Source organism: Oncorhynchus gorbuscha, linkage group LG05, assembly GCF_021184085.1.
Source record: "Oncorhynchus gorbuscha isolate QuinsamMale2020 ecotype Even-year linkage group LG05, OgorEven_v1.0, whole genome shotgun sequence".
NCBI lineage: Eukaryota > Metazoa > Chordata > Actinopteri > Salmoniformes > Salmonidae > Oncorhynchus > Oncorhynchus gorbuscha.
In genome coordinates this window covers 9510177-9582265 of record NC_060177.1, presented here as the reverse complement: position 1 = coordinate 9582265, position 72089 = coordinate 9510177, and the positions used below count along the sequence as shown (strand labels likewise).

Below are 72089 nucleotides of genomic sequence, written 5' to 3'. Positions count from 1 at the left end.
GTTGTATCATATCTGCTGTTGTATCATATCTACTGTTGTATCATATCTGTTGTATCATATCTACTGTTGTATCATATCTGTTGTATCATATCTACTGTTGTATCATATATACTGTTGTATCATATCTACTGTTGTATCATATCTGTTGTATCATATCTAATGTTGTATCATATCTGCTGTTGTATCATATCTACTGTTGTATCATATCTACTGTTGTATCATATCTGTTGTATCATATCTGCTGTTGTATCATATCTACTGTTGGAATTTGGACACAATCCCCATGAATTAAAGTTAGAATCCTTAATTGAAACAATAAAAAAGTGGCCTCCCCGTTTGGCTAGGGGATGGGGCTGGAGAAATCCATAGACAGAGCTATGGATGCAAGGACTGACAATCCATTATAACTAATGTATAATATTAACGTATTCATGTTTTGAGGCTATACAGTATTTGTTTACATTTATGTTGCTTACCAACATTGGAATAAAAAAGCATATATTTTAGGTTCAGATCATGAGGCATTTATCAGTTATATTTTTGAAGAGTTAATGGGTAAATATAATTTATTTATGTCCAAAAATGAATGTAGTGTAGCAATTTAGGTCTCTATCTTTAAGGTTATATATATATATAAGGTTTATCTTTAAGGTTATATATACCTTAAAGGTTTATATAAGATATGATACCTTAAAGGTTTATATATCTTTAAGGTTATATATACTCAGTAATTCCTGATCAAGTGCATGAACTACAGTCTTTGGGCTAATCCCAAATTGAGCCATATACCCTGTGCCCAATGCACTTGATCTGAGGGGATTGGACAGGTGTAAGCAATATGGTAATAGCACCATTTGCATTTGGGGAAGCACATCTTCAGAATTACAGATGATCAGAATTACAGATAACAGTATATTACTTCACGCAGTAAAATGTACCCCGTAAAGTTTAATATGAGTGGTTTGTATTTCTAATTCCATGGAATTAGAATGACTTAGTAAATCATACTTTTTAGTCATTTAGCAGACACTCTTATGCAGAGCAATTTACGGTAGCAATTAGTGTTCAGTACATTGCAGATTGGCTGATTTTTTTTTTCACCTAGTTGGCTCCGGGGATTCAAACCAGCAACTTTTCGATTACTGGCCCGACACTCTTAACAGCTCGGTTACTTGCAGTGTACCCAGTTTGACACTTGATCTTGCCTTCTGTATTAAATAGGATGCCATGTTCATGGTGGATTCTACACTTGTGCGTCTGTTCCGGCCCAGAGATGTCAGTCAGGTACATTGTTAACGGAGTATCATAGAAGTTATACAACGTCCTTTAGAAATCACATCATCACATAATAACTTCACACACTATGGCAGTTCATCGTCAAACAATAGGAGAAGCTGATAGTGGGATAGCAGCTCATCATGTATGGGACTTAATATGCCTCTAAAATGGCACCCTATTCCCTTTATAGTGCACTATTTTTTACCAGGGGCACATTGTCCTCTGGATAAAACTAGTACACTATAAATCGAATGGGGTGCTTTTTGGGACGCAGTTTCATCTATGACCTGAACTATGGGCTCCATTAATAAAAGGGCTTGTTATTGCCAACGAGAGCTCACTTGATTGCCTAGACTTTCCTCTCACACATATTTTGCTACTGTAGTATAACCATCTGCCTGAGTTTGTTCTCTCCTTCCCCTCCTGTATATTTTGCAACAAGCGGAGGGAGGGTTCTTTCTCATCGGAGTGCTGAAAAGAGCCATTGTCTGGGCCCCTGAGCACCTGGACAGAGTTATCTCACTGTGGCACTGGCCCTCTCTCTACCTCTCTCTCTTTCTCTCTACCTCTCTTTCTCTCTACCACTCTTTCTCTCTACCTCTCTTTCTCTCTACCTCTATTTCTCTCTACCTCTACCTCTCTTTCTCTCTTTCTCTCTACCTCTCTACCTCTTTCGATCTACCTCTCTCTCTTTTCCTCTCTTTCTCTCTATCTCTCTCTCTACCCCTCTTTCTCTCTACCTCTCTTTCTCTCTACCTCTCTCTCTACCTCTCTTTCTCTCTACCTCTCTCTACCTCTCTTTCTCTCTACCTCTCTCTACCTCTTTCTCTCTACCTCTCTTTCTCTCTACCTCTCTCTCTACCCCTCTTTCTCTCTACCTCTCTTTCTCTCTACCTCTCTCTCTACCTCTCTTTCTCTCTACCTCTCTCTACCTCTCTACCTCTCTTTCTCTCTACCTCTCTCTACCTCTCTCTACCTCTCTCTATCTCTCTTTCTCTCTACCTCTCTTTCTCTCTACCCCTCTTTCTCTCTACCTCTCTCTCTACCTCTCTTTCTCTCTACCTCTCTCTACCTCTCTTTCTCTCTACCTCTCTCTACCTCTCTCTACCTCTCTCTACCTCTCTTTCTCTCTACCTCTCTTTCTCTCTACCCCTCTTTCTCTCTACCTCTCTCTACCTCTCTTTCTCTCTACCTCTCTTTCTCTCTACCTCTCTCTCTACCTCTCTTTCTCTCTACCTCTCTCTACCTCTCTCTACCTCTCTTTCTCTCTACCTCTCTTTCTCTCTACCTCTCTCTACCTCTCTCTACCTCTCTTTCTCTCTACCCCTCTTTCTCTCTACCTCTCTTTCTCTCTACCTCTCTTTCTCTCTACCTCTCTCTACCTCTCTTTCTCTCTACCTCTCTCTACCTCTCTTTCTCTCTACCTCTTTCTCTCTACCTCTCTTTCTCTCTACCCCTCTTTCTCTCTACCTCTCTTTCTCTCTACCTCTCTCTCTACCTCTCTTTCTCTCTACCTCTCTCTACCTCTCTTTCTCTCTACCTCTCTCTACCTCTCTCTACCTCTCTTTCTCTCTACCTCTCTCTACCTCTCTCTAACTCTCTACCTCTCTCCCTCTCTCCACCCCACGTGTTCTCCCTCTCTATCTCTCTCCTCTCTCCACCCCACGTGTTCTCCCTCTCTATCTTTCTCCCTCTCTATCTTTCTCCCTCTCTATCTTTCTCCCTCTCTATCTCTCCCTCTCTATCTTTCTCCCTCTCTCTCTCTCCCTCTCTATCTCTCTCCCTCTCTATCTTTCTCCCTCTCTATCTCTCTCCCTCTCCACCCCACGTGTTCTCCCTCTCTATCTTTCTCCCTCTCTATCTCTCTCCCTCTCTCCACCCCACGTGTTCTCCCTCTCTATCTTTCTCCCTCTCTATCTCTCTCCCTCTCTCCACCCCACGTGTTCTCCCTCTCTATCTTTCTCCTCTCTATCTCTCTCCTCTCTATCTCTCTCCTCTCTCCACCCCACGTGTTCTCCCTCTCTATCTTTCTCCCTCTCTATCTCTCTCCCTCTCTCCACCCCACGTGTTCTCCCTCTCTATCTCTCTCCCTCTCTCCACCCCACGTGCTCTCCCTCTCTATCTCTCTTCCTCTCTATATCTCTCTCTCTCCCCCCCTCCCTCCCTCCCTCCACGCTCTAAAGATCTAGCACCATCTTTTCTTTCTCATTCTCATGGTGTTTCTTCCAGACAGGCCATGAACTGGTGGGTGGCATTAGCGCTCACTCCCTGTCCATTCCATCACTGATCAGATGGTTCTTAAAGGGCCTGCCACTCACCAGTGATCTGATCAGCCACAGAAGGGCAAAGCCACGCTCAGTTAGGCTACTAGCTACCTGGGTCGTGTTCATTAGGGCAAAATATAGCAAAAATATAGTGCAAGTTCAGATAACAGCTCCCTGTTTCATTCCATTTTGCACACTGTTTTATACCGTTCCCTGTCTTCTGAACATGACCCTGTATATGTGCTGGGTAGTCGAGATTGGTCAGTTTGCAGGGGTGGTGGATTATGATACTCCAGGCTAGCTGTTCATATATTTTCAATTCCAATTGATATATTTCAGTCACTGGTACAATGATATTGAAATCCGAGACATCACATAGTATAGACAGGTGTACCTCCGCTCCCCCTCTCCGGAACCCGACGTCACTGGTCTACTAACCACCGTCCCTGGCAACCCTCATTAAACAAAGCTGGCAACCCATCATTACGAACACCTCGCAACCCTCATTACGCACACCTGACAACCCTCATTGCACACACCTGGCAACCCTCATTACGCACACCTGGCAACCCTCATTACACACACCTGACAACCCTCATTGCGCACACCTGGCAACCCTCATTACACACACCTGGCAACCCTCATTATGCACACCTCGCAACCCTCATTACACACACCTGTCAACCCTCATTATGCACACCTGCACCCCATCATGAGGCACACCTGGACTCCATCACTACCCTGATTACTTCCCCTTTATCTAGCACTCCTTTGTTTTCACCCACCAGGCAATATTGTTTATGTTTCCATTTTAGACACTTTTCTGTTTTGTACTGTTCCATGTCATCATTAAACTCACTAATTGCACTTGCTTCCTGACTCTCTGAGTCCAAGTTACAGTCAGGGTGTCCAAATTCGTTGTGATTATATAATAATATTGCTTAATTTATTTGTAGTCCATTCATATACATTCCATAGGTCCGGTTTCCCGTACACAGTTAGTCCTGGATTAAAAAGCACTTTCAATGTAGATTCTCCATTGAGTTCACTCGTTATTGCTGGACTAGGTCTAATCTGTGTACGGGAAACTCCCTCACTACGTAATGGCAAAAAATTGCCAAAGTGTTTAAATCATATTCATCATAATTAAATTGTTTCATAATTCCTGAATTCATACCTACATTATCTTGTCAATAGTCTCCTATTAACACATGCTGTTACCACAATTAGCTGTCTGGGTGTGTGTTGAGTCTAAGTGGTGTTGAGCTGTGGTGGGGTAAGACTTGACCTCCATGAGAAGGTGTGGAACCCCAATTAACCATCCAACCCTGGAGGAGCACAGCACCTGGCCACAGCTTCTCACGACACATCTGGAGGATTTCTGCATGTTTTTCACATCACCTAGAGCCATCTACCACCATAGCCATCTACCACCATAGCCATCTACCACCATAGCCATCTACCACCATAGCCATCTACCACCATAGCCATCTACCACCATAGCCATACAACTGTAGTTATTGTGTCAAGTTGTGAAGGAAAATTCTAGACATTTTTTATTTAACATTTATTTCACCAGCTAAGATCCATTAAGGTTAAAAACCTATTTTTCGAGCACAACCTGGCAAGAAGGTAAAACAGGGACATAGCAGTGTGTACATCAAATATTACAGAAAGGTACAGAATACACACAAAACACAAAGTGTCACAATTTCCAGATACATTTGAAGATTAGAAACAACTGCAGCTATCACAAATGGTGTCGTCGATCAGAGTCTTAAAAACAGGCAAGGACACTAACTCCCCTAACTTTAATATCTTCTGAAGCATGTTTCAGGATCACAGGGCATTATGGGAAAACGATTGTTTCCCCATCTCAGTTCTAGCCTTAGGAACAGACAAGGACACTAACTCCCCTAACTTTAATATCTTCTGAAGCATGTTTCAGGATGACGGGGCATTATGGGAAAACGATTGTTTCCCCATCTCAGTTCTAGCCTTAGGAACAGACAAGGACACTAACTCCCCTAACTTTAATATCTTCTGAAGCATGTTTCAGGATGACGGGGCATTATGGGAAAACGATTGTTTCCCGATCTCAGTTCTAGCCTTAGGAACAGACAAGGACAGCAGCGACTGTGAACGAAGATCTACATTTACATTACATTTAAGTCATTTAGCAGACGCTCTTATCCAGAGCGACTTACAAATTGGTGCATTCACCTTATGACATCCAGTGGGACAGTCACTTAACAATAGTGCATCTAAAACTTAGGGGGGGTGGGGTGAGAGGGATTACTTAACCTAGCGATGATAATAACAACAATCAACTACACTACAGTTCAACTAAACTATCTTGAGAATTATTTAATGTTATTATAATATGCCATTGCTAAAAGATGCATTGTTGCCTTGCTTTTGCCACTGTCAGGCTGACCTATGACATATGGTTCCATTGCAACCCATATGGAGTAATCTGTAGGCCTACATTAGTTCCTTCTTTGCATGGAATTCCTGATTATCATCAGTCTCCAATCCTGATGCATATCATATCTACATTTCCAGAGCATTTGAAGACTATTTGCATAAACAATTTAAATAGGATGAGCCCATGACTGCAAAGTACCGCAAGCAAAGCAATGTGTCTCGCAATAACTCATTTTGTCTATAATCTTAACTGATCTGTTTGCTTTCCCTTCTTTGTTTTTCATCTCAGTCTCTCTACAGTATCTCTCTCTCTCTCCATTCCTGCCCTGGCTTTCCTCTTGCTCAGTCTCTCTACAGTATCTCTCTCTCTCCATTCCTGCCCTGGCTTTCCTCTTGCTCAGTCTCTCTACAGTATCTCTCTCTCTCTCTCCATTCCTGCCCTGGCTTTCCTCTTGCTCAGTCTCTCTACAGTATCTCTCTCTCTCTCTCCATTCCTGCCCTGGCTTTCCTCTTGCTCAGTCTCTCTACAGTATCTCTCTCTCTTCCTCCCTGGCTTCCTAGTCCCTGGCTTTCCTCTTGCTCAGTCTCTCTTGCAGTATCTCTCTCTCTCTCCATTCCTGCCCTGGCTTTCCTCTTGCTCAGTCTCTCTACAGTATCTCTCTCTCTCTCTCAGTCTCCATTCCTGCCCTGGCTTTCCTCTTGCTCAGTCTCTCTACAGTATCTCTCTCTCTCTCCATTCCTGCCCTGGCTTTCCTCTTGCTCAGTCTCTCTACAGTATCTCTCTCTCTCTCTCTCCATTCCTGCCCTGGCTTTCCTCTTGCTCAGTCTCTCTACAGTATCTCTCTCTCCATTCTTGCCCTGGCTTTCCTCTTGCTCAGTCTCTCTACAGTATCTCTCTCTCCATTCCTGCCCTGGCTTTCCTCTTGCTTCAGTCTCTCTACTCCATTCCTGTATCTCTCTCTCCATTCCTGCCCTGGCTTTCCTCTTGCTCATTCCTGTCTCTCTGGGTCTCTCTCTCTCCATTCCTGCCCTGGCTTTCCTCTTGCTCAGTCTCTCTGGGTCTCTCTCTCTCTCCATTCCTGCCCTGGCTTTCCTCTTGCTCAGTCTCTCTGGGTCTCTCTCTCTCTCCATTCCTGCCCTGGCTTTCCTCTTGCTCAGTCTCTCTACAGTATCTCTCTCTCTCCATTCCTGCCCTGGCTTTCCTCTTGCTCAGTCTCTCTACAGTATCTCTCTCTCTCTCCATTCCTGCCCTGGCTTTCCTCTTGCTCAGTCTCTCTACAGTATCTCTCTCTCTCTCCATTCCTGCCCTGGCTTTCCTCTTGCTCAGTCTCTCTGGGTCTCTCTCTCTCATTAGGAAGTGTTAGAAACCTGCTGAAGTGAGAAATGCTCTCTCCTCTCAAGAAGACATTCCTGCCCTGGCTTTCCTCTTTGCTCAGTCTCTCTGGGTCTCTCTCTCTCTCCATTCCTGCCCTGGCTTTCCTCTTGCTCAGTCTCTCTGGGTCTTCTCACTCTCTCTCCATTCCTGCCCTGGCTTTCCTCTTGCTCAGTCTCTCTATTTTACAGTATCTCTGTTAAACAAATCTCTCTCCATTCCTGCCCTGGCTTTCCTCTTGCTCAGTCTCTCTACAGCATCTCTCTCTCTCTCCATTCCTGCCCTGGCTTTGCTCTTGCTCAGTCTCTCTATTTTATATGCTTGTTACTGTACTCTCTCTCTCCTCAACATTCCTGCCCTGGCTTTTCTTTCTAATGAATTTTATACAAGGCTTGCTGTCTTGGCATAATATGTCTCCCAAATGGGTCTCCTTCTCACAACACAACGGATTGTCTCTCCATTCCTGCCCTGGCTTTCCTCTTGCTCAGTCTCTCTATTGGTATCTCCCTCTCTCTCTCTCCCCCTCTCTCTCTCTCTCGTCTCCTGCTCCCATTCCTGCCCTGGATCTTTCCCTGATTAGAGTCCCTTTTATTCCTTTGCTCAGTCTCTTCCTTGTTTAGTATTCAGCTATCTCTCCTGTCTCTCTCCATTCCTGCCCTGGCTTTCCTCTTCTGCTCAGTCTCTCTACAGACTAGAGGATTTCTGTTATTCCCTCTTAATAAACTCTCTCCATTCCTGCCCTGGCTTTCACTCTTGGAGCCATGCAGTCTCTCTGGGTCTCTCAGGTCCGACCTCTCATTAGGAAGTGTTAGAAACCTGCTGAAGTGAGAGTGTGAGATGTGTTCTCTCTCCAACCCAACACATACTCTAGAGCGAGAGCTCGTTGTCCTCATTAGAACAAGAAGACAAGAGAACTTTAAAGAGGAGATGATTCGACCGTTCAGTTTTTGGTAGGGAGGCTTCTAGATGCCAAGGGAACGAAACATTATTCTATTGAGTTTCGACAGTGTTTGATTGGAACGAGCCCTCGAGGGACTCGGTGGAAGGATGAGATTCTTTGGGAGGTCCCTCAGGAGAACAAAAGCATTTGTTTGCATGTGTTCAACTCCATTCAACTTCACCACACCAACCGCCTCCAGGTGCAAAAACCAACCCATCAGTGGCGAAGAACATCACAACTCATCACACCTTTGCACGGCTGATGACCGGCCAGCAGTCTCCTCCAATCCTCCGGCTTAGATGGCATGATCAAAGCTCTTGTGTTACAATGTAAATAATGTGCGGACAAATGTCAAATTCTCTACTCCTATCCTGGAACGTTTCTTGTCAGTGGCTTTGACTGGAGGAACCTATTTGACAGACACAGACAATAATTTGGTGGTAGGCCTACAGTAATCTCTCTCTCCCGAACGTTTCAGGATTATTTGTCTGTGTCTCTTGCTGGGTACCATAGTGCCTTCTTCTTCTCCGGCCGGGGCGGGGTGAAGAAGAAGGACACTCTGCGCCCCTGCGCAGGGGTACACAAGAATCACTCCCCTTACATCAGCCTTCTAGATTTTACACACACACAACGCATATGGATTCATGTTAGTTTTGAACCAAAAAGTTAATGTTAAACAAATCAAAATATATTTTTTCTCCGTCAGATTTTAGATTCTTTCAAAGAGAATACACCCGTCCAACTTTACCCAGAAGCCAGCCGCACCAATATGTCGGAGGAAACACCATTCAACTGACAACCGGGGTCAGCCTGCAGGCACCCGGCCTGCCACAAGAAGTCGCTAGAGTGAGATGAGCCAAGTAAAGCCCCCACAGCGAAACCCTCCCGTAACCCAGACAACGCTGCCCGGCCAATTGTGCTCCATCCTATGGGACTCCCCTTATGGCCTCAGCCTGGTTGAAAGACAGGTGGCACAGCCCTGGAATATCCCCTGGGTCTGTAGTAATGCATCTAGCACTGCTATGCAGTGCCTTAGACCACTACGCCACTCGGGACGCCAGCCAAAACTATTTTATATGCTTGTTACTGGATACTGGTGCACTCGTCGTCAGAAAGATCCTTTTTTGGTTTAGGCAACAATAGGTCTACACAATTTTCTTCATAATGCATTTAATACCAACCTCAACTTTTTAGTGTATACTACACCATTTCTTTCATAATGAATTTTCATATTTAGTCAAGGCTATCCCCTGTGGAACTGTCTTGGCATAATATGGACTTGGTCTTTTTTGCAAATAAGGCAATCTTCTGTATACCACCCCTACCTTCTCACAACACAACGGATTGTCTCAAACGCATTAAGAAGGAAATCAACTCCACAAATTAACTTTTAACAAGGCACATCTGTTTTTTAAAATGCATTCCAGGTGACTACCTCATGAAGCTGGTTGAGAGAATGCCAAGAGGGTGCAAAGCCGTCATCAAGACAAAGGGTGGCAACTTTGAAGAATCTCAAATATAAAATATATTTTGATTTGTTTAACACTTTTGTGGTTACTACATGATTCCATATGTGTTATTTCATAGTTTTGATGTCTTCACTATTATTCTACAATGTAGAAAACAGTAAAAATAAAGAAAAACTCTTGAATGAGTAGGTGTGTCCAAACTTTTGACTGGGTTCAGTCTTTTCCAATGAGAAACAAGAGGGCCCTGGCTTCGTCCTTCATGGCTGTAGAAAATCCTACATCCATCTCATTAGATCAGAACAGGATGGATCAACACTGATTCATATTACTGAATTGCATCCTAAAAAATGATAGTTGTGTTTTGCTGCACTTACATTATTTGTTGACCCATATTTTTTATTTTATTATATTAGGGATCCCCATTAGCTGCTGCCAAGGCAACAGCTACTCTTCCTGGGGTCCAAACATATTAAGACACTTATATTATACATAAAACAAAATATAAAACAGTACATCATATAAAACTGTCACACCACCACATATACACAACACAAAATATATGATACCACCATACAACAATGTTACAATGTATGTGTGTAGAGTGTGCGTGCTAGCGCCTGTGTGTTTATGTCTGTCTGTAGCTGTGTGTGTATCTCTTCACAGTCCCCGCTGTTCCATAAGCTGTGTGTGTGTCTCTTCACAGTCCCCGCTGTTCCATAAGCTGTGTGTGTATCTCTTCACAGTCCCCGCTGTTCCATAAGCTGTGTGTGTATCTCTTCACAGTCCCCGCTGTTCCATAAGCTGTGTGTGTATCTCTTCACAGTCCCCGCTGTTCCATAAGCTGTGTGTGTATCTCTTCACAGTCCCCGCTGTTCCATAAGCTGTGTGTGTATCTCTTCACAGTCCCCGCTGTTCCATAAGCTGTGTGTGTATCTCTTCACAGTCCCCGCTGTTCCATAAGCTGTGTGTGTGTCTCTTCACAGTCCCCGCTGTTCCATAAGCTGTGTGTGTATCTCTTCACAGTCCCCGCTGTTCCATAAGCTGTGTGTGTGTCTCTTCACAGTCCCCGCTGTTCCATAAGCTGTGTGTGTATCTCTTCACAGTCCCCGCTGTTCCATAAGCTGTGTGTGTATCTCTTCACAGTCCCCGCTGTTCCATAAGCTGTGTGTGTCTCTTCACAGTCCCCGCTGTTCCATAAGCTGTGTGTATCTCTTCACAGTCCCCGCTGTTCCATAAGCTGTGTGTGTATCTCTTCACAGTCCCCGCTGTTCCATAAGCTGTGTGTGTATCTCTTCACAGTCCCCGCTGTTCCATAAGCTGTGTGTGTATCTCTTCACAGTCCCCGCTGTTCCATAAGCTGTGTGTGTATCTCTTCACAGTCCCCGCTGTTCCATAAGCTGTGTGTGTATCTCTTCACAGTCCCCGCTGTTCCATAAGCTGTGTGTGTATCTCTTCACAGTCCCCGCTGTTCCATAAGCTGTGTGTGTATCTCTTCACAGTCCCCGCTGTTCCATAAGCTGTGTGTGTATCTCTTCACAGTCCCCGCTGTTCCATAAGCTGTGTGTGTATCTGTTTTTTAAATCTGATTCTACTGTTTACATCAGTTACCTGATGGGGAATAGAGTTCCATGGAGCCATGGCTCTATGAAGTACTGTGCACCTCCCATAGTCTGTTCTGGATTTGGGGATTGTAAAGAGACCACTGGTGGCATGACTTGTTGTCACGCCCTGACCATAGAGATCCTTTTATTCTCTATGTTTGTTTGGTCAGGGTGTGACTCGGGTGGGAAACTCTATGTTCTTTGTTTCTATGTTTTGGCCGGGTATGGTGCTCAATCTCCCCAATTTTGTGGTATCCAATTAGTAGTAGTTATTGTCTTGTTTCATCGCTGCAACTACTGTACGGACACCGGGAGAGGCAAAGGTCGAGAGCCATGTGTCCTCAGAAACACAACCCAACCAAGGCGCACTGCTTCTTGACACAACACACATCCAACCCGGAAGCCAGCCGCACCAATGTGTCAGAGGAAACAACGTACACCTAGCGACCTGGTCAGCGTGCACTGCACCTGGACCGCCACAGGAGTCGCTAGTGTGCGATGAGACAAGGATATTCCTGCCGGCCAAACCCTCCCTGAACCCGGACGGCACTGGGACAATTGTGCGTCGCCCCATGAGCCCCCAGTCACGGCCGGCCTGGGCTCGAACCCAGAATCTCTGGGGGCACAGATGTAGTGCCTTAGACCACTGCGCCACACGGGAGGCCTATCCTCAATTTTTTTACTTCCAATTTTCAATTTCAGGTTATTAGATGTATAAGTTTCGGTAACAAAAGAACACACCATGGTTGTAATAACACTTTAAACAGGTAATTTAACACTGATAATTTAACGTATGTAAATTGGACAGCCACGGAGGATTTTCGCTGAATAAATGGTCAGGGCGTACTGTAGCACTTTCTATTCAGCTTCAGGCTACTTTGTTGTAAGGCTTGACAACACCTGTAGTAACTACTTCTATCCGTCACACCCATTGTTGCTTATCCATTGATCACAAGATATACAGTTGAAGTCGGACGTTTACATACACTTAGGTTGGAGTCCTTAAAACTCATTTTTCAACCACTCCACAAATTTCTTGTTAACAAACTAAAGTTTTGGCAAGTCAGTTAGGACATCTACTTTGTGCATGACAAGAGTCATTTTTACAGACAGATTATTTCACTTATAATTCACTGTACCACAATTCCAGTGGGTCAGAAGTTAACATAAACTAAGTTGACTGACTTTAAAAGCTTCTGATAGGCGAATTGATATCATTTGAGTCCATTGGAGGTGTACCTGTGGATGTATTTCAAGGCCAACCTTCAAACTCAGTACATCTTTGTTTGACATCATGGGAAAATCAAAAGAAATCAGCCAATACCTCATAAAAAATAATTGTAGACCTCCACAAGTCTGTTTCATCCTTGGGAGCAATTTCCAAATGCCTGAAGGTACCACGTTCATCTGTACAAACAATAGTAAGCAAGTATAAACACCACGGGACCACGCAGCCGTCATACCGCTCAGGAAGGAGATGCATTCTGTCTCCTAGAGATGAATGTACTTTGGTGCGAAAAGTGCAAATCAATCCCAGAACAACAGCAAAGGACCTTGTGAAGATACTGGAGGAAAGAGGTAGAAAAGTATCTATATCCACAGTAAAAACGAGTCCTATATCGACATAACCTGAAAGGCCGCTCAGCAAGGAAGAAGCCACTGTTTCAAAACCACCATAAAAAAGCCAGACTTCGGTTTTCAAAGCACATGGGGACAAAGATCGTACTTTTTGGAGAAATATCCTCTGGTCTGATGAAACAAAAATAGAACTGTTTGGCCATAATGACCATCATTATGTTTTGAGGGAAAAGGGGGAGGCTTGCAAGCCGAAGAACACTATCCCAACTGTGAACCACGGGGGTGGCAGCATCATGTTGTGGGGTTGCTTTGCTGCAGGAGGGACTGGTGCACTTCACAAAATAGATGGCATCATGAGGGAGGGAAATTATTAAGATATATTGAAGCAACATCTCATCAGTCAGGAAGTGAAAGCTTGGTCGCAAATAGCTCTTTCAAATGGACAATGACCCCAAGCATACTTACAAAGTTGTGGCAAAATGGCTTAAGGACAACAAAGTCAAGGTATTGGAGTGGCCATCACAAAGCCCTGACCTCAATCCTATAGAAAATGTGTGAGTAGAACTGATAAAGCATGTGTGAGGAAGGAGGCCTACAAACCTCAGTTACACCAGCTCTGTCAGGAGGAATGGGCCAAAATTCACCCAACTTAATGTGGGAAGCTTGTGGAAAGCTACCAGAAGCGATTGGCACAAGTTAAACAATTTAAAGGCAATGCTACCAAATACTAATTGTGTGTATGTAAACTTCTGACGCACTGGGAATGTGATGAAAAAAATAAAAGCTGAAATAAATCATTATCTCTACTATTATTCTGACATTTCACATTGTTAAAATAAAGTGGCGATCCTAACTGACCTAAGACAGGGAATCTTTCAGGAATTGTGAAGAACTGAGTTTAAATGTATTTGGCTAAGGTGTATGTAAACTGCCAACTTCAACTGTATCAATGTAATTACACCCAACACAATGTTGAAAACCAGAATGCTTCCTAACACTAGATCACATAACTAGACGTGAGCTGGATGTGATCCCAACGCTGCCACCAATATAGCAGAAGAAAGTGAAAGCTGCAACAGGGACTCTAACCGGGGCTCATACGTGGCAAAGTCAACTCTAAGGGCTGCTACCATGAAAGCCTAGTAGGTCTCGGGCAGAGGCAGTAGGCCTACAATGCTGGCATATGCCTTGTTACAATAGCCTGAGTGTATAACATGATTGACACGACCGTAATAATAATAATTAAACGGCCTTGGACGTGTCATAAGTGTAAGCCAACATAATTCATTATTTTACATTAACCTGTTTAACTGCAGTGATATGGCTTGGACGTGTCATAAGTGTAAGTCAACATAATTCATTATTTTACATTAACCTGTTTAACTGCAGTGATATGGCTTGGACGTGTCATAAGTGTAAGCCAACTTAATTCATTATTTTACATTAACCTGTTTAACTGCAGTGATATGGCTTAAGCGCAAATACCATGCAGTTGATTCAGGGGAATTTAAACCCAATTTATTTTTAGATCTTCTGTTTCCCCACCTTTGTTGATGAATTAATTTCCCATTATGAAATGTATCCCCATTCCCCAATCAAATGACTTCATCGATATCACCCTTTTTGTTGTTGTTGACAAATACAGCTTTTAACTCCAATTTGGCAACACTTATAAAATCCGACATAGCACCAATATCCCAAAGTATTAAGCAAAAACAACCATAGAAAAAACGTAAGGCTACTATTATATTATAAGTATTTCGGGTGACAATCTGGTTGATTAACAATATTGGGTTGTTAACATGTTTTTTTTTATATGTATATAAATAAATGTGGGACACAAAAAAGGAGCACCATTTGCCCAAAATGCATTGCTCCAATAACTTTTAAAAGATTGTTCTGAAGTTTTAAATCTGCGAATGAAGTCACACAAAAATGTGTGTATATTCCTACGAATTAAGTCTCACAAAAATGTATGTATTTTCACACGAATTAAGCCACACAAAAACGCACAAAATCTGCTGAAATACTTTTTGTACATATTTGCACGAATTGAGTGTTGGAAATGTATACACTTGAACGCACTGCTGTCCGTGTTCTACAATTTTGCCATCTGTAGTCTAAAAGCATCCACAGTAATTCGCATTCATTTGAATGGCTTAAGTTCCATACTTTGACACCTTGCACTTTCCCCAATAAATAAGTTGACACGCTAAAAGTGTACCTGCCACACCTGTCCTTGAGTAGCCGACCGTAAATATAAACGCGTATGTCATTATATCTTTATCCTGTTACGTTAAGCATTCCTATTAACAACGATATTCCAGGAGGCTTTTGGTTTATGATTCCATGCTGCAGATACTGGGGCCTGATATTTTGATAAGGGCAGAGTTGGGTTACCCTCAGCTGCTCTGGGGAGAGGGCGAGAGAGAGAGAGGGGAGGATTTTCGCATTCTTATAAAGACCGCTGGATGCGCTTGTAGTGCTCAGTAGACAGTAGACAGACACACAGAGAGAATACAGTTGTGGCAGGACTGGACCGGTAACGCAGAATGGCTCAGAACGGAACAACAGAGAACGGGGTGACCGGGGCGAATGGCGATGGGAGCCCTCCCATGCCTTTTCCCCAGCCCGTCAAAGTACAAGAGATACGCTACACCAAGGTGAGACGCACGTCTTATTAAGTAACATAGCAGCAATCACTGAATAGTGAAAATGTCATGTGAAAAAAAAATTATTAAGCCGAAACATCTGAAACACCAGTATGCACAAACAACTTTTTAACTGTTTTCAACTATATATATAGTACTACTGCATTGTTGGGAAAGAGCATTCAAGAAAGTAATTTCACTGTGCTAGTTAGTGCACGTACTGTACTAGTTAGTGCACGTGACCATAAAAACGTGAAACTTGAGTGTAAGGTATAAGGTATAATATAATGTCACAGTACATGTTTAAGACATCATAAACCAGGTGAGGTGAATTTCGTCATGTTATTGTAATGCATGTTAGTCTGTAGCCTGTGCACAGGCTACAGGTGGTGGTGTGCCTGTTGGTGTGCTATCCATGTCTTCATGTTGGAGTTGGATCCAAAAGACTGCATTCAAAATATATTTGAAAAACAAAAAACACACTTGAGTTATGCTCCTGTGTTATATTGCTTACTGATCATAGCCTAATGAACAGGTGCGTTGTAAAACAGTCTTTTTTAAAGACAGCTCTTTCTTTGTTTCCAACAGATTTTTATCAACAATGAGTGGCACACCTCTCTCAAAGGAAAGACGTTTCAGACCTTCAATCCAGCAACAGGTGTCAAAATCTGTGAAGTGGAAGAAGCAGACAAAGTATGTACCTAAAACATACATTCATGTTTGATTAGGCCAATGTCTTAATTACTAAGTTGACTTGAGGAAATAAGGAATGTTTGCTAAATCAAATGAACAGAATTGTATTACTACTACTGATCCTGTCTTCTCTCTTCATCTGGTTCTGATTGGGTTCCAGGGACTGCAGGGGGTCTGCCAAAATATATATACAGTGGGGCAAAAAAGTATTTCGTCAGCCACCGATTGTGCAAGTTCTCCCACTTAAAAAGATGAGAGAGGCCTGTAATTTTCATCATAGGTACACTTCAACTATGACAGACAAAATGAGAAAAAAAATCCAGAAAATCACATTGTAGGATTTTTAATGAATTTATTGCAAATTATGGTGGAAAATAGTATTTGGTCACCTACAAACAAGCAAGATTTCTGTCTCTCACAGACCTCTAACTTCTTCTTTAAGAGGCTCCTCTGTCCTCCACTCGTTACCTGTATTAATGGCACCTGTTTGAACTTGTTATCAGTATAAAAGACACCTGTCCACAACCTCAAACAGTCACACTCCAAACTCCACTATGGCCAAGACCAAAGAGCTGTCAAAGGACACCAGAAACAAAATTGTAGACCTGCACCAGGCTGGAAAGACTGAATCTGCAATAGGTCAGCAAATTGGTTTGAAGAAATCAACTGTGGGAGCAATTATTAGGAAATGGAAGACATACAAGACCACTGATAATCTCCCTCGATCTGGGGCTCCACGCAAGATCTCACCCCGTGGGGTCAAAATGATCACAAGAATGGTGATCAAAAATCCCAGAACCACACGGGGGGACCTAGTGAATGACCTGCAGAGAGCTGGGACCAAAGTAACAAAGCCTACCATCAGTAACACACTACGCCGCCAGGGACTCAAATCCTTCAGTGCCAGACGTGTCCCCCTGCTTAAGCCAGTACATGTCCAGGCCTTTCTTAAGTTTGCTGCAAAGCATTTGGATGATCCAGAAGAAGATCGGGAGAATGTCATATGGTCAGATGAAACCAAAATATAACTTTTTGGTAAAAAATCAACTCGTCGTGTTTGGAGGACAAAGAATGCTGAGTTGCATCCAAAGAACACCATACCTACTGTGAAGCATGGGGGTAGAAACATCATGCTTTGGGGCTGTTTTTCTGCAAAGGGACCAGGACGACTGGTCCGTGTAAAGGAAAGAATGAATGGGGCCATGTATCGTGAGATTTTGAGTGAAAACCTCCTTCCATCAGCAAGGGCATTGAAGATGAAACGTGGCTGGGTCTTTCAGCATGACAATGATCCCAAACACCCCGACCGGGCAACGAAGGAGTGGCTTCGTAAGAAGCATTTCAAGGTCCTGGTGTGGCCTAGCCAGTCTCCAGATCTCAACCCCATAGAACATCTTTGGAGAGAGTTGAAAGTCCGTGTTGCCCAGCAGCAGCCCCAAAACATCACTGCTCTATAGGAGATCTGCATGGAGGAATGGGCCAAAATACCAGCAAAAGTGTGTGAAAACCTTGTGAAGACTTACAGAAAACGTTTGACCTCTGTCATTGCCAACAAAGGGTATATAACAAAGTATTGAGATTAACTTTTGTTATTGACCAAATACTTATTTTCCACCATAATTTGCAAATAAATTAATTATAAATCCTACAATGTGATTTTCTGGATTTTTCCCCCTCATTTAGTCTATGATGAAAATTGCAGGCCTCTCTCATCTTTTTAAGTGGGAGAACTTGCACAATTGGTGAATGACTAAATACTTTTTTGCCCCACTGTATATATATTAAAACGTTTTTTTCTCCATTGTTTTTATGGATATCGCTAGCAACAACAGAATAAACACATTTTTAATTACATACCTACAGTAGGAAAGAGGATCATATTTTAATTTTACTTGCCAACTCCTAATATTGAGCAAATTACACTCATTGGAGCTGATACACTGACTGGAGTGTCTGACAATAGGCTACCAATCAATAGGCTACCTGTCAATAGGCTACCAGTCAATAGGCTATCTGTCAATAGGCTAAAAGTGTGGCAAATACCGTTCACTGCTGGTTAGCTTTCTTGACTTGGACATGTCTGCTAAGACATGGCTAACCTTAGTTTAAACAGCTAAAACTCTTAGCGGAAATCTGTTTGGAGTTACTTCCTTTCTAGCTAATAGTCTGTTAGAGACTACACTTCCTCTTCCAATTATAATGTGGGGAGGTCAAAATAATGAAAAGTATTTACCAAATCTATTCATTTTAAAATGTTGATTACTTCTCATTATGATTCTTTTTATTTAACTAGGCAAGTCAGTCAAGAACAAATTCTTATTTTCAATGACGGCTTTGGAACGGTGGGTTAACTGCCTTGTTCAGGGGCAGAACAGCAGATATTTACCTTGTCAGCTCGGGGATTTGATCTTTCAACCTTCCGGTTACTAGTCCAACGCTCTACCTGCCGCCCAAGACATGAAATACTTCCTTTTCTGGCTAATGTTGCTTCTCATTATGATTCTTTTTATTTAACTAGGCAATGTTTTTGCTAACGTATGATGGGGGTCCCTGGGTCGCCAGTTTACCTGGGAGGGGGTCCCTGGGTCGCCAGTTTACCTGGGAGGGGGTCCCTGGGTCGCCAGTTTACCTGGGAGGGGGTCCCTGGGTCGCCAGTTTACCTGGGAGGGGGTCCCTGGGTCGCCAGTTTACCTGGGAGGGGGTCCCTGGGTCGCCAGTTTACCTGGGAGGGGGTCCCTGGGTCGCCAGTTTACCTGGGAGGGGGTCCCTGGGTCGCCAGTTTACCTGGGAGGGGGTCCCTGGGTCGCCAGTTTACCTGGGAGGGGGTCCCTGGGTCACCAGTTTACCTGGGAGGGGGTCCCTGGTCAATTAAAGGTTGAAGACCTTTGGTCTCGGCCTACATGTTTAATTTTCTTTTCCATAGCCTTTAAAACCAAGAGAGTAACTGTCTATCAACTTAATGTCAAGGTCTTTTATTAGGCTACAGACAAAAATACATTTTTGCAAATTAATTAGGCCTATCAATTATCATTAGCCTGCTCATAATTGTAACTTATGCAAAACAATATTACCCATAGAAATGTTTTAGGTCGGTTATCAGTTGTCTGTCTGAAAGCTGTTGATGTGCACCTGCAGGCAGATGTGGACAAGGCTGTAAAGGCTGCCAGAGCGGCCAGCCAGAGGGGCTCGCCGTGGCGAAGGATGGACGTGTCAAGCCGGGGGCGACTCCTGCACAAGCTCGCTGACCTGATGGAGAGGGACCGGGCACTGCTAGCGGTAAGTTGTGGATGGAACGGCCTATTAACCTTATTTGTCTTTAGACTGTAGAAGGCTACAACTAGCAGCCTATTGGTAAACTTGACATCTGTCACCTGCGTTGTGAAGGTAGCCTATCATCTAGTTTGGCTGTCCAGAGAGACTTGACAGCAGCAGTGCAGTGCGTACTGCACCAGACGCTGAAGGTGCATGATCTGTGATTGAAAATCTTTTCCATGCTGGTATGTCGCGACTCGAGTAATATATATTTTTCAGTTCTACACTTGTTGCTATATAATCCTCACACAACCTTGACATTCATTCTAATATTGTTTGTGAGAGTCTGTGTGCTTGTGTGTGTCACAAGAGAAGACCGTAATTGGGAAAAAGTTGAACTGATATGGAATTGTATTGACAGTGGACTAATGGACAAAATACCAAAATATAGTTTTATTGTAGTATTACTTTAACCTAAAATAATATAACAGCCTTTTGTCAATAATCAAATCATTTCCATACAAAACATCTATCAAAAACACATTTTTAAGTTGATGACATAGACTGACCAGGTGAATCCAGGTGAAAGCTACTGTATGATCTCTTATTGATGTTGCTTGTTAAATCCACTTCAATCAGTGTAGATGAAGGGGAGAAGACCAGTTAAATGAGTTTTAAGCCTCGAGAAAATGGAGATATGGGTTCTGATTGTGTGCCATTCAGAGGGTGAATGGGCAAGACACAAGATTTAAGTGCCTTTGTACGGGACATGGTAGTAGGTGACCGGTGGGTGCAACTGAATATTAGGAAGGTGTTCGTAACGTTTGGTATATTCATTGTATAGATGAGTTAGAACAATGTTTTGGCCAACTTAAAATGTGAGGCTTATGCAACACTTATCATTTGGTGGGTGTTTATATTTCTCCTATTTCACATATGTGCACGTGTGTATTAATACGCATGAATTGGAAATGTGTTTTCTGTTTTCTGCATAACGATATCCCAACTCTCCCTGAGAGAGGGTCTGCCATAATTAACAGCAACCCCTGGAGCTATTAGGGTTAAGTGTCTTGCTCCAGGCCACATCAACAGATTCTTCACCTTTGCGGCTCAAGGATTTGAACTAGCAACTTTTTAGTTATTGGCCCAACGTTGAAAAACACGAGGCTACCTGCTGCCACTTCTCCAAAAAGTTGAGTCAACTCAAAAAGGCTGTGGAACAAATGTAGTTACTAAAAGATCTTGAGTTGGGCCACCTTGGATTATTTTAGACAGTGTAAATCAGATATTACAGTGGTGGGTGATCCAAGCCCGGTTCCAATGCCTTCTCACGTGTTCCAATGCCTTCTCACGTGTTCCAATGCCTTCTCACGTGTTCCAATGCCTTCTCACGTGTTCCAATGCCTTCTCACGTGTTCCAATGCCTTCTCACGTGTTCCAATGCCTCCTCACGTGTTCCAATGCCTTCTCACGTGTACCAATGCCTTCTCACGTGTTCCAATGCCTTCTCACGTGTTCCAATGCCTTCTCACGTGTTCCAATGCCTTCTCACGTGTTCCAATGCCTTTTCAATTGAGTTTCCAGATTGCATTAGGAGTCAGATTTGTAAATGAAACATTACAGATGAAGAGTGAAGTCATATTACGGGACTGCATGTGGCTGCTAATTGAAAACATGTTTTGGGAGGGCTGCTTGTGCTGGGGTATCGCTAATTACGCTAACCCCTGTTCTGTTTGTGGGGGAAATAAAGACCAGATTTAGCGTTTAGCTCAATGAAAAGATATAGGATAAATCTAATGGTGTTCTAGCTCTGTGGCTTCGTCTCTCATTATCTGTCCATTTGCAGTGGGTTGAATGAGATCTTATTGGTCAGATAGCCTACATATGTCATTGTGGGTCTGCACTTGATCTGGTTCTCCCATAGAGATAGATAGAGGACTCTAGTGCCCAAAAGTCTGATTTAGCATTGGCAGTGTCATTGAGGCCTTTCACCATTTTGAAGTAGCCAAATCGGTGGGAATTCCAATGGATTAAAGAAGGAACACAAAATGATGTAGCTGATCCGCACTCAAAAATGAGATTCAAGGTTTCTTTATAGTATTTTGTTAATTCGGGGGTAGGTAGATAGACAAACATTTCGGCCTTCCTAAGCCTTCGTCAGTGTAATTCACAAGGATCACATAATTCCATCGGGGTCATCAGGAGGGATCAGCTCATGGACTATAGTTGTAAGCAAACATTCCATAACTGCAGGTGACAGTAAATCGGCAGCTTTGACTTGATACCTGTTCAGACAACACACTCCAGGTGGCACTATGCACCCTTTCAGTTTGTTTAACAACTCATAGAAGTAGTACTAGAAGAAAATGGACTACTTCAAAATGGAGATGCCAGTGCGCTCACAGATGCCATAATAGGACTGATACAAAGTCCTCTATCATTCTCTATTGGTTCTCCCAAACCCCAAGGTAAATCAAGCGCACCTCAAATACTTTCAAGTAGGGTGATTTTACAGTATTTGAGGTATGTATTGGACCCAGGTTTTTAGTAAACACTTGACTTGTGTCTCCCTTGAGACAGTCAATCAAAGAACTTGAGTATCATAGCACCATATAAGTGTACAAATCATGTTTGACACAGTGGGTCTCACCATACAATATTTTTCTCTTCCCCAACACATTCGGCTTAGTGGTTTCAAGCAGCTTGTGTCTGTCAAAGAGTTTAGTAACTTACGTACAGTCACTTTTTGAAATATTGTCAAATGCACAACGTCATGGATTGCTTTTGTCGAGGTTTTTGTCCACCCCTCTGCTCTATAGAAATGATTGTTCATCTAGATTTGAAAAACATTTGATATGACATTCAGATTCAGATGGATGTGTTGTATTTTCTGGTCATCTAATGTTCCAGCTCACTGCAGCCTTGGCTACACAGAGAGACAACTGTGCTTGGCGATGTGAGCGGTGCCGAACCCTGGCCTCTCCTCAGCCTCCTATTAGCATTATTATTATTATTATTATTACTTTTCTTTCTGAACCCATGAACTACCACAGCATGTTCACTTCTTGGCGCAAGCACGTCGAGGGCATAAAACCTTGTTTTGTAGCAACCAAGGGGTTGATGGTGCTGCGCTTGCAGCCGACTGAGTAAACGATGACAGAAACTCTCAAAATAGATTTTTGAGAACATATATTATTAGTTATTTTTTGTTCCACAACAGCTATTTTTTTTCTCCTATTGAGATGATTCTGCCTCAGGTTCCCCAGAAGTTAGGATAGCCTGCATTAACGTGGCCTTAATGCACTATGTTCAATGTTTCTTCTTTTTTTACAGACTATGGAGACTATAGACACTGGGAAGCCATTCCTTCATTCTTTCTTCATTGATCTGGACGGCAGCATCAAAACCCTTAGATACTATGCCGGTTGGGCCGACAAGATACATGGCAAAACCATGCCTGTAGGTAAGTGTCTCTGTGCTGCTTTAAACCCTTTTAGATTGCCAGGCTACTACTTTCACCTACACGCCTAGTGCATTATGATTTGTTAAATGCACGTAGGCTTACGACCCCTTATAACGTCACCTCGTAATGATCCAGTTATTACCATTTCATACATTTATAATACAACAACATTTCCAAACAGTGTTATTATATGCTTATCACAGGTAATAATGCATTATAACAGCCAGCTTTTATTAAAGTATTTCCCAAAAAGGTCCATGACCTGTCAATCTGATCAAGCTGTTTCTCAACAATCACTTGTCTCTCTCCTTTGTGGCTTAATGGCTCACATAGACTTTCTGTCCACTATATGATTAGCCCACTGGTTCCGCCCAGTCGTCAAGAAACAAGTTCATTAGCGGTCGAGTCACTCAGCCGATCCATCAATTGTCCGCAGCCCAGGGTGGCATCTCGTCCGTCCTCTTAATAGTTCCCCCTATCGCAGTGTCAAAAACCATCCTCGGCCGCCACGGCAGGACGTCAGATAGACAAAACTATTTCCTCCTGATTAGATTCCAATGGGGCAGTTGAGAGACGAAAGGCTGGCGAGGACAAAGGAAGAGGAAGAGGGGGCTGATGGTAATCAGCGAGGTGCAACAGTCTGTGTCGGGATTAGCTGAGAATCAGACACTCCAGATCAGTGCCTGATCAACGCCTCTGAGTTTGCCCCCCTCTCCTCTCCTCTCTCCTCTCTCCTCTCTCCTCTCCCCTCTCTTCTCTCTCCTCTCTTCTCCCCTCCTCTCCTCTCCTCTCTCCCCTCTCCTCTTCTCTCTCCTCACTTCTCCCCTCCTCTCCTCTCCTCTCCTCCTCTCTTCTCCCTCCTCTCCTCTCACCTCTCCCCTCCTCCTCTCTTCTCCCCTCTCTCCTCTCCCTCTCCTCTCCTCTCCTCTCCTCTCCTCTCCTCTCCTCTCCTCTCCTCTCCTCTCTCTCTCCTCTCCCTCTCTCTCCTCTCCTCTCCTCTCTCCCCTCCTCTCCTCTCCTCTCTCCTCTCTCTCCTCTCCTCTTCTCTCTCCTCTCCTCTCCTCTCCTCTCCTCTCCTCTCCTCTCCTCTCCTCTCCTCTCCTCTCCTCTCCTCTCCTCTCCTCTCCTCCCTCTCCTCTCCTTTATCCTCTTCCCGCTCTCTGTCTCAGGAGCAAGTCACTGGCTTAGATCATTATTTTCCTCTGGTAGATATCTGCAAGGCCCTCTCTCCTCTATCAGCATTTGTCAGTAGCAACTCCCAGACTAAGATGACTATCCCCTGGTATAATAGTCTGTATACAGTCACTCCTCTATCTGTCAGGAACAACTCCCAGACTAAGATGACTATCCCTGGTATAATAGTCTGTATACAGTCACTCCTCTACCTGTCAGGAACAACTCCCAGACTAAGATGACTATCCCCTGGTATAATAGTCTGTATACAGTCATTTATCTGTCAGGAACAACTCCCAGACTAAGATGACTATCCCTGGTATAATAGTCTGTATACAGTCACTCCTCTACCTGTCAGGAACAACTCCCAGACTAAGATGACTATCCCCTGGTATAATAGTCTGTATACAGTCACTCCTCTACCTGTCAGGAACAACTCCCAGACTAAGATGACTATCCCTGGTATAATAGTCTGTATACAGTCACTCCTCTACCTGCCAGGAACAACTCCCAGACTAAGATGACTATCCCTGGTATAATAGTCTGTATACAGTCACTCCTCTACCTGTCAGGAACAACTCCCAGACTAAGATGACTATCCCCTGGTATAATAGTCTGTATACAGTCACTCCTCTACCTGTCAGGAACAACTCCCAGACTAAGATGACTATCCCCTGGTATAATAGTCTGTATACAGTCACTCCTCTACCTGCCAGGAACAACTCCCAAACTAAGATGACTATCCCTGGTATAATAGTCTGTATACAGTCACTCCTCTACCTGTCAGGAACAACTCCCAGACTAAGATGACTATCCCCTGGTATAATAGTCTGTATACAGTCACTCCTCTACCTGCCAGGAACAACTCCCAGACTAAGATGACTATCCCCTGGTATAATAGTCTGTATACAGTCACTCCTCTACCTGTCAGGAACAACTCCCAGACTAAGATGACTATCCCTGGTATAATAGTCTGTATACAGTCACTCCTCTACCTGCCAGGAACAACTCCCAGACTAAGATGACTATCCCTGGTATAATAGTCTGTATACGGTCACTCCTCTACCTGCCAGTAGTAACTTGGTGACATAGAAACAGCTCTGGGCCCGGAGTCTGGTCGAGCAGGTAATGCTCTCACCTTTAGAACCATATATATATACCCCCTGAGATGGGGCTGCTGGTTCGATCCCCACATCAGCCCTACATATTTCTGCTCTCTCTACTCTGTCTCTCTACTCTGTCTCTCTACTCTGTCTCTCTACTCTGCTCTCTCTACTCTGTCTCTCTACTCTGTCTCTCTACTCTGTCTCTCTACTCTGTCTCTCTACTCTGTCTCTCTACTCTGTCTCTCTACTCTGTCTCTCTACTCTGCTCTCTCTACTCTGTCTCTCTACTCTGTCTCTCTACTCTGTCTCTCTACTCTGTCTCTCTACTCTGTCTCTCTACTCTGCTCTCTCTACTCTGTCTCTCTACTCTGTCTCTCTACTCTGTCTCTCTACTCTGTCTCTCTACTCTGTCTCTCTACTCTGTCTCTCTACTCCTAACCTGTCATGAAAATAATACAAATACGAAAGGAGTTTGGAATTCCTCTCTCCTTAAAAAAAAACACACAAAAAAAAACACAAAAAAAAAAAAAAACGCTCTGGGCCTAAATAAGCAAAGGTGCACTGCTCAAAAGTAGTGAACTACATAGGGAATAGGGTGCCATTTGGGACACAGTCTAATTCCCTCTACTCTACTGTATATCCCATGTCCACTCCCCTGGCTATGGAAATGGAACCTTTGATAAGCTGTAAAGTGTGGGATGAGTTGGCTCACCCAGGACACAGGGAGATAATGGATCCTGGGTGTGTAGCAGTCTGTCTGGCTGTAATCATCACATACATCAATAGAAGAAACAAGACAAGGTCAGGGAGTGAGAGTGTCAGATTGAACCCATTATCTAGGCTATCAGCTGGGCTTTTGACATGTCCGTGTGTGGAGGTGGATGGGGATCATGCAAAATGTCACGGAAGGAAGTAAGGTGCCAAAAGTAGAGCACTATATGGGGAATAGGGTGTCATTAAGGCAGCAGTGGAGTCAGTAAGTTGTTCCCACTAGTTGCTATGTCAGAAGGATGGACCTTAGTTGCACAGATACTGTGGTACAGTAGTGAAAAGGGATTTTGGAATGTCTTGTGTTGGTGGAAGTTCATGTTACTGTGCGGTATTATGCATGTATTTTTTAAATAGACCGTTTCCTGTCTGTGTTTTATGTCGGCCTACCTTGGAGTTGTGCTGTTAGATTTGAGGGCACTAAAAACGTTGGTTGCACCGCAGTAGACTATCGGTGGAAGAATTGCTGCAACGCATGTGCAACGTGGCACACTGACTTGTTGTAACCACAGTTGTTGGTGCAGGGTTTTAACAAACCTTTCAGTACCCGCAACACCCCAAGTAAGTACATTCTGCTGAACAGAGTAGTTTAAGGTCAACTCTATCGCATAAACAATCCAACTTAACTTATTTATAGTTCAACTGTATTTACCCTAAAAAAAGCCAGTTGACTGCTACAGAGAACGAGGATGGGGGGACATTGCAGCAATTAAATGGAGGGGGGGGGGTGTTAGAGATGGGGACGCTTTTAATTGCCCCTCCATTCCAAGAAGGTCAGGGGTGACATTTCACTCTGAACAATAGACTTAATAGTCTGGTTATTGGGACTCTATCTGCCCGCTCTATTTCCTTCTATTAAACAGGACTTTCAGCCATGTGAGGAGCCGGGCACAGGGACTTTTAGAACGGGGAGAGGAGGAGCAGGGCACAGGGACTTATAGAACGGGGAGAGGAGGAGCAGGGCACAGGGACTTATAGAACGGGGAGGAGGAGCAGGGCACAGGGACTTTTAGAACGGGGAGAGGAGGAGCAGGGCACAGGGACTTATAGAACGGGGAGAGGAGGAGCAGGGCACAGGGACTTATAGAACGGGGAGGAGGAGCAGGGCACAGGGACTTATAGAACGGGGAGGAGGAGCAGGGCACAGGGACTTATAGAACGGGGAGGAGGAGCAGGGCACAGGGACTTATAGAACGGGGAGGAGGAGCAGGGCACAGGGACTTTTAGAACGGGGAGGAGGAGCAGGGCACAGGGACTTTTAGAACGGGGAGGAGGAGCAGGGCACAGGGACTTTTAGAATGGGGAGGAGGAGCAGGGCACAGGGACTTTTAGAACGGGGAGGAGGAGCAGGGCACAGGGACTTTTAGAACGGGGAGGAGGAGCAGGGCACAGGGACTTTTAGAATGGGGAGGAGGAGCAGGGCACAGGGACTTTTAGAACGGGGAGGAGGAGCAGGGCACAGGGACTTATAGAATGGGGAGGAGGAGCAGGGCACAGGGACTTTTAGAAAGGGGAGAGGAGGAGCAGGGCACAGGGACTTTTAGAATGGGGAGGGAGGAGCAGGGCACAGGGACTTTTAGAAGGGGCAGAGGAGGAGCAGGGCACAGGGACTTTTAGAAGGGGCAGAGGAGGAGCAGGGCACAGGGACTTTTAGAACGGGGAGGAGGAGCAGGGCACAGGGACTTATAGAACGGGGAGGAGGAGCAGGGCACAGGGACTTATAGAAGGGGCAGAGGAGGAGCAGGGCAAATGGGGAGGAGGAAGGATGCACAGGGACTTTAAACAGTCTGGGCAAACTAAAATAAATGGGAGGAGGATGCCAGCATTTAAACAGACTGGGACTTTAGAATGAGAAAGGATGACAGGGCAAACAGGGACTTTTAAATGAGAGGAGGATGCAGGGCATTTAAACAGGGTAAACTTTAAATGAGGAAGGATGAGCATTTAAACAGGGACTTAAACTAAATAAATGAGAAAGGATGCCACATTTAAACAGACTGGACTAAAGAATGGGAGGAGGAGCCACATTTAAACAGGGACTTTTAGATACATGAGAAAGGAGCCAGGGCAAACAGGGAAACTTAATAAATGAGAAGGATGCCAGCAGGGCACAGACTGTAAACTAAATAAATGAGAAAGGATGCCAGCATTTAAACAGACTGTAACTTAAATAAATGGGAAAGGATACCACATTTAAACAGGGACTTTTAAATGGGAAAGGAGGACATTTAAACAGACTTTAAACTAAATAAATGAGAAAGGATGCCACATTTAAACAGACTGTAAACTAAATAAATGAGAAAGGATGCCACATTTAAACAGACTGTAAACTAAATAAATGAGAAAGGATGCAGGGCATTTAAACAGACTGTAAACTAAATAAATGAGAAAGGATGCACATTTAAACAGACTGTAAACTAAATAAATGAGGAAGGATGCCACATTTAAACAGACTGTAAACTAAAACATGAGAGGAGGATGCCACATTTAAACAGACTGTAAACTAAATAAATGAGAAAGGATGCCACATTTAAACAGACTGTAAACTAAATAAATGAGAAAGGATGCCACATTTAAACAGACTGTAAACTAAATAAATGAGAAAGGATGCCACATTTAAACAGACTGTAAACTAAATACATGAGAAAGGATGCCACATTTAAACAGACTGTAAACTAAATAAATGAGAAAGGATGCCACATTTAAACAGACTGTAAACTAAATAAATGAGAAAGGATGCCACATTTAAACAGACTGTAAACTAAATACATGAGAAAGGATGCCACATTTAAACAGACTGTAAACTAAATAAATGAGAAAGGATGCCACATTTAAACAGACTGTAAACTAAATAAATGAGAAAGGATGCCACATTTAAACAGACTGTAAACTAAATAAATGAGAAAGGATGCCACATTTAAACAGACTGTAAACTAAATAAATGAGAAAGGATGCCACATTTAAACAGACTGTAAACTAAATAAATGAGAAAGGATGCCACATTTAAACAGACTGTAAACTAAATAAATGAGAAAGGATGCCACATTTAAACAGACTGTAAACTAAATAAATGAGAAAGGATGCCACATTTAAACAGACTGTAAACTAAATAAATGAGAAAGGATGCCACATTTAAACAGACTGTAAACTAAATAAATGAGAAAGGATGCCACATTTAAACAGACTGTAAACTAAATAAATGAGAAAGGATGCCACATTTAAACAGACTGTAAACTAAATACATGAGAAAGGATGCCACATTTAAACAGACTGTAAACTAAATAAATGAGAAAGGATGCCACATTTAAACAGACTGTAAACTAAATAAATGAGAAAGGATGCCACATTTAAACAGACTGTAAACTAAATACATGAGAAAGGATGCCACATTTAAACAGACTGTAAACTAAATAAATGAGAAAGGATGCCACATTTAAACAGACTGTAAACTAAATAAATGAGAAAGGATGCCACATTTAAACAGACTGTAAACTAAATAAATGAGAAAGGATGCCACATTTAAACAGACTGTAAACTAAATAAATGAGAAAGGATGCCACATTTAAACAGACTGTAAACTAAATAAATGAGAAAGGATGCCACATTTAAACAGACTGTAAACTAAATAAATGAGAAAGGATGCCACATTTAAACAGACTGTAAACTAAATAAATGAGAAAGGATGCCACATTTAAACAGACTGTAAACTAAATAAATGAGAAAGGATGCCACATTTAAACAGACTGTAAACTAAATAAATGAGAAAGGATGCCACATTTAAACAGACTGTAAACTAAATAAATGAGAAAGGATGCCACATTTAAACAGACTGTAAACTAAATAAATGAGAAAGGATGCCATGGAGAGAGATGGATAATGAGCCTCTTGTTGTTGTGTTGTTGTTTCTCCAGATGACACGTTTATGTGTTTCACCAGACATGAGCCTGTAGGTGTGTGTGGAGCCATCATCCCAGTAAGTAGGACCAGTGTTTTGTGTTTGTGACTCTGAAATAATTATACATGTAGAATCTGCTTGCAGGATGTGAACAAGTAATAAACACATACTACTGCTGTACTACAGCTAAACACAGTGACTTGGCAAATAGAAGGGGTCCATTTGACCTACATTGACTGAAGAATGCATGCGCACACACACACCCACCCAACGACCAGAGGTGTACAGTGCAGTGAGTTTACCTTCACTGTATCAGAATCCCCACAGATGAAAGCCATGGGACACAGATACAGTACAGGCCTACACACACACACAAACACACACACACACACCCAACGACCAGAGGTGTGCAGTGAGTTTACCTTCACTGTATCAGAATCCCCACAGACGAAAGCCATGGGACACAGATACAGTACAGGCCTACACACACACACACACACACACACACACAGACCAGAGGTGTACAGTGCAGTGAGTTTACCTTCACTGTATCAGAATCCCCACAGACGATAGCCATGGGACACAGATACAGTACAGGCCTACACACACACACACACACACACACACACACACACACACACACACACACACACACACACACACACACACACACACACACACACACACACACACACACACACACACACACACACACACACACACACACACACACACACACCCAACGACCAGAGGTGTACAGTGCAGTGAGTTTACCTTCACTGTATCAGAATCCCCACAGACTAAAGCCATGGGACACAGATACAGTACAGGCCTACACACACACACACACACACACACACACACACACACACACACACACACACACACACACACACACACACACACACACACACACACACACACACACACACACACACACACACACACACACACACACACACACACACACACACACCCAACGACCAGAGGTGTACAGTGCAGTGAGTTTACCTTCACTGTATCAGAATCCCCACAGACTAAAGCCATGGGACACAGATACAGTACAGGCCTACACACACACACACACACACACACACCCCAACGACCAGAGGTGTACAGTGCAGTGAGTTTACCTTCACTGTATCAGAATCCCCACAGACTAAAGCCATGGGACACAGATACAGTACAGGCCTACTGTACAGCAGACTGTTGGAGATTTACAATCGTGATGGACGGACGTCATGTTGGCACCAAAACTCTCCTTTATTCTAGAGACAAGGGAGAATGTTATTGTGTGTGTGTGTGTGTGTGTGTGTGTGTGTGTGTGTGTGTGTGTGTGTGTGTGTGTGTGTGTGTGTGTGTGTGTGTGTGTGTGTGTGTGTGTGTGTGTGTGTGTGTGTGTGTGTGTGTGTGTGTGTGTGTGTGTGTGTGTGTGTGTGTGTGTGTGTGTGCCAAACACAAGAGCCGTTCCTCATGCTTTTAACTGTCAGTGCTGTCACCCCAAAAACCATATTATTCTGTGCCTCAGCTCCAAGGGCATTACGTGTCCCTGGCACATACAGAAATATAACTCTTAGCATGCGTGTTGACAGTCATAGATCAGTGGAGCTGCAGCAATAACGAGATAGTTAAATAAGGGTACGCCCCAAATGGCACCCTAGTACCTACATAGTGCACTACTTTTGACTGAGCACTATAGGCAGTAGTGCACTATATTGGGAATAGGGTGTCATTTGGAATGCATGAGAATAAATTATCCCATTATATTCTCAGGTAACATCTTTCTTGAAAGTGAATTTTGAGGAAAATGCAACTTTATTTGGAATGATACAAAAATTAAACTTTGAGTTTGGATTGGATTGGTTTAAAAAATAAAACTGCATTTGACCTAAGGCTCTAACTTCAACTCCATCTGAGGGTGAAATTAAATCTGGGACTTGGCCTGGAAATGTAATCCTAATCTCTACCTTTCTTCACAAAGCATTCTCTCTCTTAATCCAACTGAAGTGTACCGTTACAGGAACATGACTGTTTACAACTATACATTAAGGTCCCAAATGGCACCCTGCTCCCTATATAGGGCACTACTTATGACCAGGGCCCCCACTATATGGCAAATAGGGTGCCATTTAGGATGCACCCTTACAGATCCAAAAACACATCCATATTTCCTTTTTGATGATATTATGGTCAGATAGCTTGGGGTGGGATGGTGATCCATGTAGGTTCGAGTAAAGGCTATCACATTGCACCGTGTTCACTAGAGTCTAGACCAGACTGGGGTATCATTTCTATTCCTACATTTTGACTGACTGAATGCGGCCGATGGGTTTCTCTGCTAGCATAAGTATATATCTTCTTATGTTGCTCCGGCAACAAAGGAACAAGCAGGCTGTTGTTCCACTTGGGAGATTATATCATCAAAATGAAATTTATACTGAAGGACGTCGTGTAATTACTAAAAGCACCACTGGCACTCACGCAGACCATGAGTCATCGCTTAGGAAAAACAGGAAGCTTGTTTTTAGGGTTACACATCCCAAAAAATCCCTAATTGTGGCGGCTGTATCCAAAGCATTGTAAAAGTTAACCAGGCTTAAACAGTAAACATTAGGATTCTGACACGCGTTTGCTGTCTAATTTGTGTTTGAGGGTCCGGTTCTTTGTTCATTTCTTTCATTAAGTTCTCTGTAGGGAGAATAACAGGGCAGAGAGAAGAGAGGTTTTTGAAGCAGATTGTTTGAATCGTCACTTTATAGAATGACAGCACAACAGTCTTGATTTGCTCTCTAATCAAATCATCACAGTACATCGCTGTACTGAAAGAGATAAATCTTGAAAACTTGGCTGCTGACATGCAACAAATAAAGGCATCATATCAACACTGGACTAATGAAGAAAATACTAAAAGATTGTTTTTGAGTGAACTATCCCTTTAAGTGTTCATCCTGCCTGTCAAAGATACACTTGTTTTGTGTCTCCTAGTGGAACTTCCCCCTGCTGATGTTCATGTGGAAGGTGGCCCCGGCGCTGTGCTGTGGTAACACTGTGGTCATCAAGCCAGCCGAGCAGACCCCTCTCACAGCCCTGCACGTAGGATCTCTCATCAAAGAGGTGAGAGAAACTTTTAGGAAGAACAGGGGCCTCCAACTCCGCTGCTGAAGAGCTATACTGGGTGAGCATGGTGCAGACTGAAGGGGCTGTGATTGGTTGATTATTTGGAACAGTCAGGTGTGTCAGTGTTAGATTGGTTGATTATTTGGAACAGTCAGGTGTGTCAGTGTTAGATTGGTTGATTATTTGGAACAGTCAGGTGTGTCAGTGTTGGATTGGTTGATTATTTGGAACAGTCAGGTGTGTCAGTGTTAGATTGGTTGATTATTTGGAACAGTCAGGTGTGTCAGTGTTAGATTGGTTGATTATTTGGAACAGTCAGGTGTGTCAGTGTTGGATTGGTTGATTATTTGGAACAGTCAGGTGTGTCAGTGTTGGATTGGTTGATTATTTGGAACAGTCAGGTGTGTCAGTGTTAGATTGGTTGATTATTTGGAACAGTCAGGTGTGTCAGTGTTAGATTGGTTGATTATTTGGAACAGTCAGGTGTGTCTGTGTGATTGGTTGATTATTTGGAACAGTCAGGTGTGTCAGTGTTAGATTGGTTGATTATTTGGAACAGTCAGGTGTGTCAGTGTTGGATTGGTTGATTATTTGGAACAGTCAGGTGTGTCAGTGTTAGATTGGTTGATTATTTGGAACAGTCAGGTGTGTCAGTGTTAGATTGGTTGATTATTTGGAACAGTCAGGTGTGTCAGTGTTAGATTGGTTGATTATTTGGAACAGTCAGGTGTGTCAGTGTTAGATTGGTTGATTATTTGGAACAGTCAGGTGTGTCAGTGTTAGATTGGTTGATTATTTGGAACAGTCAGGTGTGTCAGTGTTAGATTGGTTGATTATTTGGAACAGTCAGGTGTGTCAGTGTTAGATTGGTTGATTATTTGGAACAGTCAGGTGTGTCAGTGTTAGATTGGTTGATTATTTGGAACAGTCAGGTGTGTCAGTGTTGGATTGGTTGATTATTTGGAACAGTCAGGTGTGTCAGTGTTAGATTGGTTGATTATTTGGAACAGTCAGGTGTGTCAGTGTTAGATTGGTTGATTATTTGGAACAGTCAGGTGTGTCAGTGTTAGATTGGTTGATTATTTGGAACAGTCAGGTGTGTCAGTGTTGGATTGGTTGATTATTTGGAACAGTCAGGTGTGTCAGTGTTAGATTGGTTGATTATTTGGAACAGTCAGGTGTGTCAGTGTTAGATTGGTTGATTATTTGGAACAGTCAGGTGTGTCAGTGTTAGATTGGTTGATTATTTGGAACAGTCAGGTGTGTCAGTGTTAGATTGGTTGATTATTTGGAACAGTCAGGTGTGTCAGTGTTAGATTGGTTGATTATTTGGAACAGTCAGGTGTGTCAGTGTTAGATTGGTTGATTATTTGGAACAGTCAGGTGTGTCAGTGTTAGATTGGTTGATTATTTGGAACAGTCAGGTGTGTCAACAGTCAGGTGTGTCAGTGTTAGATTGGTTGATTATTTGGAACAGTCAGGTGTGTCAGTTGTTGATTATTTGGAACAGTTGGTTGATTATTTGGAACAGTCAGGTGTGTCAGTGTTAGATTGGTTGATTATTTGGAACAGTCAGGTGTGTCAGTGTTAGATTGGTTGATTATTTGGAACAGTCAGGTGTGTCAGTGTTAGATTGGTTGATTATTTGGAACAGTCAGGTGTGTCAGTGTTAGATTGGTTGATTATTTGGAACAGTCAGGTGTGTCAGTGTTAGATTGGTTGATTATTTGGAACAGTCAGGTGTGTCAGTGTTAGATTGGTTGATTATTTGGAACAGTCAGGTGTGTCAGTGTTGGATTGGTTGATTATTTGGAACAGTCAGGTGTGTCAGTGTTGGATTGGTTGATTATTTGGAACAGTCAGGTGTGTCAGTGTTAGATTGGTTGATTATTTGGAACAGTCAGGTGTGTCAGTGTTAGATTGGTTGATTATTTGGAACAGTCAGGTGTGTCAGTGTTAGATTGGTTGATTATTTGGAACAGTCAGGTGTGTCAGTCAGATTGGTTGATTATTTGGAACAGTCAGGTGTGTCAGTGTTAGATTGGTTGATTATTTGGAACAGTCAGGTGTGTCAGTGTTAGATTGGTTGATTATTTGGAACAGTCAGGTGTGTCAGTGTTAGATTGGTTGATTATTTGGAACAGTCAGGTGTGTCAGTGTTAGATTGGTTGATTATTTGGAACAGTCAGGTGTGTCAGTGTTAGATTGGTTGATTATTTGGAACAGTCAGGTGTGTCAGTGTTAGATTGGTTGATTATTTGGAACAGTCAGGTGTGTCTGTGTGATTGGTTGATTATTTGGAACAGTCAGGTGTGTCAGTGTTAGATTGGTTGATTATTTGGAACAGTCAGGTGTGTCAGTGTTAGATTGGTTGATTATTTGGAACAGTCAGGTGTGTCAGTGTTGGATTGGTTGATTATTTGGAACAGTCAGGTGTGTCAGTGTTAGATTGGTTGATTATTTGGAACAGTCAGGTGTGTCAGTGTTAGATTGGTTGATTATTTGGAACAGTCAGTTGTCAGTGTTAGATTGGTTGATTATTTGGAACAGTCAGGTGTGTCAGTGTTATTATTTGGAACAGTTGGTTGATTATTTTTGGAACAGTCAGGTGTGTCAGTGTTAGATTGGTTGATTATTTGGAACAGTTGGTGTGATTGGTTGATTTTTGAACAGTCAGGTGTGTCAGTGTTAGATTGGTTGATTATTTGGAACAGTCAGGTGTGTCAGTGTTAGATTGGTTGATTATTTGGAACAGTCAGGTGTGTCAGTGTTAGATTGGTTGATTATTTGGAACAGTCAGGTGTGTCAGTGTTAGATTGGTTGATTATTTGGAACAGTCAGGTGTGTCAGTGTTAGATTGGTTGATTATTTGGAACAGTCAGGTGTGTCAGTGTTAGATTGGTTGATTATTTGGAACAGTCAGGTGTGTCAGTGTTAGATTGGTTGATTATTTGGAACAACAGGTGTGTCAGTGTTAGATTGGTTGATTATTTGGAACAGTCAGGTGTGTCAGTGTTAGATTGGTTGATTATTTGGAACAGTCAGGTGTGTCAGTGTTAGATTGGTTGATTATTTGGAACAGTCAGGTGTTGTTGATTATTTGGAACAGTGTTAGATTGGTTGATTATTTGGAACAGTCAGGTGTGTCAGTGTTAGATTGGTTGATTATTTGGAACAGTCAGGTGTGTCAGTGTTAGATTGGTTGATTATTTGGAACAGTCAGGTGTGTCAGTGTTAGATTGGTTGATTATTTGGAACAGTCAGGTGTGTCAGTGTTAGATTGGTTGATTATTTGGAACAGTCAGGTGTGTCAGTGTTAGATTGGTTGATTATTTGGAACAGTCAGGTGTGTCAGTGTTAGATTGGTTGATTATTTGGAACAGTCAGGTTGTCAGTGTTAGATTGGTTGATTATTTGGAACAGTCAGGTGTGTCAGTGTTAGATTGGTTGATTATTTGGAACAGTCAGGTGTGTCAGTGTTAGATTATTTGGAACAGTTGATGTTAGATTGGTTGATTATTTGGAACAGTCAGGTGTGTCAGTGTTAGATTGGTTGATTATTTGGAACAGTCAGGTGTGTCAGTGTTAGATTGGTTGATTATTTGGAACAGTCAGGTGTGTCAGTGTTAGATTGGTTGATTATTTGGAACAGTCAGGTGTGTCAGTGTTAGATTGGTTGATTATTTGGAACAGTCAGGTGTGTCAGTGTTAGATTGGTTGATTATTTGGAACAGTCAGGTGTGTCAGTGTTAGATTGGTTGATTATTTGGAACAGTCAGGTGTGTGTTAGATTGGTTGATTATTTGGAACAGTTGGTCAGTGTTATTGGTTTGATTATTTGGAACAGTCAGGTGTGTCAGTGTTAGATTGGTTGATTATTTGGAACAGTCAGGTGTGTCAGTGTTAGATTGGTTGATTATTTGGAACAGTCAGGTGTGTCAGTGTTAGATTGGTTGATTATTTGGAACAGTCAGGTGTGTCAGTGTTAGATTGGTTGATTATTTGGATTATGTTGATTGGTTGATTATTTGGAACAGTCAGGTGTGTCAGTGTTAGATTGGTTGATTATTTGGAACAGTCAGGTGTGTCAGTGTTAGATTGGTTGATTATTTGGAACAGTCAGGTGTGTCAGTGTTGATTATTTGGATTGGTTGATTATTTGGAACAGTCAGTCAGTGTTAGTCAGTGTTAGATTGGTTGATTATTTGGAACAGTCAGGTGTGTCAGTGTTAGATTGGTTGATTATTTGGAACAGTCAGGTGTGTCAGTGTTAGATTGGTTGATTATTTGGAACAGTCAGGTGTGTCAGTGTTAGATTGGTTGATTATTTGGAACAGTCAGGTGTTGTCAGTGTTAGATTGGTTGATTATTTGGAACAGTCAGGTGTGTCAGTGTTAGATTGGTTGATTATTTGGAACAGTCAGGTGTGTCAGTGTTAGATTGGTTGATTATTTGGAACAGTCAGGTGTGTCAGTGTTAGATTGGTTGATTATTTGGAACAGTCAGGTGTGTCAGTGTTAGATTGGTTGATTATTTGGAACAGTCAGGTGTGTCAGTGTTAGATTGGTTGATTATTTGGAACAGTCAGGTGTGTCAGTGTTAGATTGGTTGATTATTTGGAACAGTCAGGTGTGTCAGTGTTAGATTGGTTGATTATTTGGAACAGTCAGGTGTGTCAGTGTTAGATTGGTTGATTATTTGGAACAGTCAGGTGTGTCAGTGTTAGATTGGTTGATTATTTGGAACAGTCAGGTGTGTCAGTGTTAGATTGGTTGATTATTTGAAACAGTCTGGTGTGTCAGTGTTAGATTGGAAGTAAAGCCTGCACTCTCTGTAGCTCTCCATGATCAGATTTGGAGAATCCTGCATACAATGAAGAGAGATATTATATGCAACTATCCTTTATAACTGGACAGAAAAACAACAGGCGGCAGGGTAGCCTAGTGGTTAGAGAGTTGGACTAGTAACCGGAAGGTTGCAAGTTCAAACCCCCAAGCTGAAAAGGTACAAATCTGTCATTCTGCCCCTGAACAGGCAGTTAACCCACTGGCTGTCATTGAAAATAAGAATTTGTTCTTAACTGACTTGCCTGGTTAAATAAAAAATCTATTGGTCCTCCTCAGAACACATTGACTATTACATCTGTTGCCCAGGAGACTCACCTGAGGTCAAACTATAGACCCTTCTGCTCTCCTCTCCTTTCCTACCTTCTATCTCTCCTATCCTCTCCCTTCTCATCTCCTTTCCTCTCCTCTCCTCTCCCCTTCTGTCCTGTCCTTTCCCTCCCTCCCTCCCTTCTCTCCCCTAACCTCTCTCCTTTCCTGTTCTGCTCTGTACTGTCCTTTTCCTCTCCTCTCCTCTCCTCGCCTCTCCTCTCCTCTCCTCTCCTCTCCTCTCCTCTCCTCTCCTCTCTCCTCCCCCTCCTTTTCGCTCCTCTATTACAAACATCTTGATCTTTCCCTTTACCCTGCTCCTCATGTCGGGGCTCAGGAGAGCAAATATCAATGTCTTCAGCGTAGATCCTACATCAAAGGCAGGGGATTACCCCACCAATACAGTGTGTGTGTGTGTGTGTGTGTGTGTGTGTGTGTGTGTGTGTGTGTGTGTGTGTGTGTGTGTGTGTGTGTGTGTGTGTGTGTGTGTGTGTGTGTGTGTGTGTGTGTGTGTGTGTGTGTGTGTGTGTGTGTGTGTGTGTACAGTATGAAATGAGACTGTAGTAGTGCCTCGCAGGTCATGAGACGTTTGGTTTCAACCTATTTGGCTTCTCTTACCGGCCATTAGTCCAAATGATCCCGGGCTGTTTTATACCCAGAGGAAAGCCCTGGTCTTATGTAATTAGACCAGTTTGCTTTTATCATGTCGACGGTAATGATTTTTAAAGGGAAAGAGTTCTGCTTCTAATCATTGGGTATATGAGAGTTGTTCAGCCAATCAAAGACGACACTGGAAATTGAATAGAAAAAAAATACTTATTTATTATATATATATAAAATAAAAAGCACCAGAGTAACTCTCTCATACTCACACACTGTGCTCCTTAAAGGGACATTTCACTCTACAATGAAAGTTTGTCCTATATTTCCAGACCTTAAGAGTAGTCTAATGTTAAGGTGAAACCATGTCCCACAACATGGATTTTGTGTGTAGATCCTGATAACTTTGATTTAAAAGTGTAATGTATCTTTAACTCATCCATGTTGACTGGGTTAAGAAGTAGCGAGTAGCGTACCTTACTTCCTTGCACATGGTTCTGATCACTAACATTGGTCGTTGGGTTGCCATGATAGGCCGGTTTCCCCCCCGGAGTGGTGAACATCGTGCCAGGGTTCGGCCCCACAGCAGGTGCAGCCATTGCTAGCCACATGGGCATAGACAAAGTGGCGTTCACGGGTTCTACAAAGGTACGTGCATGTTTGGAAGTATGCATAATGCTGGAAGTGACGGGGCAACTGGTTGGACGATTGGGGTTTTTTGTAACTGTTTTTTGTAACTGTTCCAAAATGAACATACCTGGGTTCAAGTAGTATTTTTCTTTCAAATAGTCTGCCTGGAGTGTCAGATGGGTGGGGTTTGCACTTTTCGGACTAGTTTGTGTGTTCCATTGTGCCAGACAAGCTCAATCACGTGCAGCTAAATTATCCAAAGGAAACAAATACTATTTGAACCCAAGGCTGAAAATACATTATTTTTCAAAGCCAAGTGGGGTACAGGATTGTAAAAGAAACACACTAAAATATTCAGAAATATACTGAGGGTTTTATAATAAATGTCACATTTATTTGACACTTGTTTAAAAATGTTGGTATCTCTCTCATTTCGGCATGCAGGACATGTATTCATTAACAATCTGTCTCACCGATACCAGTCCCTCGTGCCCTATCAAATCCCAATGTACATTTAAAAAGAGTATTTGTTTGAACTGAATGTGCCATATGACACATTGTTATATGACTTCCCCCTGTGATCCGTCCTCGCCCTGTTTGTCTCCCCAGGTAGGCCAGTTGATCAAAGAGGCTGCAGCAAAGAGTAATCTGAAAAGAGTGACCCTGGAGCTGGGTGGGAAGAACCCCTGCATTGTCTTTGCTGACTCGGACTGTAAGTGATGTGGTTTCTGTCTCTCTATTAAACCAACAAGGCAGAGAGAGAGAACAAAGACAGCAGCTCTGCTCAGCGCAGAGGAAAGGCCTTTGACACAGTGTGTGTGATCAACAGTGTGCTTGTAAGCAATAGAGATGGAGACTGATTGAGAACTGTGTGATGGTTATCATGACGGACATTGTGTCATCGTGGCTCCTAGCCTATCCAACATATCAACAATATAATATGATAACCCAGGAGCAAAACTGGTTGCAATGACGTCTTTACAACGTCTCTGAAAACGTCGTGGTCAGGTTGTATACAGGTTGTAAAGGGACAGGGTTTCTTTTAAATGGGTTTGTGACCAGAAAAATACATGTTTACCTGGATCTAATCTTGTTATCTGACGTCGCTACGACCAGAAACCAAGTTTACAACCAGAAAATTATGTCATTATCATGCCAAATCTTGCCCTCAGGGAAGATGTGGCCAATTGTTATGTTATTACTCTGAGGGACTCTTAGGCATTTGGCGACAGCCTTCGTCAACATCTATCCTATGTTCACTAACAGTGCAGTTGGCAGTGGAGGAGACCCAAAAGGGAGCCTTCTTCAACCAGGGCCAGTGCTGCACGGCCGCGTCGCGTGTCTTCGTGGAGGAACAGGTCTATGAGGAGTTTGTACGCCGCAGCGTCGAGAGGGCCAAGAGTATCGTCATAGGAGACCCCCTGGACCCACGTACATCACACGGACCACAGGTGTCTCTTCTCTCCTCCTCTCCCATCTCTTCTCTCTTCTCTCCTCCTCTCCCATCTCTTCTCTTTTCTCTCCTCCTCTCCCCTCTCTTCTCACTTCTCTCCTCCTCTCCCCCTCTCTTCTCTTTTCTCTCCTCCTCTCCCCCTCTCTTCTCACTTCTCTCCTCCTCTCCCCCTCTCTTCTCTTTTCTCTCCTCCTCTCCCCTCTCTTCTCTTTTCTCTCCTCCTCTCCCATCTCTTCTCTCTTCTCTCCTCCTCTCCCATCTCTTCTCTTTCTCTCCTCCTCTCCCATCTCTTCTCTCTTCTCTCCTCCTCTCCCCCTCTCTTCTCACTTCTCTCCTCCTCTCCCCCTCTCTTCTCTTTTCTCTCCTCCTCTCCCATCTCTTCTCTCTTCTCTCCTCCTCTCCCCCTCTCTTCTCTTTTCTCTCCTCCTCTCCCATCTCTTCTCTCTCTCTCCTCCTCTCCCCCTCTTCTCTCTTCTCTCCTCCTCTCCCATCTCTTCTCTTTTCTCTCCTCCTCTCCCCCTCTCTTCTCACTTCTCTCCTCCTCTCCCCCTCTCTTCTCTTTTCTCTCCTCCTCTCCCCCTCTCTTCTCTTTTCTCTCCTCCTCTCCCCTCTCTTCTCTCCTCCTCTCCCCCTATCTTCTCTCTTCTCTCTCTCCCCCTCTCTTCTCTTTTCTCTCCTCCTCTCCCCTCTCTTCTCTCTTTCTCTCTCCTCCTCTCCCCTCTCTTCTCTTCTCTCCTCCTCTCCCCCTATCTTCTCTCTCCTCTCCCCCTCTCTCTCTTCTCTCCCCTCTCTTCTCTTTTCTCTCCTCCTCTCCCCCTCTCTTCTCTCCTCCTCTCCCCCTCTCTTCTCTCTTTCTCTCCTCCTCTCCCCCTCTCTTCTCTTTTCTCTCCTCCTCTCCCCTCTCTTCTCTCCTCCTCTCCCCCTATCTTCTCTCTTCTCTCTTCTCTCCCCCTCTCTTCTCTTTTCTCTCTCCTCTCTCCCCTCTCTTCTCTCCTCCTCTCCCCCTATCTTCTCTCTTCTCTCTTCTCTCCCCCTCTCTTCTCTTTCTCTCCTCCTCTCCCCCTCTCTTCTCTTTTCTCTCCTCCTCTCCCCCTCTCTTCTCTCCTCCTCTCCCCCTATCTTCTCTCTTCTCTCTTCTCTCCCCCTCTCTTCTCTTTTCTCTCCTCTCTCCCCTTTTTCTCTCCTCCTCTCCCCCTCTCTTCTCTTTTCTCTCCTCCTCTCCCCCTCTCTTCTCTTTTCTCTCCTCCTCTCCCCCTCTCTTCTCTCCTCCTCTCCCCCTATCTTCTCTCTTCTCTCTTCTCTCCCCTCTCTCTTCTCTTTTCTCTCCTCCTCTCCCCTCTCTTCTCTCTCTCTCCTCTCCCCCTATCTTCTCTCTTCTCTCCCCCTCTCTTCTCTTTTCTCTTCTCCTCTCCCCCTCTCTTCTCTTTTCTCTCCTCCTCTCCCCTCTCTTCTCTCCTCCTCTCCCCTCTATCTTCTCTCTTCTCTCTTCTCTCCCCCTCTCTTCTCTTTTCTCTCCTCCTCTCCCCTCTCTTCTCTTTTCTCTCCTCCTCTCCCCCTCTCTTCTCTTTTCTCTCCTCCTCTCCCCCTCTCTTCTCTATTCTCTCTTCTCTCCTCCTCTCCCCCTCTCTTCTCTCTTCTCTCTCCCTCTCTCTCTCTCTCTCCCCCTCTCTTCTCTTTTCTCTCCTCCTCTCCCCCTCTCTTCTCTTTTCTCTCCTCCTCTCCCCTCTCTTCTCTTTTCTCTCCTCCTCTCCCCCTCTCTTCTCTTTTCTCTCCTCCTCTCCCCCTCTCTTCTCTTCTCTCCTCCTCCTCCTCTCCCCCTCTCTTCTCTTTTCTCTCCTCCTCTCCCCCTCTCTTCTCTTTTCTCTCCTCCTCTCCCATCTCTTCTCTTTTCTCTCCTCCTCTCCCATCTTCTCTCTCTCTCTCCTCCTCTCCCCCTCTCTTCTCTCTTCTCTCCTCCTCTCCCCCCTCTTCTCTTTTCTCTCCTCCTCTCCCCCTCTTCTCTTTTCTCTCCTCCTCTCCCCCTCTCTTCTCTTTTCTCTCCTCCTCTCCCCCTCTTCTCTTTTCTCTCCTCCTCTCCCCCTCTCTTCTCTTTTTCTCCTCCTCTCCCCCTCTTCTCTTTTCTCTCCTCCTCTCCCCCTCTTCTCTTTTCTCTCCTCCTCTCCCCCTCTTCTCTTTTCTCTCCTCCTCTCCCCCTCTTCTCTTTTCTCTCCTCCTCTCCCCCTCTCTTCTCTTTTCTCTCCTCCTCTCCCCCCTCTTCTCTTTTCTCTCCTCCTCTCCCCCTCTTCTCTTTTCTCTCCTCCTCTCCCCCTCTCTTCTCTTTTCTCTCCTCCTCTCCCCCTCTTCTCTTTTCTCCTCCTCTCCCCCCTTCTCTTTTCTCTCCTCCTCTCCCGCCTTTCTCTTTTCTCTCCTCCTCTCCCCCTCTTCTCTCTTTCTCTCCTCCCCTCTCTTCTCTTTTCTCTCTCCTCTCCCCCTCTCTCCTCCTCTCCCCCTCTTCTCTTTCTCTCCTCCTCTCCCCCCTCTTCTCTCTTCTCTCCTCCTCTCCCCCTCTTCTCTTTTCTCTCCTCCTCTCCCCCTCTTGTCTCTTTTCTCTCCTCCTCTCCCCCCTCTGATCTCTTTTCTCTCCTCCTCTCCCCCTCGTCTCTTTTCTCTCCTCCTCTCCCCCTCTTGTCTCTTTTCTCTCCTCCTCTCCCCCTCTCTCTCTTTTCTCTCCTCCTCTCCCCCTCGTCTCTTTTCTCTCTCCTCTCCCCCTCTTGTCTCTTTTCTCTCCTCCTCTCCCCCTCGTCTCTTTTCTCTCCTCCTCTCCCCCTCTTGTCTCTTTTCTCTCCTCCTCTCCCCCTCTTGTCTCTTTTCTCTCCTCCTCTCCCCCTCGTCTCTTTTCTCTCCTCCTCTCCCCCTCTTCTCTTTTCTCTCCTCCTCTCCCCCTCATCTCTTTTCTCTCCTCCTCTCCCCCTCTTCTCTTTTCTCTCCTCCTCTCCCCCTCTCTCTTCTCTTTTCTCTCCTCCTCTCCCCCTCGTCTCTTTTCTCCTCCTCCTCTCCCCTCTTGTCTCTTTTCTCTCCTCCTCTCCCCCTCTTCTCTTTTCTCTCCTCCTCTCCCCCTCTTGTCTCTTTTCTCTCCTCCTCTCCCCCTCTTGTCTCTTTTCTCTCCTCCTCTCCCCCTCGTCTCTTTTCTCTCCTCCTCTCCCCTTGTCTCTTTTCTCTCCTCCTCTCCCCCTCGTCTCTTTTCTCTCCTCCTCTCCCCCTCTTCTCTTTTTCTCTCCTCCTCTCCCCCTCATCTCTTTTCTCTCCTCCTCTCCCCCTCTTCTCTTTTCTCTCCTCCTCTCCCCCTCTCTCTTCTCTTTTCTCTCCTCCTCTCCCCCTCTTGTCTCTTTTCTCTCCTCCTCTCCCCCTCTTGTCTCTTTTCTCTCTCTCCTCTCCCCCCTCTTGTCTCTTTTCTCTCCTCCTCTCCCCCTCTTGTCTCTTTTCTCTCCTCCTCTCCCCCTCGTCTCTTTTCTCTCTCCTCCTCTCCCCCTCTCTCTTTTCTCTCCTCCTCTCCCCATCTCTTCTCTTTTCTCTCCCCTCCTCTCCCCCTCTTGTCTCTTTTCTCTCCTCCTCTCCCCCTCGTCTCTTTTCTCTCCTCCTCTCCCCCTCGTCTCTTTTCTCTCCTCCTCTCCCCTCTTGTCTCTTTTCTCTCCTCCTCTCCCCTCTTGTCTCTTGTCTCTTTTCTCTCCCTCCTCTCCCCTCTTGTCTCTTTTCTCTCCTCCTCTCCCCCTCGTCTCTTTTCTCTCCTCCTCTCCCCCTCTTGTCTCTTTTCTCTCCTCCTCTCCCCCTCGTCTCTTTTCTCTCCTCCTCTCCCCCTCTTGTCTCTTTTCTCTCCTCCTCTCCCCATCTCTCTCTTGTCTCTTTTCTCTCCTCCTCTCCCCCTCTTGTCTCTTTTCTCTCCTCCTCTCCCCCTCGTCTCTTTTCTCTCCTCCTCTCCCCCTCGTCTCTTTTCTCTCCTCCTCTCCCCATCTCTGTCTCTTTTTCTCTCCTCCTCTCCCCCTCTTGTCTCTTTTCTCTCCTCCTGTCTCCCTCGTCTCTTTTCTCTCCTCCTCTCCCCCCTCGTCTCTTTTCTCTCCTCCTCTCCCCATCTTGTCTCTTGTCTCTTTTCTCTCCTCCTCTCCCCCTCGTCTCTTTTCTCTCCTCCTCTCCCCATCTCTTCTCTTTTCTCTCCTCCTCTCCCCCCTCTTGTCTCTTTTCTCTCCTCCTCTCCCCCTCGTCTCTTTTCTCTCCTCCTCTCCCCTCTTGTCTCTTTTCTCTCCTCCTCTCCCCTCTTGTCTCTTGTCTCTTTTCTCTCCTCCTCTCCCCCCTCTCTTCTCTTCTCTTTATTTTCTTCTGGCGCCTCAGGTTTTTGGATAGCAGAACAGACACAGTTTGTCAGAAAATCTCCACTGACACAGAGCAAGCCGTCCAAACTCCACAACCCTTAGTCATTGTGCCTGTGATACCGCCAGTAGAAAAGCATCTCAAATATGTCAACTTACAGCAAAATGCTCAAATATGGGGCAACAGACAGTATACAGTATTCAATTGTATTTATCACACGTGCTGAATACAATTGGAGTGGACTTTACAGTGAAATGCTTGCTTCTGAACCTTTCTCAATGATGCAGAGCTTAAAAATAATAATACAAAATAAAATAGAAACACAAGAGGTATACAATAAAATACACAAGAATGGAGCTATATACAGGAAGTACCAGTACCAGATCAATGTGCTACTATATACAGGAAGTACCAGTACCAGATCAATGTGCTACTATATACAGGAAGTACCAGTACCAGATCAATGTGCTACTATATACAGGAAGTACCAGTACCAGATCAATGTGGAGCTATATACAGGAAGTACCAGTACCAGATCAATGTGGAGCTATATACAGGAAGTACCAGTACCAGATCAACGTGCTACTATATACAGGAAGTACCAGTACCAGATCAATGTGGAGCTATATACAGGAAGTACCAGTACCAGATCAATGTGCTACTATATACAGGAAGTACCAGTACCAGATCAATGTGGAGCTATATACAGGAAGTACCAGTACCAGATCAATGTGCTACTATATACAGGAAGTACCAGTACCAGATCAATGTGGAGCTATATACAGGAAGTACCAGTACCAGATCAATGTGCTACTATATACAGGAAGTACCAGTACCAGATCAATGTGCTACTATATACAGGAAGTACCAGTACCAGATCAATGTGCTACTATATACAGGAAGTACCAGTACCAGATCAATGTGCTACTATATACAGGAAGTACCAGTACCAGATCAATGTGGAGCTATATACAGGAAGTACCAGTACCAGATCAATGTGGAGCTATATACACGAAGTACCAGTACCAGATCAATTTGCTACTATATACAGGAAGTACCAGTACCAGATCAATGTGGAGCTATATACAGGAAGTACCAGTACCAGATCAATGTGCTACTATATACAGGAAGTACCAGTACCAGATCAATGTGGAGCTATATACAGGGAGTACCAGTACCAGATCAATGTGAGGCTATATACAGGAAGTACCAGTACCAGATCAATGTGGAGCTATATACAGGAAGTACCAGTACCAGATCAATGTGCTACTATATACAGGGAGTAGCAGATCAATGTGAGGCTACGGTATATACAAGGAGTACCAGTACCAGATCAGTGTGCAGAGGTATGAGGTATTTGAGGTAGATATGTACATGAAGGCAGGGTAAAGTGACTCGGCATCAGGATAGATAATAAGAGTAAAATTAAGAACAGAGTAACTGCAGCAAATGATGAGTGTAAAAGTGTGTGTGTGTACACGTGTGTGTGTGTGTGTGTGTGTGTGTGTGTGTGTGTGTGTGTGTGTGTGTGTGTGTGTGTGTGTGTGTGTGTGTGTGTGTGTGTGTGTGTGTGTGTGTGTGTGTGTGTGTGTGTGTGTGTGTGTGTGTGTGTGTGTGTGTGTGTGTGTGTGTGTGTGTGTGTGTGTGTGTATACATGTGTGTGTGTTGTATCGGTATATAAAGTCTACTGAGTGTGTATATAAAGTCTACTGAGTGTGTATACATATGTATATAAAGTCTACTGAGTGTGCATAGGGTCAGTGCAAGACAGAGTCAGTGCAGATAGTTTGGGAACCATTAGTTGACTATTTAGCAGTCTGGCTATTCAGCAATGTTATGGTTTTGGGGTAGAAGCTGCCTTGGAGCCGATTGGTCCGAGAGCCGATGCTCAGGTACCGTTTGCCGGATGGTAGCAGAGTGAACAGTCTATGGCTTAGGTGGTTGGAGTCTTTGGTAATTATTCACGATGAGATCAGTTCCAAACTTTGGACAAAATCCTACAGATGTAGGAGCTTCATTTGAGCCAGTTTGCTACGGCAGGAAAATAATCCTGCAGCAACAGGAAATGTGAATTATTATGTGGATTTGGTTAATGGACATTCTTGTAGGGGGTTGATACATTTTTCATAAGGGCAAATCAAGTCTGACATTTTTAAGTGGAAATGACAAACTTTAGAAGCCCTTTTAAAACTCCAAAGTTTGCATTTCCTGTGGTGCAGGAAAATTCTCAGTAACAAAAAAGTGATCAAATGAAGATCCTGTATCTGTAACTTGAGAGCTGTGTGCTCAGCTCAGATATTCATGTAAGTCATGCAGTGAAGTCAATCAAATATTATCTTAAGTTAACCTTGCAGGCCACAATTTAGGATTCAGTCCTTTACTTTTAAAGAAGATGTGGGACAGTTACAGAACGTATCCTTCAGGTCTTGTCTGACAGAAACATAGTTTCCATTTACCACGGTGGTTATCAACGTAGGCTATCAGTATGGGTTCACTAAAGATCACTTGTGGTGGGAGCAGAAAATATCCCATTCTTTTTCTAGCTGTTCTTTCTTTTGCTCCTGTGCCAACTTTGGATGTGTGTAAATGAATACTCCCTTTATAGCCATTACTTTACCTTTTGTGTAATGACATCACCCTGCCTGCCTCCAACCCTCCCTCCCCCTCCTCCCCACCTCCCTCCCTCCCCACCTCCCTCCGTCCCCACCTCGCTCCCTCCCTCCCTCCCTCCCCACCTCCCTCCCTCCCTCCCCCTTCTCCTCTCATCTCCTATCTTCCCCTGTTTCTCCAGATTGACCAGAAGCAGTTTGATAAGATACTGGAGTTGATTGACAGCGGGAAGAAGGAGGGAGCCAAACTGGAGTGTGGGGGCGTGGCCATGGAGGACACAGGACTCTACATCCAGCCCACCGTATTCTCCCATGTCAAGGACCACATGCGTATCGCCAAGGAAGAGGTGAGAGATCCAAATTCTGATCTATGGTCAGTTTTGTGATTTTCTTGTCAGATGGTTAAGGTTAGGATTGGGGGATGATGCATCCGTCCACCCAACGCTGCCTAAAGAAGACTCTAACAGTCGAAACCTGTCCTGATATTAAATATAAACTGGGTGGTTCGAGTCCTGAATGTTGATTGACTGACAGCCATGGTACTGTATATCAGACCGTATACCACTGGTATGACAAACTATTTCTTTTTACTGCTCTGATTACATTGTTAACCAGTTTATAGTAGCAATAAGGTACCTCGGGTGCCTTATATATGGCCAATATACCACGGCTAAGGGCTGTATCGAGGCACTCCGCCTTGCTTCGTGTGTAAGAACAGCCCTTAGCCGTGGTATATATACCACACTCCCTCTGACCTTATTGCTTAAATATACCACAGGCAGATCATTCTGTTCTCTCTATATAATACATGTAGATAGTCACCTGAACTTTTTCTGCATCGTACTGTGTCTTTGTTCTGTGATTGGAGGAAGGAAAGCTGATCCTAGATCTGTGATCTGTGTCTACTGGAAACTTCTACCCAGAGCTATGGGTTTCTGATGTTGGCTTTACAGTGATTTCATTCATAAAAATGAGAACGCCACCACTGGTCCAGGCAGTTTTGTTGTATACCACTGCCATCTTCTGGTGGTGTGGTTGAAATGCAGGTTCAGACAACTGTATATCTATGGTTCAAACAAGGTCATCGTCATGGAGATGGATGGAGGGCGCTTCTTGACATCTGTGGCATAATGGCTTCTGTGACAGCATGGCCAGCGCCAAGTAGATCTTTCTCCAATTGAAAGTAGTCAATGTATTCTTGTTTTTCTTCTATGAGTCGGTAGACAAACTGAAAGTGTGTATACTGCCACCTAGAGTGTGTTTTCTAAACAGGCATGAAGCCAAGGTTGGTGATTTAATGCTGCCTGCCATTCATTGGCTGATCCCTCCTGCTGACCTGGATAATAATAATAATAATAATATATGCCATTTAGCAGACGCTTTTATCCAAAGCGACTTACAGTCATGTGTGCATACATTCTACGTATGGGTGGTCCCGGGGATCGAATTCTGCGATCCTTCCTTAACCCATAGAAAGTCCCACCCAATTGACTACTTTAAAATGGTAAAAGTGCTCAATGGATCTGCCCATGCTAATACTGGCTTTGTGGTATTGGAGCTGTCTATCCAAGTCTATGGTCATGGTAAAGCAGGATCATATCATAGAAATACATAGAGGACTCTAGTGGCCAAAAGCCGTTTTAGCATGGGCAGCGCTATTGAGGACTTTCACCATTTTTAAGTAGTCAATTGGGTGGGACTTCCTATGGGTTAAGGAAGGATCACATAATTCCATCCAGGTCATATGGAGGGATCAGTAAATTAATTATAATTGGGAACAAACATTCCATTACTATAGGTGGCAGTAAATTGCCAACCTTGGCTTTATATCTGTTCAAACAACACACTGCAGGTGAAAAGAAACAACACACTGCAGGTGAAAAGAAACAACACACTGCAGGTGAATAGAAACAACACACTGCAGGTGAATAGAAACAACACACTGCAGGTGAATAGAAACAACACACTGCAGGTGAATAGAAACAACACACTGCAGGTGAAAAGAAACAACACACTGCAGGTGAATAGAAACAACACACTGCAGGTGAATAGAAACAACACACTGCAGGTGAATAGAAACAACACACTGCAGGTGAATAGAAACAACACACTGCAGGTGAATAGAAACAACACACTGCAGGTGAATAGAAACAACACACTGCAGGTGAATAGAAACAACACACTGCAGGTGAATAGAAACAACACACTGCAGGTGAATAGAAACAACACACTGCAGGTGAATAGAAACAACACACTGCAGGTGAAAGAAACAACACACTGCAGGTGAATAGAAACAACACACTGCAGGTGAATAGAAACAACACACTGCAGGTGAATAGAAACAACACACTGCAGGTGAATAGAAACAACACACTGCAGGTGAAAAGAAACAACACACTGCAGGTGAATAGAAACAACACACTGCAGGTGAATAGAAACAACACACTGCAGGTGAATAGAAACAACACACTGCAGGTGAATAGAAACAACACACTGCAGGTGAAAAGAAACAACACACTGCAGGTGAATAGAAACAACACACTGCAGGTGAAAAGAAACAACACACTGCAGGTGACACACTGCAGGTGAATAGAAACAACACACTGCAGGTGAATAGAAACAACACACTGCAGGTGAATAGAAACAACACACTGCAGGTGAATAGAAACAACACACTGCAGGTGAATAGAAACAACACACTGCAGGTGAATAGAAACAACACACTGCAGGTGAATAGAAACAACACACTGCAGGTGAATAGAAACAACACACTGCAGGTGAATAGAAACAACACACTGCAGGTGAATAGAAACAACACACTGCAGGTGAATAGAAACAACACACTGCAGGTGAATAGAAACAACACACTGCAGGTGAAAAGAAACAACACACTGCAGGTGAATAGAAACAACACACTGCAGGTGAAAAGAAGGTGAATAGAAACAACACACTGCAGGTGAATAGAAACAACACACTGCAGGTGAAAAGAAACAACACACTGCAGGTGAATAGAAACAACACACTGCAGGTGAAAAGAAACAACACACTGCAGGTGAAATAGAAACAACACACTGCAGGTGAAAAGAAACAACACACTGCAGGTGAATAGAAACAACACACTGCAGGTGAATAGAAACAACACACTGCAGGTGAATAGAAACAACACACTGCAGGTGAATAGAAACAACACACTGCAGGTGAATAGAAACAACACACTGCAGGTGAATAGAAACAACACACTGCAGGTGAATAGAAACAACACACTGCAGGTGAATAGAAACAACACACTGCAGGTGAATAGAAACAACACACTGCAGGTGAATAGAAACAACACACTGCAGGTGAATAGAAACAACACACTGCAGGTGAATAGAAACAACACACTGCAGGTGAATAGAAACAACACACTGCAGGTGAATAGAAACAACACACTGCAGGTGAATAGAAACAACACACTGCAGGTGAATAGAAACAACACACTGCAGGTGAATAGAAACAACACACTGCAGGTGAATAGAAACAGCACACTGCAGATGAATAGAAACAACACACTGCAGGTGAAAACAAGGTGAATAGAAACAACACACTGCAGGTGAAAAGAAAACAACACACTGCAGGTGAAAAGAAACAACACACTGCAGGTGAAAAAACAACACACTGAAACAACACACTGCAGGTGAATAGAAACAACACACTGCAGGTGAAAAGAAACAACACACTGCAGGTGAAAAGAAACAACACACTGCAGGTGAATAGAAACAACACACTGCAGGTGAAAAGAAACAACACACTGCAGGTGAATAGAAACAACACACTGCAGGTGAATAGAAACAACACACTGCAGGTGAATAGAAACAACACACTGCAGGTGAATAGAAACAACACACTGCAGGTGAATAGAAACAACACACTGCAGGTGAATAACACACTGAAACAACACACTGCAGGTGAATAGAAACAACACACTGCAGGTGAATAGAAACAACACACTGCAGGTGAATAGAAACAACACACTGCAGGTGAATAGAAACAACACACTGCAGGTGAATAGAAACAACACACTGCAGGTGAATAGAAACAACACACTGCAGGTGAATAGAAACAACACACTGCAGGTGAATAGAAACAACAATAGAAACAACTGCAGGTGAATAGAAACAACACACTGCAGGTGAATAGAAACAACACACTGCAGGTGAATAGAAACAACACACTGCAGGTGAATAGAAACAACACACTGCAGGTGAAAAGAAACAACACACTGCAGGTGAATAGAAACAACACACTGCAGGTGAAAAGAAACAACACACTGCAGGTGAATAGAAACAGGTGAATAGAAACAACACACTGCAGGTGAATAGAAACAACACACTGCAGGTGAATAGAAACAACACACTGCAGGTGAATAGAAACAACACACTGCAGGTGAAAGAAACAACACACTGCAGGTGAATAGAAACAACACACTGCAGGTGAATAGAAACAACACACTGCAGGTGAATAGAAACAACACACTGCAGGTGAAAAGAAACAACACACTGCAGGTGAATAGAAACAACACACTGCAGGTGAAAAGAAACAACACACTGCAGGTGAATAGAAACAACACACTGCAGGTGAAAAGATGGCCCCCGAAGAACATTGCTTATGTTTTATATTCTCCCAACCAATTGTGATATTTATAGCCTTGTTCTTGTTATTCTTATTGTGTTACTTTTTATTCTTATTTTCTACTTTAGTCTATTTGGTAAATATTGTCTTAACTATTCTTGAACTGCACTGTTGGTTAAGGGCTTGTAAGTAAGCATTTCACGGTAAGGTCTACACTTGTTGTATTTGGCGCATGTGACAAATATAGTTTGATTTGATTGGATTTGAAGTATGTAGCCTTTTAGTTTGTTTACCAACTCATCAAATTAGTAGAAGAAGAAAATGTAATACTTAAAAATGGGAGATGGCCTCAATGGCACTACCCATGCCCCCACATGCCCCCACATGCCCCCACATGCCCCCACATGCCCCCACATGCCCCCACAGACCAATTGTGGCAGATGCATTGTTACATCCTATACATATCTCTATGGTTGTATTCACTGGACACCAAACAGGAGAAAATGGACTGACACAGGGAGGAAGCTGAACCTGTCAAATAACAAACGCTTGTGTTTTTTATTATTAATACGACCCAAGGCTATTCTGATTGGTGCTGATTGATCCTACAGACATTTATTTGGACACAACACAACATTGACATGGTTCAGCAGTGAAGTCATTGCATTTTTTAAGATAACATTTTCTTCACATTATTCATCAAATCCAAGTCAATCTAAATTGGGCGTTGAACTGCCATCTGTGGCCTGTGAGGCTTTGCTTTATCCTTCTCCTGCTGACCAGGGCCTGTTTGAATACATAACAAACCTACCTGTCTCTCCTCCTTGAGGTAATCACTGATCCAACAAACTGATAGGTGGAAGCAATTACCTATTACCAGCCATGTCACATCAGGGATTTCTTCAAAGGAGGGCAGTAGGAAGGATGCATTTGAACAGGGCATGTAATCTTCTCCGTGACCCCATCCAGATCTTCGGCCCGGTCCAGTGTATATTCCGATTCAAGAGCCAGCAGGAGGCCATAGAGAGAGCTAACAGTACGGAGTACGGCTTGGCTTCTGCCGTGTTCACACGCAATCTGGACCGGGCTCTCTCTGTGTCTGCTGCCCTGGAGACTGGCACTGTCTGGTAGGTTACTGTTAACTCCTGAACAATGGTACAATGAACAATCACTACATATGACTACAGCAACAACTATTAGCTGCTACTATTCCCATCCTAACAATTCAATACTAGTACTAATATCCAAAATAGTGTAAGGATGAGAACGGGATGCTAGTGATTGATTAGTAATGTCTGACAAGTAACAAAGATGAGTGCTCTATCTATGTCTATGGGACTAACCTACAGTATTTATAATACTGTAGGTTAGTCCCATAGACATAGATAGAGCACTCATCTTTGTATCTGTTACAGTATGGGCAGCGCCATTGAGGCTATCTTCATTTTAAAGTAGTCAATTTGGTTCTTTCCAATTGGCTGAACCCTCCTGATGACCCGGTTGGACATGACTCCAACAGGGTCACCAGGAGGGATCAGCGAATGAAGTTGGAAGTGCCAACCAGTTGACTACATTAAAATGGTGGAAGCCCTCAATGGCGCTTCCCATGCTAATGTGACCTATAATAATAATATATGCCATTTAGCAGACGCTTTTATCCAAAGCGACTTACAGTCATGTGTGCATACATTCTACGTATGGGTGGTCCCGGGGATCGAACCCACTACCCTGGCGTTACAAGCGCCATGCTCTACCAACTGAGCTACAGAAGGACCACTAGAGGCCTCTATAATTCTCTATGGTTAGTCCTCTCTCCTGCAGACAGACTAGTTGACATAAGGCTTGTTACTACCACTACTACTACCACTACCACTACTACTAATAATAATAATAATATTACTGCTACCACTTCTACTACTATTACTACTGTTACCATTGGCCCAAAGCCAACCACTACTCCTTACCACTACTACTAATAATAATAATAATATTACTGCTACCACTTCTACTACTATTACTACTGTTACCATTGGCCCAAAGCCAACCACTACTCCTTACCATTACTACTTTATTATTCATTTACTCCATGTGCTGCTAACTACTACTTTCTACAGTACAACTTCTACTAGCATTTTACCAATGTACTCCCTATTCACTCTGACTATTCACTCCGTATCCCCTACTTATACCTCTTCATGTGAGAACACAGCTCTAGCTGCACCTTGTGGCCACAAGATAGAGCCGGGTAGATAGGTAGGTATCCCGGATGAAGCTCCTCTGTGTGGCAGTGAGAGAAGGACAAGGAGTGGGAGAGAAAAAGGAAGAGATATTTTTATTTCACCTTTATTTAACCAGGTAGGCTAGTTGAGAACAAGTTCTCATTTGCAACTGCAACCTGGCCAAGATAAAGCATAGCAATTTGACACATACAACAACAGAGTTACACATGGAATAAACAAAACTATAATACAGTAGAAAAATAAGTCTATATACAATGTGAGCAAATGGGGTGAGATGAGGGAGGTAAAGGCAAAAAAGTTCATGGTGGCAGGTAAATACAATATAGCAAGTAAAACACTGGAATGGTAGATCTGCACTGTAATCTGTACTGCCCTTAAACCAACAGGGTTTCCTGAGTGATCATAGACCTCAGTCTGAGCGTTTATGTTACGTCATGGCAGGAGGGTAGGACCATCAGAACATGGGGTTTGGGTCACATTCGGATTATACAAATGAAGGTTATGACACTGGATGGGTATGACATGCTATCGCTTCCCTGGTGAATTCTGGGATGGAACTGAAGTTACTGTAAACAAATACATTACTCTGCTTATTCTCCTCTCTCTCTCACTGTCTATCTCTATTTCTCACTGTCTCGCACTCTGTCTGTCTCTCTCTCTCACTCTGTCTCACTTTCTGTCTTTTAAATGTTTTTTTTCACCTTTAGTTAACCAGGTAGGCTAGTTGAGAACAAGTTTGTCATGTTTTGTCTTATATCATCTTGTCATTTTGCTTTTCCTTCTGTTCGTTTCCCCCTGCTGGTCTTATTAGGTTCGTTCCCTTTTTCTATCCCTCTCTCTCCCCCTCCCTCTCTCTCCTCTCTCTATCGTTCCGTTCCTGCTCCCAGCTGTTCCTATTCCCCTAATCATCATTTAGTCTTCCCACACCTGTTCCCGATCCTTTCCCCTGATTAGAGTCCCTATTTATTCCTTTGTGATCCGTTCCTGTCCCGTCGGTTCCTTGTATTGTATTCACCATGCTGTGATTGCGTTTCGCCCTGTCCTGTCGTGTTTTTGCTGTGATTGTGTATCGCCCTGTCCTGTCGTGTTTTTTGCCTTCATCAGATGCTGCGTGTGAGCAGGTGTCTCTGTCGACTACGGCCTGCGCCTACCCGAAGCGACCTGCAGTCTGTGGCCGCTTCTCCAGTTATTTCCCCTCTACAAGTCTAGAGGATTTCTGTTATTCCCTGTTTGGACTTAAATAAACTCTGTTTCTGTTAAGTCGCTTTTGGGTCCTCTTTCACCTGCATGACAGAAGGAACCGACCAAGGAATGGACCCAGCGACTTCAGACGCTCGTTACACTGCCGTCAAGATCCAAGGAGCTATGCTCGGCAGACACGAGCAGGAATTGTCTGCTGCTCGCCATGCCGTGGAGAACCTGGCCGCTCAGGTTTCCGACCTCTCTGGACAGTTCCAGAGTCTACGTCTCGTGCCACCTGTTACTTCCTGGCCTGCCGAGTCTCCAGAACCTAGGGTTAATAACCCACCTTGCTACTCCGGGCAGCCCACTGAGTGCCGCTCCTTTCTCACGCAGTGTGAGATTGTGTTCTCTCTCCAACCCAACACATACTCTAGAGAGAGAGCTCGGGTTGCTTACGTCATTTCACTCCTTACTGGCCGGGCTCGAGAATGGGGCACAGCTATCTGGGAGGCAAGGGCTGATTGCTCTAACAAGTTCCAGAACGTTAAAGAGGAGATGATTCGGGTTTTTGACCGTTCAGTTTTTGGTAGGGAGGCTTCTAGGGCCCTGGCTTCATTATGCCAAGGTGAACGGTCCATAACGGATTATTCTATTGAGTTTCGCACTCTTGCTGCCTCTAGTGAGTGGAACGAGCCGGCGCTGCTCGCTCGTTTTCTGGAGGGACTCCACGCAGTGGTTAAGGATGAGATTCTCTCCCGGGAGGTTCCTTCAGATGTGGACTCTTTGATTGCTCTCGCCATCCGCATAGAACGACGGGTAGATCTTCGTCACCGGGCTCGTGGAAGAGAGCTCGCATCAACGGTGTTTCCCTGCTCCGCATCACAACCATCTCCCTCCTCTGGCTTTGAGACTGAGCCCATGCAGCTGGGAGGGATTCGCATCTCGACTAAGGAGAGGGAACGGAGGATCACCAACCGCCTGTGCCTCTATTGCGGAGTTGCTGGACATTTTGTTAATTCATGTCCAGTAAGAGGCCAGAGCCCATCAGTAAGCGGAGGGCTACTGGTGAGCGCTACTACTCAGGTCTCTTCATCTAGATCTTGTACTACTATGTCGGTCCATCTACGCTGACCGGTTCGGGTGCTACATGCAGTGCCTTGATTGACTCTGGGGCTGAGGGTTGTTTCATGGACGAAGCATGGGTTCGGAAACATAACATTCCTTTCAGACCGTTAGACAAGCCTACGCCCATGTTTGCCTTAGATGGTAGTCATCTTCCCAGTATCAAATTTGAGACACTACCTTTAACCCTCACAGTATCTGGTAACCACAGTGAGACTATTTCTTTTTTGATTTTCCGTTCACCGTTTACACCTGTTGTTTTGGGTCATCCCTGGCTAGTATGTCATAATCCTTCTATTAATTGGTCTAGTAATTCTATCCTATCCTGGAACGTTTCTTGTCATGTGAAGTGTTTAATGTCTGCCATCCCTCCCGTTTCTTCTGTCCCTACTTCTCAGGAGGAACCTGGCGATTTGACAGGAGTGCCGGAGGAATATCATGATCTGCGCACGGTCTTCAGTCGGTCCCGAGCCAACTCCCTTCCTCCTCACCGGTCGTATGATTGTAGTATTGATCTCCTTCCGGGGACCACTCCTCCTCGAGGTAGACTATACTCTCTGTCGGCTCCCGAACGTAAGGCTCTCGAGGATTATTTGTCTGTGTCTCTTGACGCCGGCACCGTAGTGCCTTCTTCCTCTCCGGCCGGGGCGGGGTTCTTTTTTGTTAAGAAGAAGGACGGTACTCTGCGCCCCTGCGTGGATTATCGAGGGCTGAATGACATAACGGTTAAGAATCGTTATCCGCTTCCCCTTATGTCATCAGCCTTCGAGATTCTGCAGGGAGCCAGGTGCTTTACTAAGTTGGACCTTCGTAACGCTTACCATCTCGTGCGCATCAGAGAGGGGGGACGAGTGGAAAACGGCGTTTAACACTCCGTTAGGGCATTTTGAGTACCGGGTTCTGCCGTTCGGTCTCGCCAATGCGCCAGCTGTTTTTCAGGCATTAGTTAATGATGTTCTGAGAGACATGCTGAACATTTTTGTTTTTGTCTATCTTGACGATATCCTGATTTTTTCTCCGTCACTCGAGATTCATGTTCAGCACGTTCGACGTGTTCTACAGCGCCTTTTAGAGAATTGTCTCTACGTAAAGGCTGAGAAGTGCTCTTTTCATGTCTCCTCCGTTACTTTTCTCGGTTCCGTTATTTCCGCTGAAGGCATTCAGATGGATTCCGCTAAGGTCCAAGCTGTCAGTGATTGGCCCGTTCCAAGGTCACGTGTCGAGTTGCAGCGCTTTTAGGTTTCGCTAATTTCTATCGGCGTTTCATTCGTAATTTCGGTCAAGTTGCTGCCCCTCTCACAGCTCTTACTTCTGTCAAGACGTGTTTTAAGTGGTCCGGTTCCGCCCAGGGAGCTTTTGATCTTCTAAAAGAACGTTTTACGTCCGCTCCTATCCTCGTTACTCCTGACGTCACTAGACAATTCATTGTCGAGGTTGACGCTTCAGAGGTGGGCGTGGGAGCCATTCTATCCCAGCGCTTCCAGTCTGACGATAAGGTTCATCCTTGCGCTTATTTTTCTCATCGCCTGTCGCCATCTGAGCGCAACTATGATGTGGGTAACCGTGAACTGCTCGCCATCCGCTTAGCCCTAGGCGAATGGCGACAGTGGTTGGAGGGGGCGACCGTTCCTTTTGTCGTTTGGACAGACCATAAGAACCTTGAGTACATCCGTTCTGCCAAACGACTTAATGCCCGTCAAGCTCGTTGGGCGTTGTTTTTCGCTCGTTTCGAGTTTGTGATTTCTTACCGTCCGGGTAGCAAGAACACCAAGCCTGATGCCTTATCCCGTCTGTTTAGTTCTTCTGTGGCTTCTACTGATCTCGAGGGGATTCTTCCTTATGGGCGTGTTGTCGGGTTGACAGTCTGGGGAATTGAAAGACAGGTTAAGCAAGCACTCACGCACACTGCGTCGCCGCGCGCTTGTCCTAGTAACCTCCTTTTTCGTCCCTGTTTCCACTCGTCTGGCTGTTCTTCAGTGGGCTCACTCTGCCAAGTTAGCTGGTCATCCCGGTGTTCGAGGCACTCTTGCGTCTATTCGCCAGCGCTTTTGGTGGCCGACTCAGGAGCGTGACACGCGCCGTTTCGTGGCTGCGTGTTCAGACTGCGCGCAGAAGAAGTCTGGTAATTTTTTTTCTGCTTCTGCTCCTGGTCTTGCTGGGTCTCAGTCTGTTCCCTGCCATCGCATCTCTCCTGTTCTTGTCCCTGCCCTTGCTGTGTCTCAGTCTGTCCCTAGTTCTCATTTTTTTTTTAGAGTTGTACCCTAGTTTCCCTTTTTATCGTTTTTCGTTACGGTCCTGAGGAGAGGAGTTGGGTTCTTTCTCGGGACGTGCTGGACCGTTTGATCTATGATTTCCTCCGTTGCCGCCAGTGTTCCTCCTCGAGAGCGCCAGGAGGCGCTCGGTGAGTGGGGGGGTACTGTCATGTTTTGTCTTATATCATCTTGTCATTTTGCTTTTCCTTCTGTTCGTTTCCCCCTGCTGGTCTTATTAGGTTCGTTCCCTTTTTCTATCCCTCTCTCTCCCCCTCCCTCTCTCTCCTCTCTCTATCGTTCCGTTCCTGCTCCCAGCTGTTCCTATTCCCTAATCATCATTTAGTCTTCCCACACCTGTTCCCGATCCTTTCCCCTGATTAGAGTCCCTATTTATTCCTTTGTGATCCGTTCCTGTCCCGTCGGTTCCTTGTATTGTATTCACCATGCTGTGATTGCGTTTCGCCCTGTCCTGTCGTGTTTTTGCTGTGATTGTGTATCGCCCTGTCCTGTCGTGTTTTTTTGCCTTCATCAGATGCTGCGTGTGAGCAGGTGTCTCTGTCGACTACGGCCTGCGCCTACCCGAAGCGACCTGCAGTCTGTGGCCGCTTCTCCAGTTATTTCCCCTCTACAAGTCTAGAGGATTTCTGTTATTCCCTGTTTGGACTTAAATAAACTCTGTTTCTGTTAAGTCGCTTTTGGGTCCTCTTTCACCTGCATGACAAAGTTCTCATTTACAACTGCGACCTGGCCAAGATAAAGCATAGCAATTCGACACATACAACAACACAGAGTTACACATGGAATAAACAAAACATACAGTCAATAATACAGTAGAAAAAAAGAACAAAGTCTATATACAATGAGTGCAAATTAGGTCAAATAAGGGAGTTAAGGCAATACATAGGCCATGGTGGCGAAGTAATTACAATATGGCAATTAAACACTGGAATGGTAGATGTGCGGAAGATTAATGTGCAAGGAGAGATACTGGGGTGCAAAGGAGCAAGATAAATAAATAAATAAATACAGTATGGGGATGAGGTAGATAGATGGGCTGGTTACAGGTGGGCTATGTACAGGTGCAGTGATCTGTAAGCTGCTCTGACAGCTGGTGCTTAAAGCTAGTGAGGGAGATATGAGTCTCCAGCTTCAGTGATTTTTGCAGTTTGTTCCAGTCATTGGCAGCAGAGAACTGGAAGGAAAGGTGACCACAGGAGGAATTGACTATGGGGGTGACCAGTGAGATATACCTGCTGGAGCGCGTGCTACGAGTAGGTGCTGCTTTGGTGACCAGTGAGCTGAGATAAGGCGGGGCTTTACCTAGCAGAGACTTGTAGATAACCTGTAGCCAGTGGGTTTGGCGACGAGTATGAAGCGAGGGCCAACCAACGAGAGCGTACAGGTCGCAGTGGTGGGTAGTATATGGGGCTTTGGTGACAAAACGGATGGCACTGTGATAGACTGCATCCAATTTGTTGAGTAGAGTGTTGGAGGCTATTTTATAGATGACATCGCCGAAGTCGAGGATCGGTAGGATGGTCAGTTTTACGAGGGTATGTTTGGCAGCATGAGTGAAGGATGCTTTGTTGCGATATAGGAAGCCAATTCTAGATTTAATTTTGGATTGGAGATACTTAATGTGAGTCTGGAAGGGCAGTGATTGATTGAATAGCATGCATTTAGTTTTACTTGCATATAAGAGCAGTTGGGGGCCATGGAAGGAGAGTTGTATGGCATTGAAGCTCGTCTGGAGGTTCGTTAACACAGTACCCAAAGAGGGGCCAGAAGTATACAGAATGGTGTCGTCTGCGTAGAGGTGGATCAGAGAATCACCAGCAGCAAGAGTGACATCATTGATGTACACTGAGAAGAGTCGGCCCGAGAATTGAACCCTGTGTCTCCCCCATAGAGACTGCCAGAGGTCCGGACAACAGCCCTTGTGATTTGACACATTGAACTCTATCAGTGAAGTAGTTGGTGAACCAGGCGAGGCAATAATTTGAGAAAACAAGGCTGTCGAGTCTGCCATGCCAATGTGGTGATTGACAGAGTCGAAAGCCTTGGCCAGATCGATGAATACGGCTGCACAGTAATGTCTCTTATCGATGGCGGTTATGATATCGTTTAGGACCTTGAGTGTGGCTGAGGTGCACCCATGACCAGCATAGCGAAGAAGGTACGGTGGGATTCGAAATGGTCGGTAATCTGTTTGTTAACTTGGCTTTCGAAGACCTTAGAAAGACAGAGTAGGATAGATATAGGTCTGTAGCAGTTTGGGTCTAGATTGTCACCCCTTTGAAGAGGGGATGGCCGCAGCAGCTTTCCAGTCTTTGGGAATCTCAGATGATTCGAAAGAGTTTGAACAGGCTAGTAATAGGGGTTGCAACAATTTCGGCAGATAATTTTAGAAAGAGAGGGTCCAGATTGTCTAGCCCGGCTGATTTGTAGGGGTCCAGATTTTACAGCTCTTTCAGAATATCAGCTATGGATTTGGGTGAAGGAGAAATGGTGGGTGCTTGGGCGGGTTGCTGTGGAGGGTGCCGGGCAGTTGGCCGGGGTAGGTGTAGCCAGGTGGAAAGCATGGAAATTCTCAATTATAGTGGATTTATCGGTGGTAAGCGTGTTTCCTAACCTCAGAGCAGTGGGCAGCTGGGAGGAGGTGCTCTTATTCTCCATGGACTTTACAGTGTCCCAGAACTTTTTTGAGTTTGTAATACAGGATGCAAATTTCTGTTTGAAAAAGCTAGCCTTAGCTTTCCTAACTGCCTGTGTATATTTGTTCCTAACTTCCGTGAAAAGTTGCATATCACGGGGGCTATTTGATGCTAATGCAGAATGCCACAGGATGTTTTTGTGCTGCTCAAGGGCAGACAGGTCTGGAGTGAACCAATGACTATTATCTATTTCTGGTTCTAAATATTTTGAATGGAGCATGCTTATTTAAGATGGTGAGGAAGGCACTTTTTAAAGAATAGCCAGACATCCTCTACTGATGGGATGAGTTCAATGTCATTCCAGGATACCCCGGCCAGGTCGATTAGCAAGGCCTGCTCGTAGAAGTGTTTTAGGGACCATTTGACAGTGATGAGGGGTGGTCGTTTGATCGTAGACCCATTACGGATGCAGGCAATGAGGCAGTGATCGCTGAGATCTTGATAGAAAACAGCAGAGGTGTATTTGGAGGGCGAGTTAGTTAGGATGATATCTATTAGGGTGCCGATGTTTACGCATTTGGGGTTGTACCTGGTAGGTTCATTGATAATTTGTGTAAGATTGAGGGCAACAAGCTTAGATTGTAGGATGGCCGGAGTGTTAAGCATGTCCCAGTTTAGGTCACCTAGTAGCACGAGTTCAGAAGATAGATGGGCGGGGGCAATCAATTCACATATGGTGTCAAGGGCACAGCTGGAGGCAGTGGGTGGTCTATAGCAAGCGACAACGGTGAGAGACTTGTTTCTGGAAAGGTGAGTTTTTAGAAGTAGAAGCTCAACTTGTTTGTGTACAGACCTGGATAGTAGGACAGAACTCTGCAGGCCATCTTTGCAGTAGATTGCAACACCGCCCCCTTTGGCAGTTCTATCTTGGCGGAAAATGTTATAGTTAGGAATGGAGATTTCAGGGTTTTTGGTAGTTTTCCTAAGCCAGGATTCAAACATGGCTAAGACATCCGGGTTGGCAGAGTGTGCTAAAGCAGTGAGTAAAACAAACTTAGGGAGTAGGCTTCTAATGGTAACATGCATGATACCAAGGCTTTTACGGTACAGAAGTCAATAAATGAGAGCACCTGGGGAGTGGGAGTGGAGCTAGGCACTGCAGGACCTGGATTAACATCTACATCACCAGAGGGACAGAGGAGAAGTAGGATAAGGGTACGGCTAAAGGCTATACGAACTGGCAGGAGCAGGTTTCTGGGCAAGATAGCATAGATTCAAGGCATAGTGTACAGACAAAGGTAAGGTAGGATGTGAGTACATTGGAGGTAAACCTAGGCATTGACTAATGAAGAGAGATACAGACTCTAGAGACGTTAAAAACCAGGTGATGTCATTGCATATGTAGGAGGTGGAACAACATGGTTGGTTAAGGCATATTGAGCAGGGCTAGAGGCTCTACATTGAAATAAGACAGTAATCACTAACCAGGACAGTAATGGACGAGGCATATTGATATTAGAGAGAGACATGCGTAGCCAAGTGATCGTATGGGTCCAGTGAGTGGTTGGGCTGGCGGTTGAGTGGTTGGGCTTCTACTCCCGTACCGGCAGTAGAAGGGGTCCGGATATTGTAGCCCAGGAGTGGGCTTCGGTGGTAGCCCAGGAGCCCTAGCCGGGCTAGCTTCAGGCTAATTTGTGCTTGCTCCGGGATGGAAACGCTAGCCAGGAGTAGTCACCCGTGATTGCGATTAGCTTGTTGCAAAGATCCAGATGAAAAGGTTTAGAGTTTGCGGAAGGAATCCGGGGATAGAAATCTAGGTTCGTTATGCTCGTTCTCTCTCTCTCTCTCTCTCTCTCTCTCTCTCTCTCTCTCTCTCTCTCTCTCTCTCTCTCTCTCTCTCTCTCTCTCTCTCTCTCTCTCTCTCTCTCTCTCTCTCTCTCTCTCTCACTCTCTCTCACTTTCTGTCTCTCTCTCTCTCTCTCTCTCAGGGTAAACTGCTATAACGCCCTCCATGCCCAGGCACCATTCGGAGGATACAAAATGTCAGGCAATGGACGAGAGCTGTAAGTCACTTCTCTTCAACACTATGTGTGATGAAAGGGTTTACTAGTTTGTTTACCCACAAATTTTGCACATTTTTAACACAATGTGAATGATTAGAACAATACAAATTAATGAGTATTTATTAACCTTTGTATTTTGACTCCTCAGGGGTGAGTATGCATTGGCAGAGTACTCTGAGGTGAAAGCTGTGACCATCAAACTGACTGAGGCACTGTGAGGGACACAGGAGAGACCACAAACCACTACTAGAGCCCAGCCCAGCACTACTGTCATCAACTCAGGCTGTGTCCCAACTCTCTGAAGCCACTCCCTTTCATCATCTTCTTGTCTCCTTTCATTTATCACCTTTGGTCATAAAGAGTTTGATTTGTGCGTGTGCTGTGCTCAAATCCTATTCAACGCCTATTTCACCTATCACTCAAAGTCATTAGGTGAAAAAAGCCAAGGAAAGGATGCCATTGAAGGGTGTTGGGACACTGGAGTGGCTTGAAGTGGCTTTCTTTCCTTGGCAAATTAAAGGAAACAAGGAGAGGTGGCCAATCTGGAAGTGAATTGGGACGCAGACAAACCCTATTAGAGTTTCAGACCCTCCCACAGCTCTATTGCTCCAGGGGTGTATTCATAGGAACCAATTGGAAGCAAACAGGACGAAATGGGAGGGACATACCTGAATTTGTCCAGTAGAAATTGCTACGGTTCGCAACACTTTACACTAATGAATACACCCCAGGCCTTTACAATACCACAGCACTTCAGAGCTTCACTAATAATAACAAATAAAAAAATCTGTTTCTTAATTTGGGGTTTTCTGATATGAATGTTCTTCTCTCATTTTGAGGAGCATTTTCTCCCTTTTCAAATGGTGGAATGATTTTTAATTCCCAAACAATGTCATATTTACCTCTATTTTTAACTTTCTAATGCCCAGAAGAAAGACATGTTTTTAACCCACTACAATAACAATATATAGGTCTAGTACTGTACTAGCAAACCTTAACTGGCATTTTAACACTTTTAAACACTTTACATTGTGTTGCATTTGGATCTGTGTACGATATCTTTCAGAGTTGCTCAACTATAAGTGTGGCAACATTCTGCTAACTTTACTAAAATTCCCAGGTTTCACAGAAATACTGGTCAGATTCAGGAACCTGGGAATTTTCTGAAAGTGAACAGAATTTGGCAGCACTATTCTTGAGTACTGAGTACTGAGTACTGAGTGCTGTTATTAACATATTGTTATGTCTTGGGTGACGATACCCCTGATGATTTTTGTATGCTTTGTGGTTTTATTGAACTAAATGTAGGAAGTTTTGCAAATGGTTTGATGGAATGTATTTCTTTGCAATACATATGGGGCAGGTTTCCCAAACTAAAACAGCATTTCAATGGAGATTCTCATTTGAGATTTGTGTTTAATCCAAGCACTAGGGTTAATCTGTGTCTGGGAAACCGGAGCCTAATTCAATAAGGTAAATCATGGGGCTTGTGTCCTATCGGTGTTTTTAATGGTATAACAATGCTACTGAAAACTGCCATTATGTTGAAAATACAAGTCATTTGGACTCCAATAATGTCTCCATTCCTTGTCACAATATGCACCATATGTGAGATGTTACAATGTATAACAAACCACAAGGAAACAAGTCATTTGTTTCATTTGCTAGACTCTCACTTTTTATATGGATATTTAAATAGACATTTTAAATAAAGGAAAATGGAATGTGTTTGTGAATCGTTTGGATTTTCATGTCATACAGATAAGATTGTAACACCTCTTGGACAAAAGCAGATTTTTGGAATATGTTTACCAGCAACTGCTAGTTAAAAAGGGCAAGTATTTGTTATTTAAATGAAGGATTCTGTCTTGTCTATCCATTCTAATTTCATTTTAGAGGTCATTGAGTGCTGCTGTATCAAATTACAATACAGTCCAAGGCTAAATATACCACGTTTATTGACAGTTCAGAATTATCACCAAGAAAACATAAAATACAGAGTGAAACATGTACATTTTCCTAGACAAAGTTATCAAATAGCAGAAATGCTTTCAACTAGTTTGACCTCACTCACTCACTCTCACAAACACACACACACAGGTTTTGCATGACACTAGTATCGATTGGCTGGCTTTAGGACCACTGCACTGTTGGTTAAGGGCTTGTAAGTAAGCATTTTACGACAAAGTCGACACTTGTTGTATTCGGCGCATGTGACAAAGTTTGATTTGATTTGCTCCGCATTATGAATGCCCTGACTGTTGCAGAGGCCATATCACCTTAAATGCTGCACGGCCAATGCAGACATCGGATTGACCAGAGTGGCAGTTTGCTTTGCCAGTCAGTCCTTTTGTATCACTTTCAGAAAGCAGAGACCGCGCCAGTTTGCTTTGCCAGTCAGTCCTTTTGTATCACTTTCAGAAAGCAGAGACCGCGCCAGTTTGCTTTGCCAGTCAGTCCTTTTGTATCACTTTCAGAAAGCAGAGACCGCGCCAGTTTGCTTTGCCAGTCAGTCCTTTTGTATCACTTTCAGAAAGCAGAGACCGCGCCAGTTTGCTTTGCCAGTCAGTCCTTAAAACCTCTTGCGACGAGCAAACCCATATCCGGGAGCGTAATCATAGCCTCAAATGCATTAGCATAATGCAACGGACATAAATACCCCTAGAAACTTTTCCTATTCATGAAAATCACAAATGAAATTAAATAAATATATTCAAACACAAGCTTAGCCTTTTGTTAACAACACTGTCATCTCAGATTTTCAAAATATGCGTTACAGCCAATGCTAGACAAGCATTTGTGTAAGTTTATCATGGCATAATGCTATGCTAGGCTCTGCTGGCAGCAAGCAACATTTTCACGAAAATAAGAAAAGCAACCAAATTAAATAATTTACCTTTGAAGAACATCAGATGCTTTCACTCAGGAGACTCCCAGTTAGATAGCAAATGTTCCTTTTTTCCAAAAATATTATTTTTGTAGGCGAAATAGCTCCTGTTTCTTCATCATGCATGGCTGAGAAATCGACCGGAAAATGCTACAACTATAACGCCAAACTTTTTTCAAAATTTGCTCCATAATATCGACAGAAACACGGCAAACGTTGTTTAGGATCCATCCTCAAGGTGTTTTTAACATATATTTGCGATAATATATCCATCGAGGCAATTGGTTTCTCATAAGAAACAATTAGAAAAATGGCTACCTCAGCATTTTACGCAAGGTTTTCTGCGGGAGACACCATGTGACCACATGCTATATATGGTCCCCTTACAGCTATTCTTCAATGGAAATGCCTACAAAAATGTCACAATGCTGTAGACACCTTGGGGAATACCTGGAAAACGTAAGCTCATTCGTAGCTCATTCACAGCCATATAAGGAGTCATTGGCATGAGGCGGTTTTAAAAAATGCGGCACTTCCTGGTTGGATTTGTATCTGGGTTTCACCTGTAACATCAGTTCTGTGGCACTCACAGACAATATCTTTGCAGTTTTGGAAACATCACAGTGTCTTCATTCCATAGCTGTCAATTATATGCATAGTCGAGCATCTTTTTATGACAAAATATCTTGTTTAAAACGGGAACGTTTTTCATCCAAAAATTAAAATAGCGCCCCCTAAATCCAAGAGGTTTTAAGGCAGTGAGCTGATTAATTTGATGTCAGCACTTTGAACTCGGCCTTGTAAACTTTGTTGTAATCCGATAGACTTTTTGATGACCATTTGAAACCGAAAGTTATTTTATTGCTAGAACAATATAGGCTGTGATAGCTGTAGGTCTAATTGATATGTTCATTCATTTACCCAGTAGGATAGAGCAATTTTGATTTCATGTATTGGTATGAAACTAAACACAGAGCATTTCCCTAAAATACACATTTTGTGGCTTTAAATACAATAACAATGGTTGCCTTTCTTGCTACAGACCTATTTGATCATCATGCCCTGCCTGCATCTCTAATCCCCATCTGTAGCATACCTGTATCTGGTAGAATACATTTACACCTTTCTCTCTCTATCAGTCTTGCTTGTCCATCTTCCTCAATTAAAATGAAATATTCCAACAGATCAATCTTTCTGTCAAAACGTCATTAAATATTGGTAAGTTATTTAGCTATAGTGTAGATGTAGGGCTGTTTCTTTACTAATTACACAGACAGTGCCACTACTGCAATAATATCAGACAGAGAGACAAGCTGGCAGAGAGAGACAAGCTGGCCCGGGGGAAATGTGCAGGCCGCCCCTTTTGTAGGCTGCTATGTTGCAATCAATATTCTCGGTGCCGTCTTGTTTAAACAAAATGTTTCAATATTCTCAGAGCCACCATGTTGATACAATGCTTCAATATTCTCCGAGCCACCATGTTGATACAATGCTTCAATATTCTCCGAGCCACCATGTTGATACAATGTTTCAATATTCTCAGAGCCACCTTGTTGATACAATGTTTCAATATTCTCCGAGCCACCATGTTGATACAATGTTTCAATATTCTCAGAGCTACCATGTTGATACAATGTTTCAATATTCTCAGAGCCACCATGTTGATACAATGTTTCAATATTCTCCGAGCCACCATGTTGATACAATGCTTCAATATTCTCTGAGCCACCATGTTGATACAATGTTTCAATATTCTCCGAGCCACCATGTTGATACAATGTTTCAATATTCTCCGAGCCACCTTGTTGATACAATGTTTCAATATTCTCAGAGCCACCTTGTTGATACAATGTTTCAATATTCTCCGAGCCACCATGTTGATACAATGCTTCAATATTCTCCGAGCCACCATGTTGATACAATGTTTCAATATTCTCCGAGCCACCATGTTGATACAATGCTTCAATATTCTCAGAGCCACCATGTTGATACAATGTTTCAATATTCTCCGAGCCACCATGTTGATACAATGCTTCAATATTCTCCGAGCCACCATGTTGATACAATGTTTCAATATTCTCAGAGCCACCATGTTGATACAATGTTTCAATATTCTCAGAAACACCTTGTTGATACAATGTTTCAATATTCTCAGAGCCACCATGTTGATACAATGTTTCAATATTCTCAGAGCCACCATGTTGATACAATGTTTCAATATTCTCAGAGCCACCATGTTGATACAATGTTTCAATATTCTCAGAGCCACCATGTTGATACAATGCTTCAATATTCTCAGAGCCACCATGTTGATACAATGCTTCTACATTCTCAGAGCCACCATGTTGATACAATGTTTCAATATTCTCAGAAACACCTTGTTGATACAATGTTTCAATATTCTCAGAGCCACCATGTTGATACAATGTTTCAATATTCTCAGAGCCACCATGTTGATACAATGCTTCAATATTCTCAGAAACACCTTGTTGATACAATGTTTCAATATTCTCCGAAACACCTTGTTGATACAATGCTTCAATATTCTCAGAGCCACCTTGTTGATACAATGTTTCAAACTGTTTCACGTGGAGTGCCAATTTACAATTGATCCTACCATTTCTAAAGATCTGCGTGATGATTTTCATAAGCATTGCAGGCTACCTAACTGTGCCTCAAAAAAGTCTAACTGCCAACAACTAACTAATTACACTGAACAGAAACATTTAATGTGTTGTTTCAGTGTTTCATGAGCTGAAATAAAAGATCCCAGAAATGTTCCATATGCACAAAAAGCTTATTTCTCTCAAATTTGGTGCACAATTTGTTTCCATCACTGTTAGTGAGCGTTTCCCCTTTGCCAAGATAAGCCCTCCACCTGACAGGACTGGCATATCAATAATATGATTCAACCGCATTATGATTACACAGCTGCACCTTGTGCTGGGGACAATAAAAGGCCACTCTAAAATGTGCAGTTTTGTCACACAACACAATGCCACAAATGTCTCAAGTTTGGAGGGAGAGTGGAATTCGCATGCTGACTGCAACATTGTCCACCAGAGCTGTTGCCAGAAAATTGAATGTTAATTTCTCCACCATAAGCCGTCTTCAACATCGTTTTAGAGATTTTTGCAATACATCCAACTGGCCTCACAACCACAGACCATGTGTATGGCTTTGTGTGTGCGAGCAGTTTGCTGATGTCAACATTGTGAACAGAGTGCCCCATGGTGGCGGTGGGGTTATGTTATGGGCAGGAATAAGATACAGGACAACGAACACAATTACATTTTATCGATGGCAACTTGACTGGACAGAGAGTCCGTGATAAGATTCTGAGGCCCATTGTCGTGCCATTCATCCGCCTCCATCACCTCATGTTTCATCATGATAATGCACAGCCCCATGTCGCACGGATCTGTACACAATTCCTGGAACCCGAAAATGTCCCAATTCTTCCATGGCCTGCATACTCACCGTGTCGGAGATCTTTGTGGGCTATACTCGGCCTTGTCTCAGGATGGTAAGTTGGTGGTTGAAGATTTCCCTCTAGTGGTGTGGGGGCTGTGCTTTGGCAAAGTGGGTGGGGTTATATCCTTCCTGTTTGGCCCTGTCCGGGGGTGTCCTCGGATGGGGCCACAGTGTCACCTGACCCCTCCTGTCTCAGCCTCCAGTATTTATGCTGCAGTAGTTTATGTGTCGGGGGGCTAGGGTCAGTTTGTTTATCTGGAGTACTTCTCCTGTCCTATTCGGTGTCCTGTGTGAATCTAAGTGTGCGTTCTCTAATTCTCTCCTTTCTTTCTTTCTCTCTCTCGGAGGACCTGAGCCCTAGGACCATGCCCCAGGACTACCTGACATGATGACTCCTTGCTGTCCCCAGTCCACCTGGCCATGCTGCTGCTCCAGTTTCAACTGGCCTGGGCCCTAGGACCATGTCCCAGGACTACCTGACATGAGGACTCCTTGCTGTCCCCAGTCCACCTGGCCATGCTCCTGCTCCAGTTTCAACTGACCTGAGCCCTAGGACCGTGCCCCAGGACTACCTGACATGATGGCTCCTTGCTGTCCCCAGTCCACCTGACTGTGCTGCTGCTCCAGTTTCAACTGTTCTGCCTTATTATTATTTGACCATGCTGGTCATTTATGAACATTTGAACATCTTGGTCATGTTCTGTTATAATCTCTACCCGGCACAGCCAGAAGAGGACTGGCCACCCCACATAGCCCGGTTCCTCTCTAGGTTTCTTCCTAGGTTTTGGCCTTTCTAGGGAGTTTTTCCTAGCCACCGTGCTTTTACACCTGCATTGTTTGCTGTTTGGGGTTTTAGGCTGGGTTTCTGTACAGCACTTTGAGATATCAGCTGATGTACGAAGGGCTATATAAATAAATTTGATTTGATTTGATTTGTCACCCATTGAGCATGTTTGGGATGCTCTGTATCAAAGTGTATGACAGCATGTTCCAGTTCCAGCCAATATCCAGCAACTTTACTCAGCCATTGTAGAGGAGTGGGACAACATTCCATAGGCCACAATCAACAGCCTATTCAACTCTATGCAAAGGAGATGTGTTGTGCTACATTAGGCAAACAGTGGTCACATCAGATACTGATTGGTTTTCTGATCCACTCCCTTATCTTTTTAAAGATATCTGTGACCAACAGATACATATCTGTATTCCCAGTCATGTGAAATCCATAATTGAGGGCCAAGTGAATGTATTTCAATTGACTGATTTCTTTATATGAACTGTAACTCGGTAAAATCTTGTAAATTGTTTCATGTTGCATTTATATTTTTGTTCAGTATGTATAGTTGGCTAATAGACAGAGGCGCTGTCCATTCAGCACCATGCCACGGAGCTCCACTAAACCTACCTGTACCGAGACGCCGTCCATTCAGCGGTTCTGAATCACGGGCACGGACTTAACTCACTTTAAAAAGTCACGTGTACATTTTCCGTTTGTATTTTGTGATTTTCATCATTCTTTGGTCGAGTTTGATTTTCTTCATGCGTCCTTGTCGATTGTAGGCCTGATGTAGGCTATTATACATTTGATTTCAATGCCTGTGTAGGATTTATCCGTCGTAGTTGGTATTAGTGGTCAGCTGTTTTATACACTGGTTCCTTTCACCTTGATGTCCGCATTTGAAGTTGGGATGGTTGTGACTTGATAGCGTGTATTATGCATCTATTTCATGTTCACAGTTTGCGCAATTCCACAAGTAAATTAGTCAATTCA

The 72089-nt window shown here is 43.9% G+C and overlaps 1 protein-coding gene across 1 annotated transcript; it reads left to right on the top strand.

The window, feature by feature from the left end:
* Window positions 1-15404: 15404 nt before the first annotated feature.
* aldh1a3 (aldehyde dehydrogenase 1 family, member A3) lies at window positions 15405-65685 on the top strand. Its single transcript, XM_046348959.1, has 13 exons — window positions 15405-15592; window positions 16169-16273; window positions 19409-19549; window positions 22859-22988; window positions 29947-30008; window positions 32916-33044; window positions 39335-39448; window positions 40040-40142; window positions 40697-40881; window positions 48016-48180; window positions 53414-53571; window positions 63883-63957; window positions 64106-65685. The coding sequence occupies exons 1-13, from the start codon at window positions 15482-15484 to the stop codon at window positions 64173-64175; spliced, it is 1548 nt and encodes a 515-aa protein (XP_046204915.1). The 5' UTR covers window positions 15405-15481; the 3' UTR covers window positions 64176-65685.
* Window positions 65686-72089: the final 6404 nt, after the last annotated feature.

Coding starts and splice junctions, on each gene's coding strand:
- aldh1a3 (XM_046348959.1), top strand. CDS start 15,482: ATGGCTCAGAACGGAACAACAGAGAACGGGGTGACCGGGGCGAATGGC. Junction 22,989..29,946: donor TGGCAAAACCATGCCTGTAG/GTAAGTGTCTCT, acceptor TTGTTTCTCCAG/ATGACACGTTTATGTGTTTC. Junction 40,143..40,696: donor TGTCTTTGCTGACTCGGACT/GTAAGTGATGTG, acceptor GTTCACTAACAG/TGCAGTTGGCAGTGGAGGAG.